Here is a 72,089-nt window from a genome sequence, read left to right as displayed (position 1 = left end):
AAGTAGCTACTGTTTGCTTCTGAACTTGTTCCTCACTCAGTACAGTTTAGGGATCTTATCCTCTCCTTATTCTAGAACACAATCTCTAGGGGCATGTCCTATTTTCAGTTTGGTTTGTAACCATCACCAAAAAAGGGTTATTGAATGACACAGGTTCCAGTTGTCAGATGTTCTCATATTATGTAAAAGTTTAGGGTTCTCCTATTTAGGTTTGGAACCTTTTCTTGCCCTGGTGTACAGCCTTGGTCTTTATTCAGTTCATATGTGTTGGAATGTTACTCACTTTTCCTGAATAAGACTCTGTACTGGGGCAGCTGGTGACATAGTAGATAATATATAGAACATTAAATAAGGAAGACCTGTGCTCAAATCCTCACTCAGATATTACTAGATCACTTAGGGAAAAGTCACCTTGCTGCTTGCTAGCTACCTCACTTTCATCAGCTCTTAATGACACCCACTTATCAGGATTATTGTAAGCATCAAATGATCTACTATTCACAAAATGCTAAGCACAATCAATGCCTGACAATAATGAACACTTAATAATGGCTTATTTCCTCCCTCCCTTCCTTCTTTCCTTGCTTCCTCCCTTCCTTCCTTCCTTCTTCATACTTACTTGGGTATTAAATATGACTTACTATGATTTTTTCCTTTGCAATTCCTCTTCTGAACTTGATGTGATGCATTTCTAGATTTTGGTGGAAGGAAGCTTGTGTATACTTCATCCTGCTTTTCTGCCATCTTGGCTCTGCCTCCTTACCCTTTACTTTAGGTCTCAGTTTTCTCAAATTTAAAATGAGGAAGTTGTACCAGACAATCTTTAAGGTGTTATCTCACTCTCATTCTATAACAAATAACCTTAAAGATAGACTGCATTTTCAAACATCAAAGAAGAACAAGTAGATTAAATATATGGGACATAGCCTCCTGTATTTATTCTAAAACTACAAAAAATGTTCATGAATCCTTGTTTGAATGACTAAGCCATTTTCAGTATCTTCTGGTGAAAGACTATGTCTTATATATCATTTATAATTTCAGTGCCTCTAGTATATGGATAAGACACTTATTGCTCAGTAAAAGTGATTGATTGATTGATGGATTGATTCATTGATAAAATATTACAATTTATACACTGTGATGTTTAAAATCTGTGATGTCTAAAAAATCTAATGTGTGGTTGGCTTATATTAGGAGCTTTAGCACTAAACATTAAACATTTATTAAAGCATACTATATATTAGAAAAGAGAGAACACGTGGAGTTAAGAAAAGGCCTACCTAGCCTAGAGTTCCAACCTGGTCTGGTTATTCCTCAAGTCCTCTGCCATGAGCCTGCTTCAACCAACCATGAACTGCTCCCAAACTGAGTGTGGAAGCATTTTATAGGTCTGGGACAGAGGTGGTCCTTAAACACTGCTTCAAGCTGATTGGTAGGCATCATCCAAATCCATTGGTTCACTGGACTTGAAGGTGGTCTCAAGTTGAATTCAAAGTCCTTAGCTTCTGAGAACAATAACTTGTTAAAAGCCAGCCAGATGTGGTTCCAATAAAATTAACTTGAAGTAGGCTAATCAGCAAAGCCAATAGCTCTCACTTAATTGAATCAGTTTAATCTCCAGGTGAACCTTTGAGTATCTGCCAAATCCCATTATTTTCTCACAACATCAATGATTTCTTAACTAAGTGCTATGCAGAGAGAGCTGCAATGTAGGATTGAGACCAGGATTCAGGTCCTGGTTTTGTCATTTTCTAACAGTGTCACTTCAGGAACCAGCAATCCATCTCCTTGGGTCTCACTTTTCATTTGTAAAAAAATAAGGAAGTTGTAATTTGTCATCTTCTGATCACAACAATATATATTACTGATCTAACATATCCATTGGGTAACATACTGCTGGGAGGAAATAGTGTAATTGTGGTTGCAAATAATTAAACATATCTATCCAGTGCAAGGGACAAAGGCCACATACAATATGCTTGTCACAAAAATACACGAGGCAAGTACAAGGTGAAGTTAAAATAAACTGGTGATAAACTACAGTCATCCACTGGAAATTTATCATTTTCTAGCAGTTTCCTTGCCCAGGCTGATAAATGGCATTGTTTTTGCTTCGAAGGCCCTTTTCACCATGATAAACTCTTTGAAAGGAACCCAATTCCATGATAAAGAGATTTGGGCAGAAATGAGGAGCAGTTGCCTAGTTAGAGTGGTGAGCTACAAGGTTTGATGAATGAAAAGCAACTCAGTTGTGGCAGGATGCCAGAAAGTGGAGGCATAAATGCACTTGGCTGAAACAGAGTGTAGCTAATCTGACATCCGGAAAACATTGTGTATTCTAATGTGGAGCACAGACCTCAGAAAACCTCTACAAAGCTGTGGATTTGTTGGGCTTTTTTTTCCTTGTAAGGGCATCTACCCTTACACCAGTGTCATCTTGAACAGTCACCTTGAAGAACTCATCAACAGAGGCTAGGGTAAATAACTGGGAGCGGGGGGAGAGAATCACAGCCTCAATATTCCCCCCACTTAAAAGACAGAGGCAGCCCTTATGTTTGGTGAATCAAGGCAATCACTCCAGCCACTGCAGTTTGCAGTCTGGTTTAGGACAAATGAACCTATTCCTTCCTTCATCTGTTTGTTTGTTTTCTAAGTAGAAGCATCCCATTAAGAAGACTGCAGACAGAACTACATCCATGGAATCCATTCATAGCGACATCTGCATTGCTCTTCGTAAAGCAAAGCAGGTGGTATTTCTGTCTTCTTGAACAACCCTCCAGATCTCTATTGCCTTTCTATGACTGTTTTTCTCTCAAAACCGCCCCAAATTTTTTTTTGTATAGAAAAATTTTGATCCATAATGGACCTGTATAATGAAGTATCCTCAGTCTTTCTAAGATGGGTTGGTGGTATAAAATGGGAACATTCCTATTTCTTTTGCAATCAGGGTGGGGTAATGATGGTAGATGGGTGGTTTTCTTCAGCATTCTATTGCAGTAAAGTTGTCACACCAAAGAGGCAGATAACATGGAACTAGAAAACTTTTCTAAATATAAAACTAATATTTAACAATATGCTGCAACACCCTTTGAGCTACCAAATTATCTTCAATGTATGGAAGGCAAGTAGCCCATTTGTGAAGTAAAAGCTTTTAAAAGTGACACACAAGCCCCCTTTTCCCAAATTGACAATTTATCAGTGTTCATTAGCATACCACTTCCCTGGAATGTTGAAAATGTTTGTTTCACCATAAAATGTACATTAATGAAAGCTATTACTTCAAAGCATGAAATGGTATTTTTAAGATAAATGATTTGGCAACAAATCATTTATTACACATAACTATGAGTTTCTAAAACTAGAAGATTAGAAATGTGTTTCTTATTAAAGTGTGGTATAATTTTCATTTTTCAAACTTAGTAGTTATGAATAATTAGGAATAAATGAGTTAATAACTCAGCACAATGATAATGGAAAGGAAAGAAAGAATAAACAGGTATATAAACACCAAATATGTGAGCTTTAATAAAGAAGTAATTTTACCCAATTCTATAAAGTCCTGTTCAAGCTACCATCTTCCCTAAAGAAAATTTTCACAGCTAACAAAATTATAAGTGTAATATCCCTCTCCTATGACTTTCATAAAATGCTTTGACTAATTGTCTGAATGACTGTGAACTAGCTCAGTATTTAAATCATTGTCGTGTTTATTTTTATCCACATAGAAATTGAACTAAAGTAGTTGAATGACTTGGAAAAAAATCAAAAATAAAACAAGAATTCTAATCCCAGATTTCCAGTTTATATCCACATCAAATACTTCATTAGCAGATTAGAACATGGGGACCTAATGGATGAATGAGAAGCCTCTGAGGAATTGATTATGCGATGGTCTGGGTATTTTGTTAAGCATAGAATTGGCAAGCTCAGTATCATAAATTGTGTTAGTAGTTCTATACTCACAACATAATGAAAAATGAGTAAAAAAAAGTTGTGTATAGGAAAATTCACTTGCTATTATGACAATTCTGACTAGCATTGATAAGTATTGTCCTTAAAGTATGACTATTTTCATACACTTAGGGCTGCTATGTTATCCCTGAAAAGTGAGGGACTGGAGAGTTTCTATTTAATACTAAAGCTCACAAATCCACATTGGTGTGCTTCCTTTAATGATTATCAGTGATATTGATTAGTCAATAAGAATTAGTTAACCTTTCAAAATGAGTATTTACTACAATGGAATAGTTGGAACAAATCATCCTCTGAAAATGGGCAGTTAAGTAGCACAATGAGTTGAGTGCTGGGCATAGAGTCAGTTATTCATGAGTTCAAATCTGGCCTCAGAAACTTACTAGATATGTAACCCTGAACAAGTTACATAACCCTGTATGGCTCAGTTTCCTCATCTGTAAAATGAACCAGTGAGTCAGTCACACCAAAAAGGCAGATAACATGGAACTAGAAAACTTTTTTGAATTATAAGGCTAATATTTAAATATATGCTGCACTGTCCTTTGAGGTACAGGATTATCTTCAAACCACTGTAAAATCTTTGTCAAGAAAATCCCAAAATGGGGCTACAAAGAGTTGGATGTGACTGAAAAGACTAAATAACAAATAACAAAGTTCCTTGGGAAAACAAACAAACAAATAACAACTACAAAACTTTGACATACTCTACCACCAGTCCATACAAGAGGCTAGAGAAAAGTGACTTATGATTAGAAAGCACTTGTGGCAAAGGGGTAACTTTGCAGGTCCTAGTTGCTGGAAGTCCCTCCCTCCCTTTTGTAGGGTACTCATTAATTTCCCCTTAGGAATGTCATAGTTTTTTTTTTTTTGTTTGTTTGTGGTTCTCCTTTGTGGAACCTTGAATCTCCCTTTCTTCCTTTCCATTTTATACCATATCTATTTTCTTCTCCCAAAGCAGACACTATGCCAATTACTCGTGTCCCAAGAATGCTTCTAGAGCACCAATCAAAAAGTCCAAATCCTCCAACCAAGTTGAGGTGGGAACTCAGGACAAGACTGAATCATTCTTCTCTGCTCTCTATGTGATTCCTCATCAGGGACTTGCATAACATGTTCTCCCCTCTCTATCCATTTACTCCAAGTATTCTGAGTTCTAAACTAACTCCTGGTTTTATACAACCCCATCTTAGGAGGCTATGACCTTGCCACTCGACCAGTTAGAATAGATGTCCTGTCAACATCACTCCAATCTCTCTAATACACATGTATTGTGAACATATATATGTATTAATGAATGTATGTATATATATATGCATATTATATGTTATATATATTACAGAAAGATATTATATTACATTATTTGCCATAATTTGTTCAGTAGTTTTCCAACTGATGGCTACCCCCTTCATTTCTAATTCTTTAATAATATGAAAATTAATATTTATTCACATATATGTGCAAATATCTATGTGTATACATGTGTATATCTATATCTATATATCTATCATCTGTCTACCTATCTACATGTACACATAATTTTGTTCATATCTTTCTTTGCTCTTGTTAATATATAGGACCAATAGTTGCATTGCTAGGTCAAATGGTATGCGTAGTTTGGTAACATTAAAGCATAATTTCAAATTGATTTCCAGGTCCATGGCTGTATAAAAAGAAGGACCAATTCACAGCTCCACCAAAAGTATGCACATTTTTCAACAGCTGTTCTCAGAGTTGCTTTATTTTGTGGTTCTCTAAATATTAGTAATTTTTGAGTAATTATTCTTGTTATACTTATAGGAATTTGAATTTCTTCTCTTGAGAATTGCCTCTTCATGTGTTTTGACTACTTATATATTGGGAAATGTCTTATTTCTTATAAATTTGAATGAACTCCTTGGAAATTAGAACTTTACTTTGGAAATGAGGCAGTTTTTTCTCCGATTTAAATGTTTCCCTACATTGTGTTTTGCCATTAACATCTTTCCCAACTCTCTAGGTCATGAGTGACCCCCTTGGAATACAACCCAACAAGTCTTTTTTATATTGCTCCAATAAAATCAAATATATTTATAGTCTCAGCATGATAAGAATATTAGTCTGACAAGTCAGAGATCTATAGACACCAATCCATAAGCTTTAGTCTATTAGACCCATGTAAAATTAGATAACCACTCTCTAGGTTCTTTCGTCTGTGTGAAAGCCTCTGATCTTGCACTACTGCATATTATTCCTCTAAATCTTCAAAATTTACCTCCTTTTCTTATGCAGATTGAATATTGTCAGACTTCATACACTTCTCTGGAGTGAGAGGCTTTTTAAATCATTAGTCAATCAGAATCAGTAATTGTAGTGCCTTCATTCAAAAGTAAATCAAATCAAACCTACTTTTTAAAAATTTCACAATAGTACTAATGATTATATAATCCTTACCTCCTCTTCCTACATGTCTTTAACACATTAGTATTCAAAATTTGCATTTATTCTTATTTTGTTGATTTCATCTTAAATTCTATTCCCCAGATAACATGGAATTGCTTCTTCCTAACTATGATGGCTCCTTCCTGTTCATCCTTTCCTGTGTTTTCCATGCTACATTGAACTGATGCTACTTTCTGGATCCTAACCATGCAATACGTGCTGACGTAGGTAAAACCTAACTAACCATGAAGACCTTCCCTATTCCAGGAGTCCTTTCTCCTAATATCTCAGTTTAGTATCCTACAACACACTCCATATTTACCTTCCAGTGTCTAATTGTGGCACTACCAAACTAATTTCATGAGGCTTCACAGCCAAATGATTTCTCACCTAGGGAGTCAGACTTTATATAATGAATGTCTTCCTACTTAGCATGCTGATCTTTGAACATCAGACTTAACTTTTGGGGCTTTGTGTGATTTGCCCAGAATTCAGAAACCTCACATGATATTTATCACTACTACATCAGTTAGTGCAAATTTAGAAAAACTTGAGTGAAAAGCCCCCATGGGTGAATTGGGGACAATCTGATAACAAGAAGAATGGAGGGGATTCTGTGACTTTCATAACTGGGAACTATTTATGCTATGTAATTCCTTGCATATTGTATCTGGCTTTTTTCTCTGGTACCTCATATTATCAGCCCCCTGTCTCGCTTGTTAGATGCCTCCTTTATGTAGGGGAAAGTTTATGATAGAGTCCAAGCCAAAAGCTGTGCTCCCAACCTTCCATAATCACCCTTCAGAATGAACATTTTATTTTTCACCTCATTAGTCAGTAGATCATTTTATTAATTTCCAAAATAAATATTATCAATTCCATTTAGACCACAGTCAAAAATCTTACCATTTTACACCTTCCTGGTGGGGGGAGTATAAAACTGGAGACCTTTAGGTTTTTGTTCTCATTAGTTCAGGTGACATTCCATTGACATTTGAAATTAATTCAGAGATTCCCCTTAAAATGGAGTTGGGGGATTTCCCTGTACCAAGGACAGTTATCTCTGACAAAGTTTCAAAAGACTTTACCTGATGATGGCGTCTTAATAAAGCTTATCCATTTAAGAATCTCTTCAAATGCTGTCACTGATCACAGACTGATCTTCCTTCCCTTCTTTTAAACTTAACAAGCATTTATTAAGCATTAACTAAGTTGTGAACACTATGTTGAGGGATGGAAATAACAGTACAAATGACAAAAAATACAGTTCATACCTTTAAGACACTAATATTTGAAAAGGGGAAGGCAGCATACAAAATGGAGCTGAAAGTGGTGATGTAAATGAATGTACTCATGCATAGTTTTGAAGTCCAGAAAGTCAGAGTAGAGCTGGTTGGGTACTGAAGGCTGGCTAACCTGAACTCCTCCAAAAGTGGATGCCTCAGGAGGAAGTACCCTAAGGGAGAAGGAGGAAGAGAATCCCTTGTGGTACTTCTCAAATCATATTGTATTAGGTGTCTTCAATTTCGTCCACCTACAGAATGTGTCTTGAATTTGTACTTTTCAATAACCATACAGCATTATCAATTTGATTTGTTTTATCCCGATTTAGGCCATTTGAACAGTTAATTCTAGCTCTGAGTTAATTCAGCAGAATTTGTTTCACTCCATTATTTTTGTTGGTGTTACATTATGGGTATTGTCTTGAAGTGATGGACATATCCCTTACATTTCTTAACAGGGTACACTTTGTAAAATTCATGAAATCTCCATGAGACAGACTAGTTTCACTTCTTGCCAACCTTGCTAGCAGAGAAATTTTTACTTAGTTTGAATTAAATTATTATTATGTATATTTGTTATGTGTATGTATATGTATATATACATATATATGTGTATGTATATGTATATATACATACATATAGATACACAGAGACACACACATATGTGTGAATATCTCTGTGTGTGTCTCCATGTGTATATAAATATATGTATAATACACATATATATACATACATACGTAGGCAAGCATATATCCATATGGTTATACACATGCATATATTTATGAACTATGCATGTTTATATGTTTGTACTTATGTAAATATGTGTCCACACATTTGTATGCATACATTTTTCCCTCTACAAAATTATTGAATTATTTTTTATTTGTAATGATAATTACTCCTTATAACTTGTTCCAGAACAATAATTGAAATCCACTTGCTATTATTCCTGCTTATTTCACAGAAATCAGCTTTCCTGTGTCATCTCATTGTCAGTACAGCAGCATGCATTACTGAAGAGCTGCCTAAAAGATGACAGGTTGTCTATCCAGCTCAGTCAGGTCATTGATTTGGTCTGACTTCCCCTCTGGTTATAGTTACTTTAGGCATCTTTCTATGTGGAAATGTTCATTCTTTGTAATTTCGAGAACTTTACTTACTCTGGCATTAGGCACAATTTCTCAAGAGATTTCCTGGCTTTGGAGGGGGGGCCAAACCTCGCTGAAGAGAAAAAGTGACAGCAAAGTACCAAAGTGAATAATTATCAAAATATGGTTTGTCACCTGTCAACCTAGTCAGTTTGGTATTTATATGCATTTTAGAAAGTGTTTTCTCCATTTCAATGTTAATTTTTTTTCAAGTATTTCCATTTGGGTAGTATTACTCATTTTTACCTCCTTGATGCTTAAGAAGACCATATTCTTAGTTTTCAGTAGAACTGAGATCATTCTCTCTTAATAAGAAATTCAGGAACCTACACATTAACTCCTTCAGCTTGATTCCATAGAGCCCATTGACTGATGCCTGCAAAACTGTTATGGTCTCCTTACAGGTATTCCCAACGTCCAATTTCTCTTTCTTCCAACTTATACTTCACAGCTGTCAAAATAATCTTTTTAAGGTAGAGGTTAGGCTGGGTTACCAAGAAACTCAAAAGTCTTCATTTGGTCTTGATTGCCTGCTTTATGAAGTATAAATGAGTTTATGTGCTATTTAAGGTCTTCTAGAATCAGATGCCAGGCTATCTTTCCATTTTTGATTTGACAGTACTCTATATAGTTTAGCTTTCAGTCCAAATGAAACACTAGCAATTCCCCTATTTCATTCATTTTCTTCTTGCATTTTAGTAGTACATATGTTTCCTACTTCTTTGAAAAAGATACACTCATTATGTTCAACTTTGGAAATCCTTCTCTCTCTTAGAAACAAAGGGCAAGGAATACATTCTCTATGAAGCTTCCCTGATCACTAAACTATTCAATCTCCTATAACTCTGACCTTCCTTAAGACCGTATCACAATCTAATTGGTTTTACAGTTGAGTGCATGTTTTTTTAGTCCTACAAGATTGTATTTTTTAAAATCATGTACACTAAAAGATAGCAGCTAAGTGATATAGTGCAGAAGATTCTGGACCTAGAAGCTGGAAGAATAAGATATGTGAGTATATATGTATATCTTAGATATGCACAAACATCAGTATATAGGATAGATAAGAAAGAGTGAGAAAGAGAAAGAGAAAGAAAGAAAGAAAGAAAGAAAGAAAGAAAGAAAGAAAGAAAGAAAGAAAGAAAGAAAGAAAGAGAGAAAGAAAGAGGTTTTGTTTTGTTTTTTTCCATGGGGGAAGGGAACCCTTTGAATACAATTCCTATAAGGCTGAGGCACACCTCCTAAGCCCTTTTTCCCCTATTTAGATAATTAAAAGTTTTCAGGATGTTTTTCAAAATAGTCGATATAATGGAAGTTAAATGGCTGTGCTATTTAGGACAACATACATAATCCCCTCTCTTAAAACTGTCAAGTTGTTTTCCATTATCTGCACCAGAAGGTTACTGAGCATGCCTCTTCAGTTAATGATGCTTTTGTTTTGTATTTTTACCTTTTATAACTAGACTTGTAGCCTCATTGCATTATATTGACATTGTGCTCTTCAGTGACAGGCTGGGGGCAGATTAGTAAGGAAAGTTTGCCACCCAATTTGTCATAAAAGAGCAGTGATGTATAAAATTGCAACAATCACTGCACATTGTTCTGAGAGTACTTATCTATTATTTTTCCTAGGCATAATCCCTTTGACTGATTCCAGAGAGATTTCTTTGAAGAGGCAGATTCTCTTTGAACAAATGTAGACTGTGTTGGAGTTTATGCTTAATAAGCATAATTAGTGACCTTCAAGAGTATAATTTTCAAAGAGAATTGATTGCATTATGGGCTACTCCAAGGAGATTCTGTGCCTTAAATGAAAGTGTCTTCTTTTTCCCCCATGTTTATTAGTCAGTAATAAATTTTATATTTTTGTAAAATAATTCATCACCCCTAAAGTTTCCCTGGGAAAGCTTAAACATCCTTGATCTAAACTGTTTGTTCATAATATGTGCACGCATGCATGTGTGTGTATATGTGTGTGTTTATGTGTGTCTGTGTCTGTGTGTCAGATGGGCCACTTTGTTAATCTGGTAACATCCCATGGCTCCTTCAATAAAATACAAAAGGTTTACAAGGGAAAACAATTTATTTAAATATAATTATGAAAATATATTTTTAAAACGTTCATGAAACCTAAGTTAAAAATCTTTGACCTAGAAGTTTTTAATTACATTAGAAAGAAAAGGATCTGGGCTTACAAATTACTAACCCTTTCTGTCTAGTAATTATTAGACTTTTAAAGCAGTGAACAATAGAATTCTAAGTTTTTCAAATACCAATGAGTAAATAACAATTTTTGCCTGACACCACAATCATAAAGAGCCTAAAGACATTTTCTAGCTTAGTTCAAACATGTAAATTCATGAATGTTTTCCCTCTATATATTAATATTATTCTCTTAAAATATCAGGGAAGAAGATGGCAGATAGAAAAGAGTAAGTTGCCTGAGCTCTCCCAAGCTTCCCTCAAAAACAATATTAAATGAAGCCTCTAAATGGATTCTGAAACTACAGAACCTACAAAAGGAGTGACATACAATCTTCCAACCTGAGATAATTTAGAAGACTTCAGGAAAGGTCAGTCTCACTCGGGCAAAAGGGGAGCAGAGAGCAGCTCAGGCAGCGTAGCACAGCACTGGGGGTCTGTGCAAGTCAGCAGGACTCTTGGCAAGAGCAGAACAGAGGGCACTTGATCCTGGCTCAGCAAGTTGGTGGCACAGTGGGCCAGTTGTAAAATCCACCAGCACCAGTAGAGAGGGCAGGCTGCCAGCTGGCATGACTGGGCCTAACCATCCCAGGGAAGGGAGAAAGCCCAGGGAGGTGAGAAAATCACAAGCCATAGAGGCCCCAGAGTAGAAAGCCAGTGACATTGCCCCTAAGCCACAGCACAAGAAGCTTGAACCAGGGATCCTTGTGCCCCAGACCTCAACGTTAAAAAAAAAAATAAGCTGCAATATGAATAAGAAACAAAAAAGAGCTCTTACCATTGAGAATTTCTGAGTCCACAGGGAAGAGCTAAACACAAACTCATATGAGGACAATACTCTTAAATTGCCTACGTGTGAAATCTCAAGAGGGAAGATGAATTCATCTCAAGACAAAAAGGCCTTCTTGGAAGAGCTCAAAAAGGATTTTAAAAAACAACTGAGAAAGGTAGAAAAAAATGGGGAGAGAAATGAAAGCAAAATATGAAAATTATGAGAAAAAAGAATCATCAGTTTGGAAAAGGAGAAGCAAAAAAAATCAATGGCTTGGAAAAGGAAGCACAAAGAATTAAAATCTTGGAAAAGGAAGCAAAAAAGATTGACTGAGGAATGGCAGCTATGTGGCACAGTTGATATAGCACCAGCCTTGGATTCAGGAGGACCTGAGTTCAAATCCAGCTTCAGACACTTGACATTTACTTGACATTTGTGTGACCCTGGGCAAGTACCTTAACCCTCGTTGCCAGAAAGAAAGAAAGAAAGAAAGGAAGGAAGGAAGGAAGGAAGGAAGGAAGGAAGGAAGAAAGAAAGAAAGAAAGAAAGAAAGAAAGAAAGAAAGAAAGAAAGAAAGAAAGAAAGAAAGAAAGAAAGAAAGAAAGAAAGAAAGAAAGAAAGAAAGAAAGAAAGAAAGAAAGAAAGAAAGAAAGAAAGAATCCTTAAAAAATTCATTTGGCCTAATTGAAAAGGAGATGCAAAACCTTACTGAAGGAAACAATGCCTTAAAAATTTGAATTGGATAGTTGCAAGCTAATGACTCCATGAGAAACCAGGAATCAGTCAAACATAATCAGAAGAAGGAAAAAAATAGAAGAAAATGTGAAATGCCTCATTGGAAAGACAACTGTCCTGAAAAAAAAGATCCGGGAGAGACAATTTGAGAATTATTGGACTGCCTCAAAGCCATGATCAGAAAAATAGTCTGGACACCATATTCCAGGAAATTATGAAGGAGAACTGCCCTGATATTATAGAATCATAAGATAAAATCATCATCGAAAGAATCCACCAGGGCAGCTAGGTGGCACAGTAGATAGAGCACTGGCCCTGGATTCAGGAAGACCTGAGTTCAAATCCGACCTCAGATACTTAATATTTGCTAGCTGTGTGACCCTGAGCAAGTCACTTAACCCCAATTGCCTCACCAAACAAAAAAGAAAGAAAGAAAGAATACACCAATTACCTCCTGAAAGAGACCCCAAAAGGAAAATCCAAGGAATATTGTAGACAAATTCCAGAATTATCAGGTAAAGAAGAAAATACTCCAAGCAGCCAGAAAGAAGCAATTTAAATAGCATGGAGCTACAGTCAGGATTGTACATGACCTGGCAGCTTCAACATTAAAGTATAGCAAGGATTAGGATGATATTCCTGAAGGCAAAGGAATTTGGATTGCAACCAAGAATAAAGTACCCAGTAAAACTGAACATTCTTTTTCAGGGGAAAAGATGGACTTTCAATAAAATAGGTGACATTCAAGGTTTCCTGAAGAAAAGACCAGAACTGAATAGAAAAATCGATCAAACATACAAGACGCAAGAGAAGTTTAAAAATGTAAACTGGGGGAAAAAGTTATTTGATAAGGTAAACTATTTATATCCCTACATGGGAAGATAACACTTATAACTCTTGAGAACTGTATATCTATTTTGGCAGACAGAAGGAATATACACAAAGGGTGTAAATATCAATTGTTTTTGATGTGATGATATAAAGAAAATTAAGGTATGAAAAAAAGGAGTTTATGGGAAGAAGAGGAAAGGGGGGTGGAATGGGGTAATTACATCATATGAAAAGTTGCAAAAAAAACTATTATAATAGAGGGAAAAAGGGAGGGGTGAGTATTGTTTTGACCTTAATTTCACCAGATTTGGTTCAAAGAGGAAATTATATATATGTTCATTTGGGTAAAGAAATTTACCTTATTCTTTAGGAAAAAAAAAATGATAAGTGGAAAAAGGGAGAATAATAGAAAGGAAGGCAGAAGCAGGGAAGAAAAGGGTAAAGAAAAGGGATGAGGCCTGATAAAAGGGAGGGCAGATTGGAGGAGGCAGGAGTCAGAAGCAAAATGCTTGTGAGGAGAAAAAGGGTGAAAGAAAGTGGGGGTGGAGAATCACAAAGGGAGTACATAGAATGGAGATAAATAGACAGTCAGTAATAATAACTGTGAATGTGAATGTGATGAACTCTGCCATAAAACTGAGGCAAATAGCAGAGTGGATTAAAAACCATAATCCTACAATATGTTGTTTACAAGAAACACATTTGAAGCAAAGAGATATACACAGAGTAAAGGTAAAAGGTTGGAGCAGGATATATTATGCTTCAGCAAAAGTAAAAAAAAGCAGGGGTAGCAATTCTTATCTCAGATAAAGCGCAGGCAAAAATAGATCTAATTAAAAGTGATAAGGAAGGAAACCACATCTTACTAAAAGGTACTATAGATAATGAAGTAATATCAATACTAAACATGCATGTGCCAAGTGGTATAGCATCCAAATTCTTAGAGGAGAAGTTAAATGAGCTACAGGAGGAAATAGAAAAACTATACTAGTGGGGGATCTGAATCTTCCCCTCTCAGAATTAGATAAATCTAGCCACAAAATAAATAAGAAAGAAGTTAATGAGGTGAATAGAATGTTAGAAAAGTTAGAAATGATAGCTGTCTGGAGAAAATTGAATGGAGATAGAAAGGAATATACCATTTTTCTCAGCAGTACATGGCACATACTCAAAAACTGACCATGTATTAGGGCACAAAATCCTCACAATCAAATGTAGAAAGGCAGAAATAGTAAATGCATCCTTCTCAGATCATGCTGCAATAAAAATTAAATGTAGTAAAGAGTTATGGAAAGGCAGACTGAAAATTAATTGGAAACTAAATAATCTCATTCTAAAGAATGAGTGGGTCAACCAACAAATCATAGAAACAATCAATAACTTCATCCATGAGACTGACAATAATAAGACAATATAGCAAAACCTATGGGATGGAGCCGAAGCAGTGCTTAGGGGAAATTTTATATTTCTAAATGCTTACATGAATAAAAAAGAGAAAGAAGAGATCAACGAATTGGGCATGCAACTAAAAAAGCTAGAAAAAGGACAAATTAGAAATCTCCAACTAAATATTAAATTAGAAATCCTGAACATTAAAGAAGAAAATAAAATTGAAAGCAATAAAAGTATAGAATTAATACATCTAAGAGCTAGTTTTATGAAAAAAAAACAAATAGATAAACCACTGGTTAATTTGATTAAAAAAAAGAAAGAAAACCAAATTTCCCATATCAAAAATGAAAGGGGTGATTTCACCACCAATGAAGTGGAAATTAAAGCAATAATTAGGAACTATTTTGCCCACCTGTATGCCAATAAATTTGACAATCTAAATGGAATGGATAACTATTTACAAAAACACAAATTTCCCAGGTTAAATGAAGAGGAAATACAATTCTTAAATAAGTCCATATTGGAAAAAGATATTCAACAAGCCATTAATGAATTCCCTAAGAAAAAATCTCCAGAGCCAGATGGGTTTACAAGTAAATTCTACCAAACATTTAAAGAACAATTAATTCCAATACTATACAAACTATTTGGGAAAATAGATGAAGGAGTTCTACCAAATTTGTTTTATGACACAAATATGGTGTTGATACCAAAACCAGGCAAAGCAAAAACAGAGAAAGAAAATTATAGAACAATTTCCCTAATGAATATTGATGCTAAAATCTTAAATAAGATATTGACAAGGAGATTACAGCAAGTGATCACCAGGATAATGTACTATGACCAGATGGGATTTATACCAGGAGTGCAGGGCTATCAACATAATCAACCTCATCAATAAGAAAACTAACCATAATCATATATATAATCTCAATAGATGCAGAAAAACCTTTTGACAAAATACAGCACCCAGTCCTAATCAAAACACTAGAGAGCTTGGGAATAGGTGGTGCTTTCCTTAAAATAATAAGAAGTATCTACCTAAAACCATCAGCAATCATTATATGTAATGGGGATAAGTTAGAGGCATTCTCAATAAGATCAGGGGTGAAACAGGGATGTCCATTATCATCTCTATTATTTTACATTGTACTAGAAATGTTAGCTTTAGCAAGAAAAAAAATATGAATTAAAGGAATTAGAATAGGTAAGGAGGAAACAAAACTATCACTCTTTGAAGGTTATATAATGGCATACTTAAAGAATGCTAGAAAATCAACCAAAATTACTTGAGACAATCAACAACTTTAGCAAAGTAGCAGGATATAAAATAAATCTGAATAAATCATCAGCATTTCTATACAGGACCAACAAAGTCCAGCAGCAAGAGATAGAAAGAGAAACTCCATTTAAAGTGATGGTAGACAATATAAAACATTTGGGAGTCTACTTGCCAAGATAAACCCAGGAACTCTTTGAACATAATTACAAAACAGTTTTCACACAAATCAAATCAGACCTATGTAATTGGAAAAATATTGATTGTTCATGGATAGGGCAAGCTAATATAATAAACATGACACTTATACCTAAATTAATTTACTTCTTTAGTGTCATACCAATCAAACTACCTAAAAATTATTTTATAGATTTAGGAAAAATAATAACAAAATTCATTTAGAAAAAAACAAAAGGTCAAGAATATCAAGGGAACTAATGAAAAAAATGCACAGGAAGCTGGGCTAGCTGTACCAAATCTGAAGCTTTACTATAAAGCAGCAGTCATCAAAACTATTTGGTACTGGCTAGGAAATAGAATGGTAGATCAATGAAATAGGTTAGGCACAGGAGACACAGTCTTAAATGACTTTAGTAATGTACTGTTTGATAAATCCAAAGACTCCAGTTGTAAGAAAAAATGAGCAGTCAACTTTCAGAGAAACCTGGAAGGACTTACATGAACTGATGCTGCATGATATGAACAGAACCAGGAGCACATTGTACACAGTATCAAAAACATTGTATGTTGATCAACTGTGATAGACTTGACTCTTCTCAGCAGTACAATGGTCCAAGATAGTTCCAAAGAACACATGATGGAAAATACCCTCCAAATCCAGCAAAAAAAAAAATATGGAACTTAGATATACATTGAATGATACTATTTCTATTTTTTGTTTGTTTTTTGAGGTTTTTCCTTTTTTCTCTGATTCTTCTTACACAGCATGACTAATGCATAAATATGTTTAATGTGACTTTACATATATAACCCATATCAGATTGTTTGCTGTATTGGGGAAGGGGGAAGGAGGGGTGGGGGGAAGAAAAATTTGAAACTAGAAATCATATAAAAACAAATGTTGAAAACTTTCTCTACATGTAACTGGAAAACAATAACATTTTTATGAAAAAAATATAATTGTGAAATTGTTCATACTTATGTCTCCAATTGAAAAAAAATCAACTGTCTAACAAAGGGCTGGAGGTTGATTTCCCAAAGCTGCACTAAGAAAGGCCTCCTTCTTCTATATCATCCAATCGTTTATTCAAGCTACAATAAAGAGATCTCAATCAACATGATGACAGGATAAACCAAAAGTTTGTATGATAAATATTATTACATCTGGCAAATGCATACTTTAACAGATTTTTTTTTACAGTAAGGAACAGTAAGGCAATTCTGAGATCGACTTTACCTTCCTCACACGTTAATTTCTCTTAACTCTCCTGCTGTTTGAGTGAGCATTCATCAAAAAAACAAAAGAAAATAAAGAAACAAAAACACAAATTCACATGTTTGCCTACTTGATGTACACTTATCCAATCAAAACACATTGATGCTCATGGTCTTGAAAAAGAAAACAGCAGATATGGCAGATGCTGGCTGCCAATACAGTTGTAGTACCATAGATTGACTTCTACCTCTTCTCCAGTCACTCCATTTTTGAGTATTTCTAAAAACTTCCATTGTATAATGTATACAAAAACTTCTACCCTCCCAACCAAGTTCTGATATTATAAGTACTGATCTATCCTTAATTTTCTCCTTTCCAAGATAGAAACAACTACAGTGACCTCTCGATTTTTGTGGTCAACTAATCTAGTCCCAGAGGTTTTGACATATGCCTTGAATCTATTGAAGTAGATTGACTTCCATATATACTAAGCATTTGGTAATTATTTTGATAATATCATTCTTAACAGTAATCCTAAATTTCTAGACATAAGTATGCTTGTAAATTGGATGGAATTAGATTAACCATATTTAAATAGATTCATCTATAATGAATACATAAAAGAGAGAGGAAGAAAAGACCACAACTAAAGGTAGAAATTGAAATCTGTTTTCCTTATTCCACCAGAGAAGTAGCAGGGATTGTTTCTCATGCAACTTTCAAAGAGAATAAAAAATTGAAGGGAACAGTGGAAGTCCATTGTCTTTACTTGCCATAATACATACAAGAAGAGAGTTACACTAAAAAGGACAAGAAGAGTCTTCCTTGTTTTTTTTTTTTTTTAACACACACCAGAGAAGCAATCTAACTGAATGAAGGATTAGAAAACCAATATAGCCATATTTCCTTCCCAATAAGGGCAGCTAGGGGATGTAGTACATATAGCACTGACCCTGAAACTGGGTCAAAGTCCAAATCTGACCTCAGACACTTACTAGCTGTGTGACCATAGGCAACTCACTTAACTTAAATTGCCTTAAATATCCAGGGTCATCTTAACAATGCCTTTCCCAATTTATTTGGGTAGAGTATAATTAACTTTGTTGTTGTTGTTGTTAAGTTGTTTCTGACTATTCATGACCCCATTTGGAGTTTTCTTGGCAAGGATACTGGAGTAGTTTGCCATTTCCTTCTCCAGCTCATATTAAAAATGAGGAAACTAAGGTAAACAGGGTTAAGTTCCTTTCCCAGGGTCACAAAGCTTGTAGTTTTTGAAGCCAGATTTGAACTGAGAATGATGAGTCTTTCTTAACTTCAGGCCTTGTTTTGTTTCGAGTCTATAATCTGACCATGACCATCCACGGATAGTTGGAAACAAAAACACACCAACTCTATTCCAAACTGCTTGTCATATCTAAGGCAGTCAGACATTAAGAATTTACTTATTCATTATTTTTGATTTGGCATTTTATTTCCCCTCAATTATATGTAAAATCAATCTTGTGAAAGAAAACAGACAGAAAATCCTAAAAAAACCCCAAAATAAACAAAATAGGCTGTAATCTGTATTTCAGACACCAACATTTCTTTCTCTGGGGATGAATAAAATTTTTCATCATAAGTACTTCAGAGTTGTCTTGGATCATTGTACTGCTGAGAATAGCCAAGCCATTCACACCTGATCATCTTACAATATTGCTCTTACTTTGTTCACAGTGCATTTCACTTTGTATAAGCTCATGTAAGTCTTTCCAGGTTTTTCTGAGAGCATCCTGATAATCATTTCTTTTAGCACATTAGTATCCCATCATAATTACATATAACAATTTGTTCAGCCATTCCCCAATTGATAGGCATTTCCTCAATATTGAATTTTTTGACACCAGAAAAGAGCTGCTATAAATATTTTTAACATATGGCTCCTCTTCCTTTTTTTTTTAAATCTCTTTTTGCATACAGACCTAATATTGGTGTAAAAGAAGATACATAGTTTCATAGCCCTTTGGGCATACTTCCAAATTGCTCTATAGAATGGTTGAATCAGTTTACAACTCCAGCAACAGTACATTAATGTTTTATTTTCTCCACATTCCCTTTAATATTTATCATTTTTCTCTTTTGTTCTATTAGCCAATACAATAACTATGAGGTAGTACCACTGAGTTTTTTTTTATTTGCGTCTTTCTAATCAGTACTGAGTTAGAGTTTTTTTTTCATATGTCTATATATAGCTTTGATTATTTCATCTGAGAACTATTCATATATTTTGATTATGGAATAGCTTTTATTTTTATAAATCTAATTGATTTATCTATATGCTTGAGAAATGATGCCTTCATCATACAAACGCTGCAAATTTTTTTTTCCACAGTTACTGTTGCTAACTGTATTTTCCTCTATCATATTCCCTCCCCATGCTGTTTATTCTATTTTCTATCCCTGTTCATCCTCAAAGTGTTTTACTTCTGACTTCCTCCTCCCCCAATATTGCCTCACTATCACTTCCTCTACCTCCTATCTCCTTCCCTTTCCAGTTTTCTGCAGGGTAAGATAGATTTCTATACCCAACTTGGAGTGTGTGTTTTTCCCTTTTTGATCCAATTTTTATGAGACTAAGGTTCACTCACTCTGCCTCAGCTGCCCCATCTTACCTTCCATTTTATAAGCTTTTTCTTGCTTCTTTTGTGAGATAATTTACCCCAATCCACCTCTCCCTTTCCCTTTCTCCAAATGCATTCCTCTTTCACCCCTTGATTTTTAGGTTTTTAGATATCATCCTTTCATATTCAAATCACACCTGTTTCCTCTGTCTATATATACTCCATCCAACTGCCCTAATTGAGAACATTCTTATGAGTTACAATTATCATCTTCCCATGTAGGAATGAAAACAATTTAACCTTTATGAATCCTCTATATCTCCTTTTCCTGTTTACCTTTTTCATGATTCTCTTGAGTCTTGTATTTGAAAGTAAAATTTTCTATTCAGCTCAGGTCTTTTCATCAAGAATGTTTGAAAGTCCTTTCTTTCACTGAATGCCAATTTGCCACCCAGAAGGATAATACTCCGTTTTGCTGGTTAGGGGATTCTTGGTTGTAATCCCAGTTCCTTTGCACTCCAGAATATCAAATCCCAAAACCTCTGATCCTTTAATGCAGAAGCTGCTAAATATTGTGTTATCTTGACTGTGGTTACATGATTTTTGAATCATTTATAACTTCTTGCAATATTTTCTCCTTGACCTGAGAGCTCTAAAATTTGGCTATATTATTCTCAGGAATTTTCATTTTGGTATCTCTTTCAGGAGGTACTGGTGGATTATTTTCCTTTCTATTTGAACCTCTGGTTCTATGATATCAGAGGAATTTTCCTTGACAATAATTGGGATGATGTCTAGGCTCTTTTTTTGATCATGGTGTTCAGGTAGTAAAATAATTTTCAAATTATTATCTCCTTTATCCATTTTTCAGATGAGTTATTTTTCATGAAATATTTCACATTGTCTTCTATTCTTTCATTGTTTTGTTTTGTTTTATTGATTTTTTGATTTCTCATAAAGTCATTAGCTTACATTTTCTCAATTCTAAATTTTAAGGCACTATTTTCTTCAGAGAACATTTGTACTTCCTTTTCCATTTGGCAAATTTGACTTTTCAAGACATTCTTTTCCTCATTGCCTGTTTGCATCTCTTTTACCATTTGGCCTTGTCTGTTTTTAAAGTGTTATTTTCTCGTGGATTTTTTTTTTTTTTGTATGTCTCCTTCACCAAGATGTTGGCTTTTTTTCATGATTTTCTTGCATCACTCTCATTTCTCTTCCCATTTTCATCTACTTCTCTTCCTTTTATTTCTATTTTTCTTCTTATTTTTTTTGGTGAGGTAATTAGGGTTAAGTGACTTGCCTAGGGTCACACAGCTGATAAGTATCAAGTGTCAGGTCAAATTTGAACTCAGATCCTCCTGATTCCAGGACCAGTGCTCTATCCACTGTGCCACCTAGCTGCCCCTCTTACTTTATTTTCAAAGTACTTTTTGTGCCCTTCCATGGACTGAGACCAATCCATATTTTCCTTGGAGGCTTTGAATGTAGGAGCTTTGACATTGTTATCTTCTGAGGGTGTGTTTTGATATTCCTTGTCACCCCAGTAACTTTTTATTGTCAGAATATTTGCTCATTTCCTCAGCATATTTCTTGACTTTTAACTATTTGTTAAAGTAATACTCTGCTTCCAGGGTGGAGGGTGCACTGTCCCAAGCTTTAGTGATTTGTACAGTTGTTTTCAGAGATATTTCTAGGGACCTGTAAGTTTTCAGTTCTTTCAAGGTGGTATAATTTAAGGAGAGGTGTGTTTACTACTCACTTGGCCTGTGTCCTGTTCTGCAAGCACCAGTCCTCTTATCTTCCCTGGAATTGTGATGAGTCCATAAGCTCTGGTGTGGTAATGCTCCTCCCCACCTTAGGACTGCCTCACAGGCTACCACCTAGATCTGAGTATGAACAAAGCAAAAGAGCCCCACCTCAGTGCTAGCAAAGGGACCCCTTAATCTCCTTTTGACCAATTGTTCAACCCCCTTACTGATTGTGAGCTGAGAGTTCTTGAAACAGTAACTGCTGCTACTGCTGATATGTATTCAGTGGCTCCCAAGACATCCTCCTGGTTTGCTGGGGCCTGCCCTATGCTATAGCATCTTGAGCTAGTCTACCCTCCACTCTCACTACAGTACAACAGACCTTTCCTGATGACCTTTTAAGTTGTCTTTGGCTGGAAAATTATTTCAGCCTGTCCTTTTGTGGGTTCTACTGCTCCAGGAATTGTCTTATAACATTATTTAAAGGTATTTGGAGGAGTCTTGGGAAGAGCTTAAGTGAGTCACTGTCTTTCCTCAGCAATCCTGCCTCCACATCTGACATTTAGCATTTATTAAGTATTTACTATATTCTCCTCCCCATAATGAAAGTGCCAGATGATACTCACCCATGGGAAAAAGGGGGTTGTGGAGGGAGGAGGACAGAATGATGAGAAGAGAAAGGGAGAAGATCAAGGAGGGAAGACCCAAAGCTCTGAGGGACTTTCTTTGGTAAAAAGTCACTAATGCATGGTGTCAAAGTCTGTAGTATCAGAAGCAGAACTGGGGGAAAAGTCATTAAATAATGCTATACCTTATCTGGATATTTTTAGAGGACAAATAAATTTTAAATCAATGATATTCAGTGATGTTAACAATAGAAATATACATCCTCCATTCACTCAAACAGCTACTTTCCTGAGATTAATTGATGATTTAAAATTCAAGTCAATGAGCGGAACCATGACAATAATTTATACTATAAAGATAAATGATAAAATTGATAGATTTAAGAACTCTGAAAAATATAATGATTTAACATGATTCTAGGAGACTGGTGATGAAGAATGTTCCCTCTAATCTGCTGGAGAGATGAGAAAAGAAATGAGTTACACATTTATGGACATGAGTAATATGGGAATTTGTTTTCTTTGCCTATGCATATTTGTTATAAATCTAATTTTAATTTTTTTCCTACTGTAGTGGGTGGTGGGAGTGAGAAAAATGATAATTGAATAAAAATATAATTTAAAAAACCTATCATGCCCATTTTCAAATAACCAGGATGTAAGGACATTTCAATAATTACCTTATTGCCTAGGAGACATAAGCCCATAGCCTCCTTAGACTCCTTAGAAATTCCTCATGTAGAGAAAGTAATTAAGAATAGCTATTCATTTTGAAAGGCACAATAAAATTAATAATAATCACACTAATAGCAGAACATGAACATATTTGTAACACTTTTCTTTCTAATATGTATTTAATTGAAGTGATGGAAACCAACATGATAATAACAATATATTAAGAAAAGGAGGCATGTGTTCTAGTCTTGGCTAGAAGTAATTGCATAAAGTGGAGTAACTTAAAATCTCTGTGTATCATTTCCCTTGTAGATAAAATGGGGGTGGGGGAGTAGACTATATGATCTTTAAGGTCCCCTTTATAATTGTGATTTGTTTTGTCATCAACTTCTGACTCAGTCTCCCCATAGATCCAAATTATTTGACAAATACTGCTATTTCACCTCTAGAGAATCTCTTGAATTTTACTTCTTCTCACTAATAACACAACTACCATTTTAGTCCTGGTCCAGATCACATACTGCTTATATCATTGCAACAGACTCCTATTTGGCCCACCTGCCTCAAGGTTTCTCTCTGTTCCAATTCAGCCTATTTTCTGCTGCCAAAGTAACTTTCCTTACGAGTACATCTGACCCATATCACTCTTCTATTAAACCAGTCTCTGTAGCTCCCTGTTTCTAGTAGGATAAAATATGAACTCTTCCACTTAGAAATTTAAGTCCTTCACAACCTTTCCCAACATATCTTTCTGGACTCATTGTACACTACTCCTCTCTTATACTCTGTTTTCAAGCACAATAGATGCTAACTAAATGGTTCTTCATTGATTGATAATGCACACCTTAGATTCCCTATATTCAAGTTGAAAAAAAAAGTGATTTTATTCACCTTACCCCTTAAGTAGTTTTTTTTTTCTTTTTTCCCCAAGGACAAATAAATAGCTTGAAATCCTAATGACATTATAAAGTAGCTAGGTGATCCAATAGATAAAGCTCTGGACCTTAAGTGACAAATTTAACCTCAGAAACTTACTAGATGTATGATAATGGGCAAGTCATGTAACCCTCTGTTTGCCTCAGTCACTTCAAATGTAAAATGGAGATAATAATAGCACCCACCTCCCAGAGTTAATGTGAGGATCTAAAGAGATATTTGTAAAGTGCATGGCCTATAGAAAATGCTATATAAATGTCTGTTATTGTTATTATCATTATTATAATAATTATTGCCATGCTGGCTATAAACTGAGCTGGAGATATGCATCATGTGTCTAAGAGGAAGAGAGAAGTATTATTTCCTCTTTTCTTTCTGATTTTGAGCATGGTCTTTGAAAAATCTCATCCTTTGATAAGTATATTCGATCATAAAAATTCTAGAAGTTATGAAACCTTAGAGTACACCCAACATAACCAATCAATTTTATAGTTGAGGAAGCTAAAACCCAGATAGGTTTAGACCTTGGATCATATGAGCAAAACTAGTCAGGGCCAGGTAGGATTAGGATCAGAGGCAGAATCTAACCTATCATACAATCCTCATTACCTACTGTTGCTTTAAAATGACTTATGTTAACAGGATGAATAAATGAATTATTAGTAAAATCATGAAAGTTTTTTCCCCTGACAACTAAAACTAAATAGACATCTTTGTATCAGGGTGTGTGTGTGTGTGTGTGTGTACATACATACAGATATACATTTATACACACACCTATACATACATACACATATATCACATATATGTATGTGTGTATAGAAAGCATTTTTAAAAATAAAATATATATACTTTTACCTTGACAAATTAAATACAATCATTCACAAAAAAAGGTTTTGGACTTTGTGGATTGGGTGGGAAAATGGGTTGACTATTTCTTATAAAAATGCCGCAAGAAATATAAGACAAAAAAATGGAGCTATATACCATGAAATTAAAAAAACACTTTTTTTAATAAGAGATTTTCTTATCCCATTCCTGTCCCTTTGTTGTTGTTGTTGTTTTGTTTCTTTGTTTTGCCCATGTCTAAAGGTACAATGACTGTCTAGAAGAAATTTATATATGGAAATACATAACTTACAGTAATATAATACAGTAGCTTATCTATTTATATAGGCTTATGTTTAAAGTAGCATTTCCTCTTCTTTCCTCCTACCTTTACTTTGATATGTTATTCCTAAAAATATTTTAACTCAAAAAATAAATTAAATTAATAATAAAAGATTTGTCTGTTCTGCTTAGGTTTTTTGAAACTCCAAAATGCTAATGTCTTAGATATAAAGAAATATTGAAAGATACAGAACATTTGTTTCTTGATAATGATTTCCCCCTACTTTTTGGACATTTTTTAGTCTTTAGATAAGCACTACATTTTCTTTTAAATTATGTTTCAGGATGCCTGGATTTTCAAACTGGAAAACTGGCACATTACCACACCAGAAGAATGCCCTGGGCTCTTAGCAAGGGTACTAAACAAATAAACAATCCTATACAAATGTGACATGTGGCCCTTAGCAAGCTTTATTTAAAGAACTTTAAAAAGTCCATAGTGAACCCAAGCCGAATATCCATACATATGGAAAGGTAGACATTGCCTCTGACCTGATGGGTTATTCTTACTATCTAAGGAAATCCTACCTAGCATGCAAAAATGGATTTTCAAGCAGAAAAAGGCAATCATTCATATGTTTAAATGAAAACATTGGCCAATTTTGTTATTTTCCTTCACAATCAATATTCTTGACTGCTCACAAGTGGGACAAGGTAAAAGAGAAATTCATAGTAAATTGCTAATCGATGTAGTGAGACTGCAGAAAAGCCTGTCTATTGTAGAGCACTAAATTGAGTTAGTATTCTACTAGAATATAGCATCCAGTGTTGACTTTGTCTTTGGATATTTTAGATTAGCATCCCAGAGAATAGACTTTTTAAAAAAATTCCAATTTTTGGAAAGGTATAGACTCTTGATGTCAGAAGTCCCTGATTTCATTTGCTAAATGAAAGTAAGTTATTGTTGGTGTTGTTTTGTGGTTGTTGTAGTTTTCCAAGAAAGTCCAGCATAGTTAGATAAGCAATAGGAATTAGCACACTTTAACTAAAGTCATGAACTACTAACATATTTCTTAACACCTTTTATTTGCATGCAAAGAACTGTGATAGAATCTGGGGATTACATATATATATATATATATATACACACACATATACATATACACACACACCCACATATACATATACATACACATGGATATATATGCACATACATATATATACACATATACATGCGCATGCATACATACACATATATGTATGTGTGTGTATATATATGTATATAAACAGTCCCTAGCCACAGAGAGATTATATTCTACTGGGAACATATACCTACACACAGAAATATAAATATAAATTAATATAAAGATATTTTAAAAGGAAAAGAACGCTAATAACTACGAGTAGTAGGTCTCATCTATGAGGTAGAACATGATCTGTGCTTTAAAGGAAGCTAGGAATACAATGAGGTATAGATGGAAAGGGAGGGCATTCTAGGTATAAGGGACCACCTGTGTGAGGGAACATATATAGGAGATGAAATGTTCAATCAAAGAAGAAAGAATCAGAAATTCAGTTTGACTGTAACAGAGCATATTATTAAATAATATGTGATTAGCAATCTTTTGTATTATGTGTAATGATAGACTGAACTAATTGCATAAAAAGCCACACATGGGCAAATTTCTTCAGCTATAATTCTCAGAACTTGAATCACAGGATTTAGGTCTTAAATTCAACCTTTAATCCAGTGTCTTAATTTTTACAGACAAGGACTCAGGTCTAGGAGGGTTAAGTGACTTGATCAAGGAAACACATGTACTTTGTTTCAGAGCAGTAAATTAAATCCAGGTCATCTCCTGATCAGAAATTCAGTGTTCTTTCCACTAACCCTGTGCTGTTTGTTTAATGGTTAGATCAAAAACAAGAAGAATGTGTTGAGAATAAAACGCCATCACTTTTATAGGGAGGTTCTAATAATGTTACAAATGGCATTTCTAGTATTAAATGGCATATATTAAACATTAATAAACTTGTAATCCAAAGGTCTTTGTTTCCCCATGAAAGCTTTTAGCATCTCGAGGGAGGAAGTCATGCTAACTGTGTCAACATTTCCTAAAGCAAGATTGTAGCCTGCCCTTTATAACTTCTATTAGATATATACCCATTATATATTAAGCTATTATTTTCTGAATTTTAGGTGAAAATTATGGGGCCTTTAAAAAATGAACTTTTGCACACTGCAGTGAAGTTACAGTTCCCTTACTCTCTCCAAAAGAATAGCCAAACCTGCCATCAACCATAAGTTAAATGCAGCCTATTTAGATTTCCTTCTTTCCCTAAGAATAATGTGCTTTTAATATAATTTATTTCTGTGTGATATTGTGCGGGGCAGTGAAAAGAGTAGATTTAATAATGAAATAATCACAGGACTTTTTTACCCTAATAGATCTTACTGAGATGAAACGAATAACCTATCATTATCAAAATATGTAATTTGTGAGAATGAATTTCTAAAACTGATGTGCCAGACATATGGTAACCAGTAAATGGATTGGCCTTTTAAAATTTTAACTAAACATTGATATTCTATCAAACTTTAAATAAACCCATTCTGCCCAGCTTTACATCTATAAGTGCGGTGCAGTGAGATAGTCTTTGTCTTGGAGTTGAGAGAACTGAATTTGAGTTCCTACCTTGACACTGTTATCTTGCACAAATTACTTGACCCCCTTTCTTCTTGCTTTGTAGTCATGAAACAGGAATAATAATATTGATCCTTGTCTTTCTCAGGGCCATTTGATAAAAGAACTTTGGAAAGCTCAAAGTACAATAATAGAAGCCCAAGTTTCTATTATCATCAATGAAATAAATACTTCACAGAAAGGACACTGGGGACAAAAAGAAAAAAAATTTAGATTATTAGAATTGGGATAAGCCTTTCGAATAAGTTTTTATGAGGTTACATGCTTCATAGTTTTTCTTTAGTGTACTCATTTTTCAATAATAGGGACATCATATAATAATCAATATAAGTTAAAAAAGGACTTTAAAGGTCATGCTATTCAACACTCATTTTGATGGGGAAATTGAGACTGTGAGGACTGAAGTAACTTGTCTAAAGTCACAAGGCGGTATGTCAAGGAAGTTAAATTTTTTCCACTTTGTTAATTATATTAATTAGATTAAGAATAATATCAATAATAGCTAGCATTTAAATAGTGCTTACCAGTTCTTATATATTACTTGCTAGTCAAAGGGCTATACACTTTACAATTATTATCTCATAATTTTATAGAATTATTATCTCTTTTGATCCTCACAACAACTTTAGGAGGTAGGTTATTATTATCAACATTTTACTAATGAGGAAGCTGAGGACACCAGTCCTTAAGTGACTTGTCCAGTATCATACAACTAATAAGTTTCTGAGGCTGTATTTGAATTCAGGTCATCCTGACACCAAGCCAGGTGCTCTCTCTAGCTATTTCTCCAGTTAGCTGCCCCTTTTAAGTGTTTACTCTGTGTTAGGCACTGTGCTAACTGCCAGGAATACAAAATACAAGAAGGAAGAAAAAACAATTAAAGAAATAAACGCACACCAATAACCCCTGCCTTGAAGGATCTCACATTATAGTGGGAGAAGACAATAGCACACAAAAAGGAAACTGAAAAGGGGGAAGATAGGAGTGTATCTTGGAGGGCAAACTAGTAAAAGGGACAGAAAGGTCATAGAAACTGAAGGTACTTCCAGTGTGAGAAGATTGAGAATATTCAAATGTGAAAAGAACTTCCAGTGTGAAGGAGCTTTTATGGAATGAAAGAGAAAGTGCTGTGCAGAGCCAAGAGTATAGCCTGGAGAAAAGTGCTCGAGTCATGAAATATGGTAGCATCAGGATTTGAACTGAAATCTCATGACTCCAAGTTCCTCACTTTTCCCCACAGCAACACAGTGCCTGATAAATGTATAAAATATGAAGTCAATCTGTATGTGCCAGGAGAGAATTTATCATGGGCATGGTTTTCATGATATTGGAACTTGAGAAGGGCATGTCTCTTTGATAGACCTCCATGATGCTGCTGATCAGAAATTCCGGATAGTTTATTGAAATTTGCCCTGTCCAAGCATTAATCTCACTATAGAGGTCATGGCCTTGGACTCCATAATCTGCAGTTTACTGTTCTGTGTTCTTGCATTATATTCATGTAAGGGAATTGGAATAATCATACAACAAGATGTTGGCAAATAACATTGGGTCAGACTAGTTTGGAAATCAGAACAGTCTTAGCAATATATTTTATATTCTGAAACCCAATATGTTCCTCTTCTTGTTGTTGTTGTTGTTGTCATTGTTTTTGAGAGGCAATCAGGGTTAAGTTCCTTGCCCAGGGTCACACAGCTGGAAAGTGCATGGGCCAGGATTTAAACTCAGGTTCTCCTGACTCCCGAGTCAGTACTCTATCCAATACCACCTAGCTGCCCCTGATATGCTTTTCTTTTTTTTTTCCTTTTTTTTTTTGTGTGTGCGGCAATTGAGGTTAAGTGACTTGCCCAGGGTCTCACAGCTAGTAAGTGTCTGAGGCTGGATTTGAACTCATGTCCTCCTAAATCCAGGGCCAGTGCTCTATCCTCTGCACCATTTAGTTGTCCCCCCTGATATGCTTTTCTTAAAGACATATGAATCCAAAAGAAAATTTCCTTTTAAGAACTATGACTCTTTTCTTATGGTGGAGCCTATTAATTAAAACTTTATCTTCTTAATATGGCTACTCTATGAATGAATGGAAACTGTCTCAGAATATAACATTCAGGCACTACCAGTGTTTTTAGAGGAGAGAACTAGGCTTGTATACTTAAGAGTTAGGTAAAGACAAAGATACAACCAAGCACAGTCAAATATTTTAGGCCCTTAGGTACTCCCTTCTTTGTTTGTTATTTGCCTTCCCTCTTGTTTCCCTTTGTCCTTCTGACTCTTGCTTCTGATACCTAACCTTGTTTTGGTGACTGACTGCACTCCTGTGTTTTTATATTTGGGTTTAGCAATCCATTTCTACTCTCTGGGGCTCCTGCCTGCTGTGTATGCTCCCTGGCAGATACTGACTTGTGTATTTTTCTCCTGACAACTTAACTCCTTATTTCCCTTTACTCAGTTTTCTACTGTATTCTGGCGCTGATGAACGGTCCCAGGTTTGCTCAGCAGAGCTAGATCTTATGTTCCTGATGAACAATGGGATTTGCACAGACATAATGTTCAACTTTCAGAAGTATTTCAATATTCTACCCTGTTCCCTGAGCTATCACATGCAAAAACAAATTCCTATTTTGCATTAATATATGAATTATAGGATTAACTGATCCAAGAGAAAAGAAGTCAGTTTAATTTTCCAACTCACCAGGTATAGACTTATAATGAATTGGCTGGGGGTTTTTTTGACAAGTTTTATTTTTCTTATCTAAACATGAACATTGAGGCAACTAGTGGCTCAGTGGATAGAAGTCTGAGCCTACAAGCCTAAGAACTAAAGAAGACCTGAATGCAAATTCCTAGGCAAATCACTTAAGCTCATTTAAACTCTGAATGCCTCAGTTTCCTCAGCCACAAAATAGTGATAATGATAGCACCTACCTCCCAGAGCTGAAAATATTTATAAAGTAGATAGGGCTTGGAACAGAGCTTGTGCTTAATAAAAGTTTCTTTCCTTCATTTCCTTGATTCTCTGCTTAAAGTTTAAGGGACTAACTTCTCAGGGATAATAGCATGGTTTATACAAAATAGAAATATATTTCAATTTGACATTCAGAAGATAGAAGAAACACAAGGTTTTTTATCATTCTCAAAGTTGAATCAAAACCTTTATTTGCAAAGCTATATTTGGTCCTTTCAGAATGTCATAAGATAGGGAACAGCTAGATGGCACAGTGGTTAAAGCACTGGTCCTGGAATCAGGAGTACCTGAGTTCAAATCTGGCCTCAGACACTTGACACTTACTAGCTATGTGACACTGGGCAAGTCACTTAACCCCCATTGCCTGCAACCCCCCCCCCCAAAAAAAAACCCAAACCAGAATGTCATCAGATCACAAGATAAATACAGCACCATTATATTGAGATGACATGGTTCTACATTGTGAACAGCTTAACTAGTCTGAGAACCAAATAAAAAATTAAATTAATTTGATTATATTAAGTAGTACTTAAATAGAAGACTCATTAAATTTCTAGTGCTTTTAACTATAAAATGTTAACATTCTAATATGTGCTCAAAGATTTCACAAACACACACATACATATCTGTGTCTAAAAGTAGCCATCTCTTGGATGGGGGGGAGGAAATAAAAGGGAAAGTAAAATAAATTTACACAATAACTTTATTATACATTATAAAGGAATAGCATGTTGTAGATTTGTAGTTTCAAGTAGAGTCATCTTTTTTATTATACTATGTTATGGAAATACTTGTTTTATTCCATAGGTTACTATATATATATATATGTGTGTGTGTGTGTGTGTGTGTATACACACACATATGTGTATATGCATGTGTGCAAATATTTATATCCTTGTATTAATACCTAACTTTTCACTATTCATAATGATTTTCTTTTAACTTTCTATCCTGATCTTCCACTGAAGTATATTCCAATATCTCATCAGTATATTAGGAAGATCTTGGATCATTTTTTTAGTTTTATTGATAGGTTTTTAACACTAAAATAATTATTAAACAGAATAAAACTTGAAGCAAAAGAGTTTAACATAGGGACCATGACTACTATAGCATGCAATATGCCCCATACATAGTTTACTACCCTTTTAATTAGAAGAAAAATATGTATTCTGAAATAGTACATCTAGAACCACATTGTTCATAGTATTTGATCTGAAATCTGTCATCATTTTGTTTTGCCATGTGCATTATTATAGTCATTTTGTATGTTTTCTTCTAGATTTTGCTTTTCTAATTCTGCATGAGTTAATTCAAGTCTTCCCACATTGATTTGAATTTCTAATATTAAAATTACCTTACGGTACAATTATATTTCATTATATTCATGCATAATATCAAATTTTTTTAGCCCAGAAATAAATTATTTTTCTTACCAAATAGTGATGTCATATTTTGTCATCTATTCCACAATCTATAGAACCTTTCTCTCCATATTGATGTCCCAAACATGTCTTAGTTGCTTAGATCCAAAGGATTGGAATAGTTCAGGAAGTTTTTTTTCTGTATAATTTTAAGTTACCCTTTAGAAGAGTTAGATCAATTTATAATCTTATCAATAATGTATGACTGCTTATATTAGGGGGCGGGGTTGGGGCAACGGGGGTTAAGTGACTTGCCCAGGATCACACAATTAGTAAGTGTCAAGTGTCTGAAGCCGGATTTGAACTCAGGTCTTCCTGAATCCAGGGCCAGTGCTTTATCCACTGCACCACCTAGCTGCCCCCACTGCCTATATTTTTGATGCCTTTCCAAGGCTAACAATTCCTATCTTTTATCATCTTTGCCAACTTGCCCTTTCTTTGGTGAGTTCATCTTCCTCCAGGACTTATTTAATCTCCCAGAGTCATAGCATCAATCCTTGACTGAGATCCTCCTTTGAAGGGAACTTAACTTGTGGTTTCTAGAGCTCTCAGATGTTCTAGAATAAGATGTCCCATAACAGACAAGGAGAAGAATTGATCTCTCAGAGATAAATGTGTCTTTCTTGTGTTTTCTGCATTTTTATAATGATAAATAATTCTGCTCTATATTTAATATACATTGTTTCCTTGAGTACTTCTTGGGGAGCTGGGTACCCCTTTACCAACATCTATGAAGACATAAAAGTGAGTTATATTTTGAGATCTCCAAGAGGCAATTCTAAGTGGGGGAATGAGCTAAAGTAATTTAATTTAGACAGGAATGGGAGTGGAGAATGGGAGATTTGACTAAGATCAGACATAGCCCATATTAACTAAAAACATACACTGCTGGGCCATAAATTAGAAAAAAAATGACTTTTTGTCATGAATCTCAGTTCCTTGAATAATTGGACGGTACTTGGTTTAATAGGACTACTAAATAGTTATGTTAATTGAAATAAATAATTTTAGAGAGATATTCAGCAATTCAAAGATTAAATGATTTATTCAGTATGTCCAAGAATGATTTGGCCAAGTAAGATATTTTGATTTGAATTATATTGATAAAACTCATGAATTATGCTCCAGGGAATCAGGAAATTGGAATGTCCCAGTAATAAAGGGAGGGAAATTTAGAATGAAAATTGAAGAAATTGAAATAATATTTAAAGTAAAAGTTTCAAAATGTAAAGAAAAATACTTTTATATATGTGTATGTATATGTGCTTATATGCATATAAACATGTACATATACATATAATCATATATACACATAAACACATATCCATTTCAGTGTAGCTAATATTATTAGTATCAAACTTTCCTTCTAGTATCTCCATTCATATCACCTGGAAAAACTAATGTCTCCTATTTCACTATTTGGAAAATACTGGTTTAATAAATTAGATCAATTTAGTCAAATGAATCAATTAAGTAAAACAATTGATTCTACTGATTTTTTTCTCCTGAATTATTTGACAACTAGCCATAGACATATGCAAGATTTCAAACAGTGCTCTGTGGGTCTGCCATACTGTACATTTAACAAATACGATGCAATAATAAAATAAAATGTTGCTTTTTTTATAATGGTGCCTTTGACACATTACTTAGAGGAAGATAAACAGTATTATTCCCTTTTAACAAATAAGGGAAAATATGTCTTTAAGAGGTTAAATGGATCTGTTTGACTCTTATCTGCCTAATATTTAAGTGTTTGGACAATCCAATTAAGTGAATTTCAATTATCTCTGTACAGGAGAAAGATATTCTTTTTTCTTATCTCTTTTTCTGCTAAAGTTCTTATTGATTGAATAATGATATGGGGTAAAAGGCATGCTCCTAGTCACCTTGCTAGTTAATGACACTGGGAAAAGAAGTCAGTTTCCTGGATCCTAGGTTATCTACTTACCCTCTTTTATGAACAATACTTTTTCCTTTTATTTGGCCCTAAAATACAATTGCATGTAACTAATTCAAGACTCTAGTCATTTCCGCCTAATCATAGTGGATATTATCACTTTTCCATCAACAAAATACAATTAAGGATAGAAACAGAAGTTCACAATGTTCTACTCCTGTTGTACTAATTGTATTGCAGCCTTTTTTTATTATTTCAGTGCTAAGCAATTAATTTTCTAATTGATGAATATAAAGCATAAGTTTTTTAAATGCCTTGTTTGAACTGTTTCTTGGTTTTAACAAGAGAGGCCTTTTTGTTGAAGTGAAATAGTAAAAAATATCAAATTAACAGTTTTCCTGACATAATACTATTGCATCTTTTGAACAAAATGTTTTAAGCTATGTCTGCAGAATGCCAGAATACATTTTCATTCAAATGAAAATCAAATTAGCAAAATCATCCTATCAGGGTATATCATAATAAATTAATAAATAAATAAGTTGAAATCAATAGCTTGGAGGAAGGACTAAAATGGACAAGTCATTACTCAAAAACTCAAACATTGAAATCAGTTAAAATATGATCCTGAAAGATGTTATATTGGTATAGTAGTTTATTGATAAGTTCCAAAAAAAAGTTATCTAGTATCAATTAAAGCCTGAACATTTTCTATGCCCTGACCATTCCAACTCCAATACCTGTCTCACATTTATCCCATTTTTACCACTCACATAAACACCAATTTTTTTTTTTCAGTACCTCATTACTTGCCTGTCACAGTAATACACCAGTCTCCTTTTTAGAGTCCAGGCTTTGGTATTTTCTCTTTTCAAATTTAGTCTTTTCCAAATAACTAAATAATCTTCACAAAGCACAAATTTGACCATGTTACTTCCTTGCTCAACAACCATCAATGGCTCCCTAAAGGGCAGTGGAACAGCACAGTACATAGAGTACCAGGTCCAGGAGTCAGAAAGAATCATTTTCCTAAGTTTAAATCTGGCCTCAGACATTTTCTAGGTAAGTTACCCTGGTCAAGTCACTTTATTATTATGATTATGATTATTATTTTTTTTTGGTGAGGCAATTGGGGTTGACTTGTCCAGGGTCACACAACTAGTAAGTGTCAAGTGTCTGAGGCTGGATTTGAACTCAGGTCCTCCTGAATCCAGGGCCAGTGCTTTATCCACTATGCCACCTAGCTGCCCCTCTGGGAAAGTCACTTAACCATGTTTGCCTCAGTTAATCATGTGTAAAATGAGCTGGAGTAGTTTGTCCATATCTTTGCCAAAAAAAAATTTTTAAATGAGGTAATGGGTTGTTAAGAGTTGTACAAGATTGAAAAGTCCAAATAAAAATAAGACATACCTGGTAGTTAACTGACTAATACATATGCAAGCTTTTTTATAAAGGGAGATAAATAAAGATATCCTGTTCATAGAGTGCTAACATCATAAAAATAACATTGTTACCTCTCTAAGAACAAAAAATGTTAATGGCATTCTCTGCATTTTATGTACAATTTTGCCAGAAACCAGTTTTATGAATACAATATTATACTAAATCCATGCATTTCTAGTTTAAAGAGAAAAATGCCTGTGTTCACACAATCTCTACCCCATGTCTCTTGCCTAGACATCTCTCCACCAGTTTGAAGTCACATTTATTGAAAACTTTAAAACAGAAAAGTTTACAACATGATAAAGTACAGTTTAGAGTTAACATTCTACTCCATCTGATAGAACAATGATCACTTAATCTTGTCAGATAAGTACAATTTCTTATTTAACTGCTCCCCTCAAGTGTTGTTTTGGAATAATCAAAGAGACCTCTCTGTGATCAATATCTTTATCCATTCAGGAAGGAGAAAAGAACACTATGCTATAGGGAAAGGGAAAGGAAATGAACTTAATTAAACAAGAGGTATTTCTAGTTTCAAATTTGGTCACCACCTTTAATTCATTTCCCTAGACAATAGCTTTTGTTTTTAACCTTTTACAAAATATTGTAAAAGGAAAAGTTCAGAAAGGATTTTAGATGAGAGAAACAAATATATGTTTCTTTTTTTTTATCTGAACTTTGGGAGAGGGGGAAGGACATTCTTTTCTTTTTTTTTCTTTTTCTTTTTTTTTTTTTTTTTAGGGAGGCAATTGGGGTTAAGTGACTTGCCAAGGGTCATACAGCTAGTAAGTGTGTGTTAAGTATCTGAGGCCAGATTTGAACTCAGGTACTCCTAACTCCAGGGTCCGTGATCTATCCACTGCGCCACCTAGCTGCCCCTGGAAGGACATTCTTAATATGCTTCCGTATAGGTTACTTTTCAAATTTAGTGCTATAATAATTACATTATTGGAAAAATATATAATAGCAACAAACAACAATTACAAAATTTACTTGGAAGAATAAAAGTTCTAGAATCTTAAGAGAAATACTACAAAAAAGAAAAACTTACGGGTAGCACAGTATAATCAGACCTGAAAATGAAATATTAAGTAATAGTCACCAAAATAATTTGATACCGTTTAAAAAATTTCAAAGTGTATCAGTTGAAAATAAAAATAGGATGGGTAGCTAGGTGACAAAGTGGATAAAGCACTGGCCCTGGATTCAGGAGTAGCTGAGTTCAAATCTGGCCTCAGACACTTGACACTTACTAGCTGTGTGACCCTGGGCAAGTCACTTAACCCCCATTGTCCCGCAAAAAACAAAAAACAAAAGAAAAGAAAAAATAGGAAACAGGCAAATGAGCCTCTCTGATTAGGGAAAAAGCAGGACAGTATAGCTCCTCCCTTTGATATTTCAACAAAGATATAAAAGGACCACTGACGCAGAGAAATAGGGAGAAACCATGGTGGTTCTGCATCTTTATAGTCCAAGATCACAAATGTAACCAAAGGGCATGTAAACATGGTAGGACAATGAAACAGTCGTTGGCCAGGACTTAGCTCAGTCCTGGATCCAGACAAGTGTTGGATAATGGAAATCAGATTGCAGACTCAGTGCAGATCAAGAACAGACATAATCAGTGCCCTAAGTCCAGGCTAACAGCATGTTTCTGGGCAGAGGGGAAAGAGATTTTTCTTAGAGGGAAGTGAAGAATCCAATCAATCCCTAGGGCACTGAAGAAAGCTGCACTAGCAGTTTAGTGCTGAGTAGCCGAGAGCAGATCACAGACTGAGCCTCAAATCCAGAACAAGGATAAACAGGCATCGCTTACAGAGGAGATTAGGGATTTATCTCTAGGGTCAGAACCAGGTTAGACCAGTAGGACAGTCACCATGAACCTGCTGAATCTTTTAGCCAGATAGAGCCAACTATCTTCTAACAAAGTACCACTCAGGGGCAAGTTGGCAGCTATGGTACTTAGTCAGGAGCCTAAAAAGTCCTGGAATAAAGAAATCAATCTTAACTCTGAATCTGACAAAATTATTCATGTCAAAAGGAGGCAGGGGGCAGCTAGTTGGCGCAGTGGATAGAGCACTGGCCCTGGATTCAGGAGGACCTGAGTTCAAATCTAGCCTCAGATACTTAATACTTACTAGCTATGTGACCCTGGGCAAGTCACTTAACCCCAATTGCCTCACACACAAAAAAAAAGACAAAAAAATAATTAGAGAAATGTACTCAGATTATCTACTGTTTGTCATACTTTTCAAATAGAAATCTGACATCAGTTTCAGGCTGTTTTCCTATCTTTTCCCCACTGAAATAAAATCCTAATGACATTTCTTGGTGTCCAACATTCCTATTCTGCTTAGTTAGAAATCCACACTTAGGCAGCTCAGGCAAGAGTTGTAGATGAGGGAGACTTCTATCCTTTCAAGACAATGTAGAATATTCCTGAATCACTGTAACCTCAGATTTTTCAAGGCACCAATATGGAGGGCTCAATTCTTACATAGTCCTTAATCATTGTATGGACTTTGCTTCAGAAAAAATAAAACCTGGGAAAGACATTAATTTAAAAGACGAAGGTCACCCACTTCATCCTAGGCCATCACCAGTCATCTTGACTTTTATACTGCCACTAGACTTTGATGATTCTAGAGAAGAAAGTGAGGCTGATGATTTTAGGCAGCTCTGCCTTCCTTAAATCTAATTCATGAACAAATCAAAACATCACCCTTGTGATGTCATTGGTCCTCTTTGAGAATGAAGGACAAAAACAACAATAACTTCACTCTGGCCTTCTCCATGATGATCCCTACTCTATCTGGGTACCTTTCTTCCAACTACTTTTTCAGCTTCCCCTATTAAAATATAAGCTCCGTGAAGGCAAGAACTGGTTTTGCTTATAATTATATTACCAACAGTTGGCATGATACCTGGTACATAATTGATGCTTGCTGACTGACTAGAAAATTAATAAGATAGGTTTAAACTTGAGGAGGCAAATGGAATTATTTTTCTAAAAATGAAGGAAGTCACAAAGCATTGTCATGAAAATTTCTAAGTCCAATGTTAGATGGAAAAAAAAAAAGTCTCCAAGGCAAAGAAAAAAGGTTTATTGAGAGAGGAATCCTGTCTCACAATAAAGCCGGTCTCAGGTCTAGAATCCTAAGACTCAGAGCTTCAAGATCCATGAATATTTATATCGTAAGTCAAGAAGTACAATGGTTGCTATAATGGCTTTTGTTGGCATATATATTCTTATAACATCGTACTCTTTTTTTAAGCCATAAGGGGTAAAGATTTGCATTATATGGGTCTCAATTATACCTCTAATATGAAGAAATAGCATACATTTCCTCCCTTAATAGCATACACTTCATACCTCAACAGCATACATGACATCATCATTTGCAATAACTATTTTAATATACTTTTGTATTATCTTTAACAATTCTAATCGGTTAATTCCATCTATTTTTAGTAAGTTCACCTTTAGAGTGATTATATATTTTTAACCAATATGATGTAACTTGGAAAAATATGTTTCTAACATTATTAGCTATTATGCATTTTGCCCCTAGTTAAAGCAAACTAGACCTACCCTTAATTCCTCATCATATAATGAAACTTTCTATTTAATATAACAAAATTACAAAAATGGCTTTGTAAATTACATAAATGACACATATATATATAAAGAACAGAAGAAGACCAAAGTCTACTATTAAATCTTTTCCAATAGTCTATCAATTCAAAATATTATCAGCTACTAAAGTAAAGTCTAAAATCACTAAGAAATCAAGAACTGGAAAAAATTTTCACTCATAGCATCAACATATCAACAAACTAAAATAATAGACAAAATAAGACATATACACACATCTATTTATATATTATATGCCCCCAACAGAAAGGAAGCTTTCTTTTAGAAAGGGGGCTATTTTATTTTTCATTTTCTTTTTGTTTCAACAACGCCTAGCACATGGTCTCACATGGTGACTGATTAATAAATGCTTGCTGGATTGGAATGAACTGTTGGACACTGACAATTGAGTTGATTATCTTTTACGAGAACTACAAATGCCACAACTGTTATTGAGCATTCAAGAAAAAAGTAGAGAGAAAATTGAGGCATCTATATTCATTGAATTGAATTAACAGTAACTTTATTTTTTCTCATAGAGTGCTGATTTTAGAAGGAGTTTTGTGGGTTATTTACCAGCTTACTGAGTCAGAACTGACTAGTGAACCCATATGTAGCTAATGACTTTCTTCATAAAATCAGGGGAAAAAAACATTTTTTAAAGTCAAAATGTAAAATGTGCCTCCAAATACAAAGATGGAGTATAAGGAGAGGAATGAGGGCATATTTATTCTATATAACATTTTAATCACTTGACTCTAAAGTTAGAAAAAAATATAAAACAAAAAATAAGGAAGTATATTAGCAGCTATGTGCTTATTTTCAACTGAAACTACCATCATTTATACATAGTAAATTTGAGTAGTAATACTAAAGTTACTATTTCTGATTCCTTTCCTTGTCTATGGCACATAGAACCTAAAATTGAGTAGAAAAGTAGAAAATTAGTCCATTAGTTAAGTCATGCTTCTTGTTATTTGTCAGACTAAAGAAGTTCATGTTTTACCTTTTTTCCATTCTAAATGAGTTATTGGAATCCTAATTTTCTGGATCATGTAGTATTACTTATAAAAACTATGACTGGTTGATATTAATATTTGCATAAGGATTTTTTTATTTCATGCTGTGAGAAAATATCATTGGCTACATTTTTCTTGATTATTAGTCATGAGAAATGGGCTTCATTTTTCCCCCAGTGTTCTATACTGATTTAATAGCAAACTTATGTTCATGCTTTTGCTTCTTTTAAGGAGGTAATTGTATTGCCTAGTATTATTTATGCATGTATATAATAAAGTATTTTTTAATTTCGTTTGGGAATTTTATTTACACAAAATGTTAATTTTGTTAAATTAGATGGGTAAAGTAGTTCTTCACCAGTAGTTCCTTATAAGTGGTACCACCTATTATATCTAGTAAGAAATATTGCAAATTTGTGTAATTATTGCGGCCATCTACTGCAAGGCATTTTGCTTAGTAATTTCTCAGGTTATGTTTTGAGTATTCATCAGTTTCCCAACACAACATAGTATGGTGAAGGACTCATCTGGCTACAACACCCTCAAATTGGTACTCTAAAAGCTATTTACATTGGTTTTGATTATGCTATTATTTATTCTGTTCTTCTAAAATGCTACATTTTTTAGCTTCCCTCCACCCTCCATTGCTACATTTTCAGAGATTTTTTAAAATAAATGTATTTTATTATTTCCAGTTACATATAAAAAGGTAATTTTAAACATTTGTTTTCATAGTATTTTTAGTTCTAAATTTTTCTCCCACCTTCCCTTCCCTCCTTCCTCCCCAAGACACAAAGCAATCTCATATAGGTTATATAGGTACCATCACATTAAACATATTTTTTCATTAGTCATCTTGTGAAAGAAGTATCAGAACACAAGGGAAAAAACTCAAAAAAGAAAGAAAGAAAAAACAACCCCAAAGTAGAAACATAATGGTCCAATCTGCATTCACAATCCACAGTTCTTTTTTTCTGGATGTTGAGGACATTTTCTATTGTGAGTTCTTTGAAACTATTTTGTATTGTTGCACTGCTGAGAAGTGCAACTAGAACTCACTATACTAAGAGGAATTAGCCTCTACTTAAAGAAACCCTATCTTATTTCATATGAATAGTTTGAAATCTACATTGCTGTATTTGCTACCGCCCCTGGCCTGTCTAGGATGGCCAAGGTATTTCCTTGCTTTTGTTTCTGCATATGTCTTCAATAGGATTGTACAATCTAGGTATAGAAAAGCTTGTTTTAAATCCACAAGTTGGAATTATATGAAAATCATCATAATTATTATTTACATAATAGTCATAAACAATTATTAGACCTTATATGGGACAGCTAGTTAGTAGAGTGGATTGAATGACAGGCCTAGAGTCAGGAGAACCTGAGTTCAAATCTGGTCTCAGACACTTACTAGCTATGTAAGTCACTCGATCATGTTTGCCTCAGTTTCCTCATCTGTAAAATGATTTCAAGAAAGAAATGGCCATTCACTCCAGTATCTTTGCCAAGAAAATCCCAAATGAACTATGCCCAAATGGCTATAGAACTGTGCATATCCTTTGATCCAGCAATACCATTGCTATGTTTATATTCCAAAAAAGAGAAACAGACCTATGTGTACAAAAATATTAATAGCAGCTCTTTTGTGGTGGCTAAGAATCAGAAATCAAAGGGACACCCATCAATTGGGGAATGGATAAACAAGTTATGGTATATGATGGTGATGGAATGTTATTGTGCTATAAGAAATGACAAGTAGGATGATTTCAAATGACAAGTAGGATGATTTTCCTGGTGGCTCTGATAGGTTAAGTGTTTGGTCTAAAATTACATTGCAGATGTATGACTTGAACTCACAGCTTCCTGATTCCAAATGTACTTCTATATGAACTTGTATGGTATTGCTAAACCTAGTTCCTCTACTTCCGCCACTAAAATTCCAGCTCCCACTATTTTTTTTTAGATTTGAACCTCTAATATTGCTCTTTTTCCCTTTATAATTGTAATTTTGAGTAATGATAGAAGGAAACATCAACAGATTTATTTATATATTAGATGTAAATTATACAGTAACATCTACTAACTTACTAATATTGACTTAAGGTCAATGTAGACCTTAACAAGATTTTTTTCTAATGAATATTCTCATTTTGAAATTAAATGAAACCCTTTATAATGATACGTTTAAGTAAATGATGGAAAGTTTGCCAAGGCCCACTAATTACCTAAACTTGCTAAAAGCTTTTTGAAGTATAAATGCTGGGAGAAAACTTTTATTTTTGGAGGGGAGGGGCATAAAATTACCTTTTTAAAGATTCATTTTGCCATCTGTTCTCACTTCACCTACAATAACCATCCCCTGATCTGAATGCTCTCTCAGATTAAGTGACAAAAGTAGTAAAGCAGACAACAGTGAACTCAAAGCAGGTTTATAAGGGGAAAAAATGACTTTTCATGCAGTTCTTTCCCTGTAGGCCTTCTAAAATGTCAGGCCACCTATGGCAAGCAGATCACGGAGATGTCTGAGCTCAGCATTTGTACACAGATCATTAGTCTTAGACATTTTCACAAAGTATACTTACATTCAAAGGTGGATTGCAGTCAAGCAATAGCCAACTAATGTTTCCAAGGACAACTTGAGAAGGATTATTTAAGTTTGAGGAAATTGATTTGAGTAAACAGCACCACTCTCTACTACAATGATGGACCAATTTCTCAACATAGTAATTGCTATTAGGGAACTATTTGGAGAAGAGAAAGTGAAGGTGCTACTGTAAACTTACTCACTCCCCTCAAGCAGTAATGCCAAATCACAGATCATTCCCCTGGAGCTTTTCTTGCTGTTTTAGCAGCATCTAAGACAAAAAATAATGAGAGAAGCAGAAAGCTGGAAGGTCATTCTCTGAACAGATTCCAGGACTGAAGATAGTAAATTCAGGTAGAGATAATAACCAACTTACAAATTACATGAAATATAAATGATTTTCACTCTTAGTGTCCCAGTTGATTTTCCCTTTAAACCTCCCTCCCCCTCATCCCCTACTGAAGTCTGTTATCAGGGACCCTTATTACTTTTTCTAATGACATTTAAAGATAGTCAGAGGGGAGAAAAACCAAGCAAAACAAATGCAGAAATTTAAAAAGAAACAAACCAAAACAAACCAGGGAAGGGAAGGGAAAGGAAAGAATAAAAGGTCAGGGTAGCTGACTCTAAGGCCAAACTCTTAGTCAACACAGGCCTATCTATGCTAGTTTTTTATTTCTTCACTTTGTTACATATCCCACATGTACTTTATGGGGGAAATAATTTATTATATTGTTTATTAAATTTTATTAAACTGTTCAAATTGAACCCTATGTGATTAAAGGTTATCTATACCCAGAATGTCACCTGAACCCAGCAACCCTCGAGGAATGCTTGAGATGGCTCCAAAGTATGTTGAGTTTCTCCAGGTCCTACACCAAAGCAGTCTTGATTTGGTGACCACACCTAGGACTTGTGATAGGCCCACCCAAACTTATGTTTGGATTCCCCTATGTTTTTTAGCCCAAATTTTACTCAATGTTAACATTTACTCATATCTATATCAAGTTGAGAAAATGGGAATATTTATCATTCCCAAACTTCTACTACACTGTGATATCACAGTGACCTGACTCCCCATGTGTCAAATATCATCTCCAGCTCTTCTTTGGGTGTCCCAATGGATTTGGACCCACAGGTCATAAAATAAAGCATATCCATATCCATATTGGCTGGCAGAATGGAGCTATAGAAAGAATGTTGAGCTTGCAGTCACAAAACCTGAATTCAAAATCCCAGTTTTGCCAAACACATAATATTTAATAAATGCTCATTTCTTCCTTTGTACTTTCTCTCCCTCCCCTCCTTTCTTCATTATTTTTCAGCAAGAGATGCATTTTGTTCCTCTCTCAGATATCTAGCAAAATGATCCTCAATATCTTCAAAATTATGTTCCAGCACAAACCTTTTCATTGTGCACATGTAGAACATCAAGAAGTATAAAGTTAGAGTCCATGTTGTATCTCTATTTTGGTGCAGAAAGTTTTATAGTCAAGGAGACAGACCTTTTTAATTCTTTATCCATTTGCTATCATCCTTACTGTGTTAAATACTCTCACTATGATCTAGTTTTCCCTTCAATGCCTCTTATGATTTGGGGGAGGGGGGGGCAAATAATGTTACAATGTTATACCATCTTCTTCTGTAAGATATTATAAATGTTTTTTTTTTTTTTTTTGCTGGGCAATAAGGGTTAAGGAAAGATCACACAGCTAGTAAGTATCAAGTGTCTGAGACTGGATTTGAACTCAGGTCCTCCTGAATCCAGGGCCCATGCTTTATTCATTGTGCCACCTAGCTGCCCATAAATGATTTTTAGCTAGGACTCTATGAGTGTGAATAATAAATCCCTTGAAGTGGTCAGTTATATGTATTCAAATTCGTGCTATTCAAAGTTATGTAAAATATGGTAAATGGATCCAATGAAATGGAAATATACAGTTCAAATTTGAATAATGCAATCACCTCAGGGAATTCTTTCTTTCTTTCTTTTTTTTTTTTTTTTTTGGTACTTATTTGAACCTGGCTCTATATTTTAAGTCAGTAAAGCAAGCTTTGGCTACATATCTCACGATGATCAGGAGATTTTTTTTTTTTCTGGCTCAGACAGTTTTTAGGCTCTCCTCATAGCAAATTGCTTACTTTCTCTATACTCCCTAAGGAAATAATGATAGATTTTGTCTGCGTCTATTCTTTTATACATTATTATTTTTTGTTTTAGTATTTTGTTTTTATTTATATATTAACCATTATCTGCAAATTAGGAACAAGAAGTAATATTTTTAAAATAAAACTTTTTTCAAAATGAAAGTCTTTATGAGTATACAAATTTGATTTTTATCTGAATTTATACCCTCTACACAGAAATATTAACATTCTGTAATTTAACTGAATAAGAAATACAATGGAAGAACTGAATTTATAATATACTACCATAAATGACCTCCTTTCAGTCCATTAATTACTCTTTAATCCTATACTTGGCACTTCCACACTAGTTCCTTTAGACCCAAGAGGGCTATTTAGTAAATTGTAATGCCTGTGCATTAAAGGTACCCTGATGGTCCAAAGCACTAATGTACTTCCACAAACGCTGACTTATTTCCAGTGAGTGGAAAACACACTAAAGGTTCTAGCTGAATGTAATAGCTACTGGAAACTAAATATTCTTAAAGGAATAACTGGCTTATGGCAAATGTCTAACAAATAGCTCTTCATTAAAACCTTGAGAACATCATAAATCTATAAGCTCCTGCTTAATGTTGCTATTACTTCATTCTTAGACTCATAAAGACCAAGATAGAAATAGTTAATGGCCCTTCCTTGCTGTGATAATTGATGATTAGAGAACATGTGCTAAAACATTTCAGAAATGTTTACCCATGATGACATGTGTGCCTTTAATTGGGGTATTCTACCTTTTTATTTGACATACACTTGAGATGGTCACATCTACCGATCTGTAAAATAATAATTAATCAGATCATAGCCCTTAGTGGGTAGATGAACCTTATTTCCTTGGCACCATGGAAGGGTACATTGTAGTTACTATAAGGCCAAGGACCACAGAATCTATGACTATTTTTTAATGTATAGTGTTTTCATTGCTCCCCCTATCAAACCTTGTTTCTTCACTGCCAATTTTATAATCATATTATAGTATATGATAATTACATAGCATTTCATGGTTAGAGAGCTTTTTCATACTATATAGCATCTCCTCATAAAACCTTGTGAGTTAGGCTAGGTAAATGGCATTATTTTTTTTTGTTGTTGTTGATCAAGAAACTGAGATTTATCAAGGTTAAATGACTTTTCCATGGTCACATATCATAACGTGGCAGATTTCAATTGAAACTCATTTCCAAGTTCTAGGTCAGTGTTCTTGTCACTTCACCATATCATGACTACCTCAACTAGAAGCAGCTTATACTCAAAGCAATACAGGAGTTCAGGTGAATAGCTAATTTAACCTCTACAAAACTATTGCCCACTTTCATATGCATTTGGTGAAGTGGTCTAATGTCATAAAAAGAATACTAGACAGAGTCTAATTATCTGAGTTTGAATCCTGACTGAGTCACTTGGCTTCTGGGTAAACTTGTAAAAGTCATTTAATATCTCTGAGTCCTAGTTATCTCTTCTGTTAAATATACTCAAAAATACTCTCACTATCTACCTTAGAAGAAAAGTTCTTTTATAAATTATAATTTGATTGGACCAGTGGGTTCATTGATATAAGAAAATCTAAGAAGAGACAATTTCTTCTGCCAATACACCTTGGCATGTTCTTTGTAATATTCTTAGGCAGTTGCATAGAACACTGATAGATTAAGGAACTAAACAAAGCTCAAATAGTATGTGTCAAGGATAGACTGGCACCAAAGATTTCCTCATTCCAAGGCTAACTCTCCATCCACTATGGCACAATACTTCTCTATAAATTGTAATGGTCTATATAAACTGGCAATATATTTATTGTAGAAATCTACAAAATGATCTATCTAATTTAAGACAGTTCACAGAATCACAAAAATCACTGAATCTCATAGTTTGAAAGATCTTCAGACAGCCCATTGAGGTCAACCCATAACTAGACAATAATAAAAAATAGTTAACAAGTAGTCATCTACACATTGCCTTGAAATCCCCAATAAAGGAGAACCCACTGCCTCCACCCATTATTCCTAGTTTAGCCCTCTCAGTCTAAAAAAATTATAACAATAGTTACCATTTACTACGTGCCAGAAACTGTGTTAAGTTCTTTACAAGCATTATCTCAAGTGATCCTCAAAACAACCTTGATAGGTAGGTGTTATTATTATACCCTTGACTTTACCCTCCACATTTAATCAGTAGTTAAGTCCTGTCATTTCTACCTTTGTAACATCTTTCTTATGTCCCCTTCTCCTCTCTGATAATGCTACCATCTTGATCTAGGCCCTCATCACTTCAGGCTTGGGCTATTGTAAAAGCCTTCTGATTGACCTCCCTGTCACAAGTCTCTCCCCATTCCAGTCTACCTTCTACTCATCTGTCAAATTGATCCCACTAAATCTAAGTTCTGATTATTTCAATTCCCTATTCAATAAAATTCATTCCCCATTTCAGAATCCAATAAAAATCCTATTAGGTTTTCTAAACCCTTCATAACCTGGCACCCTCTCATCTTTTTGGTCTTTATGAAATACTCTAGCATGCCTATGGTCTTCAGGGAAGGATAACACCTCTGGTGTGAGGGCTTGATGAGCCCTTTTCAAGGATGCTCATTTGGCTTTGATGTCCACCTGTCACTCAACTCTCACCAGTGGCTGCAAGAAGCTGTAGCATGCACAGGGGCTACACCCCAGTAAACCATCTCAGCAGAGAGGCTAAAAACAGACTGAGGGCAACCAACAGGCCTCAAACCTGTCAGTGAGTCAGGGGGGGATGTCTACCCCAAGCATGTGAAGACTTCCCATGGTAGAATGGGAAGATGAGAACAATTTGTTCCAATGGCCATGAATGCAGCTAAAACAGGTGCTTCCAAGTAGAGCTTTTTCAGATACCAAAGAAGCCAAGATCATCTGCTGCATCCCAGGCCGTTGCAAGTCATCTTGGCTTTTGTCTTGCCACTGGACTTCAATGACTCTGTTACAGAGAATGAGGCTGAGAATTTTGTGTAACTCAACAAAATCCAATTCACATGCAAGTCAAGACATCACTCTGTAATGTCATTGGTCCTCTTCAAAAATGAAGGATGAACAACAGCACCCCCATTTTACAGAAGAGGAAAGTAAGATGAGATTAAGTGGCTTGCTCAGGGTCATAGAGCTCATAAGTTTCTGAGCCCAGATGTGAACTCAGGTCTTCCTGACTCCTGGCCCAAATCTCACTGACCTGGAAAAGTAGGTCTTACCCTTCTTTGATTCTTTATTCTCTCCATTACCCTCTTATGTTATCATTAGCATTACTTGCCAGATTTAGCTCATTCTGGCACTCTTCTTTACAGGACATTGCAATCCTGTTTTATGCATCCTCTGCTATTAGCCCTTTTTCTATTTCCTAGATAGATCTTATTTTAAAGATCTAAGTTGGTCGTTGATCTCCTTGTGCATTCTCTTCAGTCTTTGGACAACTTTCCCATTCTTCCTCATTAGAGTTGCTTCTATTTGGCAGGAATCAAATTATACATGTGTCAATCCCTTTTGCTAAGTGCTTATCATTTACCTGTTAGAAGGGGCAAAGGGGTTGCAAGGAACATTGTATCAATCTTATCTTCTTCTGTACTGTGAGTATATAATAATGAAGCTAATCTAAAGAATTGTGTTGTAAAATTAATTATTATAAAATCTACTGCCTTTTTGTCTGGAAGATTGGGGATATGACTCCCCCAAAAATTGCTCCAAAAGATAACAAAAGTTTCAAGTAAATAATCTAAACACTTTATCTTTATTTGATTAGTGACTATTTAATATCTATATCGATATCTATATATCTATGCATATTTGAATTATATCCTTGTCAAATGGCAGACACAAAAAACCTTGAAAAGGCAAAAATAAACACACACTACAGACTCTCTCCAAATTGTGAATGAACAAGCAGCTAACTTATGGATATCCTATACATATGGCTAATATATGCTAATGAGAACATAATAGGGTTCTTAAATTTCCATAAACTACACACTATGCTTTCCTTTCCCTCCTCAATATCATTTCTTTTTATATTTTAATATCATTTTTAATAACTTGAATGATTCTACCACAACTAATAGAATTATCTTTGATGCTCTTAGTTCTTGTCTAATTACCTCAAGAAAATCTCTGTCAGTCCTCCCCACAAAATTTTTTTTTTCCATTTGTAAGATAAAAAACAACTCCCATAATCCTGAAAAATAAATGCAACAATAGTGCTAGGGATATATCTCTATTGAAGAAAAGGAAAGTTGAAATGTAAGTTGTTGTTGTTATTATGTGTCCTTCATTCTCGAAGAGGACCATGACATATAAAAGATATCTACAATGATTTAGAGCAAATTGTGAGTTTGTTCTTGGTAAAATATTATTATAAACATAGTTTTATGTTCAATATTGTCATTGTTATTTGTTTTACAATAACCCTGTGAAATAGATGGCACAAATATTATTATGCTTCTTTTACAGTTGAGGAAATTGATCCTCAGAGGTGAGAAGTTGACTGCTCATGCTAATTTAGCTATTTTTTTAATGAGAATTACACACCTAGTCCAGGGACTTGAAACCTAGAGCTGTCTCACTTTCACTTTGCTTCCTCCCTTAAAGAGAATATCCCTTTAATGATTTACATAATCCATGATGAAGCTGACTTTGTATGAATATCAAGTAGTACTTGGCTCAAGCAGTTGAATTCCTCAAAAACCTCTTTGTTGAACAATTATTTCCTGTTAAACTTGGGCTTATACCATCAAAACAACTAATAAAAAATATTATGGAGGGTTGGACAGTATTACCTTTTCTTTTGTGGCATGGTTTAAAGTCCTCCAACTGCAATGTCCTCCTTTTGGTGGTCTTTTATTAAGCCAGAGAAGTATAATAGAATAACTAAGAAAATTAAGGAAATATTTCTAATTTAGAATTGCCCATTAGTAAATCCCTCCAATTTTGGAAATTTCAATTCCCGTGATCATTAAATAGTCTACGGTCTGCAGTCAGGAAGACAGAAAGGTAGAAAAATCATCCAGGAGCTGGAGGTCGAGAAACTTAATTCTTAAGATCACTTCATATACTTACTCTCCTGCAAATCTCCATTTTCTATTTTTGGTTAGTAAGAGGATAGGACATACATGGTAAACCCATGAGAGACCTTCTGACAAGGGTCTGAAATCTTATAATTAAATTGATTGTGGTTATTAATTAATGTTTTCCTGATTATTTTTTAAAAGAATGTCTAATTGAATAGGTAAATTTTAGTGACCCTTAAATTACTGTGTTCAGCTCAGCATTTTTTCCAGATTTTCCTGATCTAAAAAAATAAAAATTATGCTATTTATTCCTCCAGATCATTAGTATAAGCTTCAATCCCTGTGATTCATTAGATTTCCCATTAGATATGTCTTGGGAAAGCTGACGTTCACAAAATGTGGGACCCTGACTTTATCTCATCTTCATCCTGGAGAGAAATCAAAATCTCAATTTAATTTCTTAAAAGTCATAGTCTTGCAATATCATTGTTCATTGCTCCTCCTATACCCCCCCACTCTGTGTTTACTTCCACATGAAAAACAATGTGTTAACAACTACTATTAAATTATTGGAATTTGCCTTTATATTCATTCCACTCTATTGAGAGGAATTTATTTACCTGGTATAGAATCTTTGATGGAAGCACGGGGGTTAAAAGGAAAATTCTATTAGCTAGAAACTTTACTTATTTTATATTTAAGCATTTCATATCTGAGGGGGCAGCTAGGTGGCACAGTGGATAAAGCACTGGCCTTGGACTCAGGAGGACCTGAGTTCAAATCCAGTCTCAGACACTTGACACTTAACTAGCTGTGTGACCCTGGGCAAGTCACTTAACCCTCATTCCCCTGCAAAAAAAAAAATGATATTGACATTGAGCATTTCATATCTGAAATGTTGCTGAAGTATATTTGATTTACACTTGTTGCAAGAATAAGTCCAAAACTGCAAATGAATATTGATTGAGTAGCCACCCTCCTAATGTAGGTGATAAATTACTTTAGTAAGGAAAAATAAAATATAAATTTAAAAAGAAGTCTATTCTGTTCTTTCCCTGTGGTGGATAACCATGCATTTAAAACATATAATTGTATTACTGAGTAACAGTACTCAAAGTCATAGAATTCCAAAATTATTTAGTGGATACTAATGGTGGCTTTGGATGCTGTATCTCCAAGTTAGACAAGGCATAGTCAGACATATTAACAGAAAGGAATTCCAACCTTCTTCTTCCCATTCCCTTCTCATTGATAATCACACTTTTTAGATCTGACATTCTCTGACATTCTTTAGTGCAGAGTTTGTAAAGAAAGATAAAATCTTTATTTTGAACTTTTTTGTCATTTGAATTCAAAGGCATTGCGTCAAATATCACATATTTATATTTTTACTCTTAAGCTCTTTTTCATCAGTATTTCATTTTCTGGAATAGAAAAAAGCACACATTGGCCTGTAGTCTTTTACCCAGAAGCAGGGGACTGAATACAAATTTTCTAACACTAAGAAAAGTATAAGAAAAAAGTGACTTTCACATGTTTAGAAAGCAAAATACTTCCTTTTGGAGTAGAACATAATTTTACAGGAACTGTAGTACACTTGGAATATTTAAGTTAGAGTTAAAAAATATTTTACAGTTAGGTATACATATGGATGGCTGAATTGCATGTAATCAAAAATTTTATCAGGTTCAATATGGCAGCATGGTTGGATGTGCTCTGAAGAGAAGTAATAGGCATGGAGGATTAGAGATGTTAATTTTTATGGGAAGTTGGCTAACAACAAACCCTTAGTCATATATGATTCTCCCATCCTCATAGAGAAAAAGTCCATGATCCTAGAACTATTCATAATTGTTTAGTATAATTTTTGTTGCTACCTGATTAGATAATTTTTTTGGGGGGGGTAAGACAATTGGGGTAAAGTGACTTGCCCAGGGTCACACAGCTAGTAAGTGTCAAGGGTCTGATTCCAGATTTGAACTCAGGTCCTCCTGAATCCAGGGCCGGTGCTCTATCCACTGTGCCTCCTAGATGCCTCGATAAATTGAAATATTAAAACAAACAAGAATAGCTGACACAGAACCTTAGGGTCAGAGGCATAACAAGTTTTTCTTTGTTTGTTTGTTTGTTGTTATTATTTGTTTGTTTGTTTGTTTTGACAGTTATTGTTGCAAAGTGTGGGGGCCACCAGCAAAGTGGATGACAGTAAAAACTAAAGACAATTCTACCTTTGGCACACTGTAGATGGCACAGACTAACCCTATACTGATAGAATACCAGGCTTGAAGACATGAACAACTGAGTTGGAATTGTCGCTCAGATACTCAAACAGCTCTGTGACCTTGGGCAAATTTTTAAATCTCTCTCAACATCAATTTCTTCATTGGTAAAAGGAGGATATTAATATAACATATCTCACAGAGTGTGAGAATCAAATAAGATACTTTACAAATTATCTTGCAAATCTTTATTTTATTTTATTTTTGGTGAGGCAATTGGGGTTAAGTGACTTGCCCAGGGTCACACAGCTAGTAAGTGTTACGTGTCTGAGGCTGGATTTGAACTCAGGTCCTCCTGAATCCAGGGCTGGTGCTCTATCCACTGCACCACCTAGCTGCCCCTATCTTGCAAATCTTAAAGCACTATATAGATGTATCATTGAAAGCTTCGAATCTCAGATAAAGGGAATTAAACTATACCTGACAAAAATAGAGAACTTTTGGAAGAAGTTACTGACATGATCATATCTATGCATAGGGAAGATAAATCTGGCAACCATACGTAGTTATCCTTTTCCTCTTTCATATTTCCTTCATCTACATTGTAAATTATTATTTATCTAATTTTTTTTTTCCTGGGCAATGGGGGTTAAGTGACTTGCCCAGGGTCACACAGCTAGTAAGTGTCAAGTGTCTGAGGCTGGATTTGAACTCAGGTTCTCCTGAATCCAGGGCCAGTGCTCTATCCACTGGGCCACCTAAGTGCCCCCTATTTATCTAATTTTTAAAGTTAGACTATATCCTCCTTGAGGACAGGAACTGTTTTGTTTTTTCTTCCATTATATTCCTAGCATTTAGTACAGTATCTGATATATAGTAAATACTAAATAAATACTTGTTGACTGACTAATGAATAGTCTAGTGGGGAAGAGATGGGAGCCTAATTCCAGAGGGATGGTGATGTCAACTTATTGTAGATAGGTTATATTTGGAATAGAAGTCGAATGATTATGGGAAAGATATTGAGGAAGTAAAAACAATTTGACATAGTATTTCATTGTGTGTAACAGGTAAAGGAGGAATAAGAAACACAGCAGATCTTTTTGAACATAGAAGACAGATGGCCACTGACAAAAATAATGAAGCAGAAAGAGGGGCAGGTTAGGGTAAAAAATAATGAACTTGGTTTAGAACACTTCACCTTTGAGATGGTAATGTAACATCCAGATTGATTTCTAGGCACATGAGATTTTGAACTAGACTTGTAAAACTATAAGTCATGTGATTGGAAGTAATGTTGGAAATCACCATGATGGTTTGCCAAAGGAGAACATATAGAGAGAAAGAATCTCTACCAAGTAAGTCATGTCTTCATTACCTGCTAATCATTGGAGAAAGGTTGTCCTCATAAATAAATATTCAACTAATAAGTTTACACAATTAGTTACCAAAATCTTTTATTCCTTTATACATTTCTTTTTTTTTTTTTTTGGTGGGGCAGTGGGGGTTAAGTGACTTGCCCAAGGTCACACAGCTAGTAAGTGTCAAGTGTCTGAGGCCGGATTTGAACTCAGGAACTCCTGAATCCAGGGCCGGTGCTTTATCCACTGCGCCACCTAGCCGCCCCTATACACTTCTTTTTAAAACTGATCATTTAGGTTTCTAGAAAAACACTCTTGAGTAATGGCAGGCAGTTGAGTGGCACAGCAGATAGAGTTCTGAGCCTGGAGTTAGAGAGACTTGAGTATAAATACAGCCTCAGATACTTGCCAACTGTGTGACCCTTTGGCAAATTACTTAACCTCTGCTTGCCTCAATTTCCCCATATGTAAAATGTGGATGATCATAGCATCTACTTCCCAGGGTTATATGAATCAAATGAGATAATTGTAAAGCCAGGCACATAGTAAGTGCAATAAAAATGTTAGCTATTAGTTATTATTTTATTTATTTATTTTTTGGTGAGGCAATTGGCACTAAGTGACTTGCCCAATGTCACACAGTTGGTGTCAAATGTCTGAGGCTGGATCTGAACTCAGGTCCTCCTGAATCCAGGGCTGATACTCTACCCATTGTGCCCCTTATTAGTTATTATTAATGGTTAGCGAGCTGTCCTTTAACCTGGGGTGGAGATCTAGTTCTGATACCCACTGTTGGTGTGACTCTGGGCAAGTCACTGAACCTCTAATTCCTCTAATCAAATCTCTAAAACTAATTTCAGAGAAGCTGCTGACCTGCATGGTGGGAAGGCATTTTCTCATCCACCAGTCTCTTTTACCAGTGAAATCACAAGTCTAGTCCCTATGGGTACAGAATTGAATTTCTGCTTAAACATAGTCTACTGAAAATAATTTAACTTTTTTTTTTATAACTCTTGGTTATCTTGTTGAGAAACAGTAATTAGGCCAATATGGCCTCTAAGATTTTCTATTACTCTCCAATTCTATTTTATAATATGTTACATTGTATTAATGGTCCTAGACACTATTAAAGGATGTACAGAACGTTGTTATCCTCTATACTCAGTAAATTGTAACTATAATCCTTGTGTATTTTTCCATCTACCAGTGACTGTCAAGTTTTAAGTGGTATTTTTTGTTTGTTTGTTTTCATGTCTGTATACCTGTTTCTATCAGCACCTTTCTTTTCTTCTCCACCCCAACTATCACCATAATTTCTTCCTCTACATTTTCTAGTATTCTGTGAGCTAGGAAACCACATAAATGAGGTTGAAAAATACATACATAAAAGAAGAATAAATAGTCTCTGAGTGTGGTTTAGAAAAGAAGGAGAGGGGAAAGAAACAAGCATTTATTCATCACCTACTATATACCAGGCACTTTTCTAAGCACCTTACAAATACCACCTCATTTCTTTCTCACAACAATCCTGTGAAGCAGATGCTATTACTATCCCAATTTTACAGGTAAGGAAACTAAGGCAGACAGAGATTGAATGAATTGCTCAGGATCACACAGCTATTAAGTGTCAGCCTAAACTTGAATTTGGTTCCTCCTGTCTTCAGGCTGTGTTTTGTACACTGGGCCACCAGTAGCTGCCTCTTAATAGGTGCTTTAGTGCCTGGATTTTGTGACAATTTTGACTGCTCAGTAGCCTAACTTGCTCACTTCCTGACTTAGCAATGTTATAGATTTCATGAACTCTCCAGATACAAATGGTGTTACTTTGATGATTTGTGCTCAAGGCTCATTAACCTATTGAAATTATTGTACATTTACCATTTATGACTTTAAAAGATTTAATAAAATAACATATAATCCACTGAATGTTGACTGGGTTTGTGGTCTCAATCCACTTTGGTGCCTTTAGGAACATACATTACCTCAGTAAAAATATTGTAATATTCTTGTTTTGTCCGAAAACTGGTGGAACACTAAGTATTTGTATCTGATATGACATGAGTCATGCATCTGGACTGTAGAAGTTTAGAGAAAATTTGAATGCTAAAACTTACACATTGTGGAGAATAATTTGTAAAACTTTAAGAACAATAGCTCTTAATGGGGATAAACCAACTGGATATTGAATTGTTAAGTACTTACTTTATTATTGCAAAGGTCTATAATTGTGTTATATGCCCATTCCCTCTTTGTATGTAGATTTTTTTTACTTTTCTCTATGATATAGAAAATTCCGATGGGCAAAAAAGTCCAACTTCATATGACACCTTTCATTTATAGAGGCTGGTCCTTTGACAACAAACATCCAGTCCTTTACCAGGTTCATACTGGGAGAATTCCCAGATTGCTTCTATCTCCTTCCATTACCAAGTGCATTCCTTTATCATTTAAAAAGCTAAAACTCCTATGTTAGCAAATATTCTACCATATTTACAGTGTCTCACATCTATTCCACAGAGACACAATCTCTCATTCAACTGTGTACCTATTGAACAGGGAAATAAAATTTTATAATATAATTTAAGGGCAAAATGCCTGCTAGGCGTGTTATTGCTTTATCATAAAGGCTGTGTCAATATTTCATAAAATGAACCCCTACTAAAATATTAATTTACTCATGTTACCTTCTCAAAAGTGGTAAAAGAAAAAATTAAACTAAAATAAGATTTTAACTCAATGAATGGACCTAGAACCTTGAAAAGGTCATCTGTAATAGATGCCTCTACTTTTCTTTCTCTCACTCTCTTCTTAACCCTTTGCTTACTATTATTATGCTAAACCTGTTCTCTCCAAGGTTACCAATGATCTCTTCATTTTAAATAACAAAGGTTTTATCTCAATCCTCATTCTCCTCAACCTCTCTGTAGTCTTTGATATAACTGATCACATGATTCCTTTCCATGCTCTATTCCTTTTTGGTTTTCAGGACACCATTCTCTCCTCATCCCCTTCCTGTCTCTCTGACTATTCCTCCATCTCTTTGTTGAATTCTCATCCAGATCATGCCCTCTAACTATAGGTATCCCACAAGGCTCTGTCATGGACTCTCTTCTCTTCTTTTCTATAGTTATTTGGTCATCTCATCAACTCCAGTGGATTTAATTACCAACTCTATGCTGAAAAGACTCAAATCTATCCAGCATGCCCTAACCTTTCTGATGATTTCCAATCTTTGATCTCCAGCATTTTTTCAGATATCCCAAATTAGATGTCCAGTGGGCATCTGAAACCAGACATGTCCAAACATGTCCCCCTGAACCTTTCCTCCCTACCCCACTCATTTACTCTAAAACCCCTCCTTACCTTCCCTGTTGTGGTAGAGGACAACACCTTCTTCCTAATCCCTCATGCTTACAAACTCGGTGTCATATTCACAGGATTTCTATCTCTTACCTTCCCCCCATATCCGGTCAATTGTCAAATTCTGATCAGTTCTATTTTTTAAAAATATTTTTCCTATATAACCCCCTCTCCCCTCTGATACTGACCACCCTGGTGTAGGCTCTCATCAGTTCAAGCCAGAACTATTGAAATAGGCTGCTGTTTGGTTGCTTGCCACAAGTTTTCCCCATTCCAGTGTGTCCTCGTCCATTAAACTCTCAAATTAATCTACCTAAAATATGAGTCCAATATTATAATCCCCCATTCAATAAACTCTAGTTGTTTTCTATTACTGCCATAATCAGATACAAAAAGTTTCTATTTGTCTTTTAAAGCCTTTCATAACCTGACCCCACATCCTTTCCAATCTTCTTACACCTTATTTTTTTCCAGACTCTGTGACACTGCTCTCCTTGCCTTTCCTTACACACAAAACTCCAATTCCTGACTACAGGAATTTTCAATGATTATCACCTTTGACTGGAACTTTGTCCCTCTTCATTTTTGTCTTCTGGCTGCCTCAGCTTTCTACAAGTCCCAGACAAAGTGCTGCCGCTGCTGCTACTATTGCTTCTGCTATGACTAATACTGCATAGGCTTTTTGCCTTCATTTGTATCCTCACTCTTGGGACAGTGCTTGGCCCTTGTTAAAGGCTAGTTTTGATTAGAATCCTCCAAAACTAGAGACCTAGATTAATGTCAAATTCTTAATTTTTGATTCATTTCAAATTGGAATCAGATTCTCATTTCAAATTGGAATCAGATTCACATATCTAGATCATTTCAGATCTGTGAATTATTATGGCAAGAATACCTATAGTTCGATCGATTTTAAGTATAGGTTTGGATCGATTGCTTTGAAAACCTAGTTCACAGCATCTTAAAGACATCATCCAAACAAAGAAGAAAATAGGAACATAGCAAAGTCAAAAAGGCTCATGAACCATTCTGGAATTCCCAAAGGCTAAAGGAAATGGGAAGAAAATAGTTACTGCTTTGGGAAGACATGGGCATGTTTGTAAGAAGGAGTGAACAAACCAGTAGATAGGGAGTGATTAAAATAAGTAATAGAGTGGGGAGGACAAAGCAAGTAATCAGACATGGAATAGGATTGTTTATGCTATGCAGGCAGAAGTGTTAGTATTGATGAAGATTAAGCCCATCTTTTCATCTGAGACAAGGGAGGAGGAGGAGATAGTGGTGCAAGGCCCATGAATGAAATGAAATGAGAAAGCAAGAAGAAGGAGCTCAAAGCAAATGTTCCCATTCTTTTTTTGTAAAATATGAGGCAAGGTTTCCAACTGGGAGAGTGAGGGGAGGAGGATCTATGGGAAGTTTTAGGAGGGATGAAAAGGCTTAAGAGTCACTTTGTAGATTGGAATAATGACTTGATAAGAGAGATATGGTAGGATTGATGGGTCTTAATGAGGGCCCCATTGAAGTTGCCTAATATAAAATTTTAAGGGACCAAGTCAGAATGGTTGCATGATTTTCGTAACTTTTGTTCAGCAGCACATATGGAAGAGTAAAGGTGGTAGATGCTGGGAGTCATCCAAGGCTGAGGCTTGGCAAGAGTTAGACTGGTTCAGCAAGAGGTCAAATGAGGAAAAGACAAAGGCAGGAATCAAAAGCCTCCCTTGAAATGGGCAGGTGAGATTCTAAATCATCAACACAATCCACATCTAAACAAACCCCTGTGGACATACATATAACCTACATTGGCAAGAGTGAGGTCAATATGCATATATATATATATGTGTGTGTGTGTGTGTGTGTGTGTGTGTGTGTGTATATATATATATATATATATATATATATATATATATATATATATATATATATATATATATATATACACATACATACATATACACATACATATAAGCATTGAAAATGGTTTAAACTAGTTAAAACATTCTAGCAGAATACAAGCAAGCTTTAAACACTTTTGTAGAATGGCTACTTGTATTCCACAAAGGCAATTTTAAAATACCTATCAAAATGTAAATTTCAAGTTGCCTTTGGATCATTTAACTAATTTAAAAAACTCATACTAGGGGGCAGCTAGGTGGCACAGTGGATGAAGCACTGGCCTTGGATTCAGGAGGACCTGAGTTCAAATCCGGCCTCAGACACTTGAGACTTACTAGCTGTGTGACCCTGGGCAAATGACTTAACCCCAATTGCCTCACCAAAAAAAAAAAAAAAAAGCAAAAAAAAAAAAACAAACAACTCATGCTACCAGGTCCCACCATTTTCCCCTCAGACCAAAACAAATAATGCTCTTGAGAGTAAGTCTCAGTTAACCCAAACCATATCACCTCATTTTTGCTGCATGACATGGTCATGACAAAATGTTAGCTATAGATTCCCCCCTATTTGAGTACTTAATGATTTTAATATTCATTAACTTCAGGCTATTCTTCTTTTTGAATGACTGAAAGTTTGAGCCATAAGACAGTGGCTGAATTTAGATTTTTAGTTATTCCTGTATATGACTTACAGGCTCAATGTGGTGCCCACTGCTTTAGGGCTGTGGTTGCCTAGGTGCCAATTAAACAGGGTAATATGTGTCTGTGATTTCTTCCATATAACAATCCTTCTAATAACTAGATATGGCTACTAATGTTTCCCCCTAAGACTTCAATTTTCCAGATAAAATGATCTCCAATTTCTTCAATCTTTCCTCAGAAATTCTATTTTCTAGCTCAAATCATTTCATTTCTCATCATTATCTTCCACATAATCAGTATAACCTCTCTGACTATACTCTCTCTAGTAATAGTTACCAATTTGGGAACTACACTAATCATCTCATTCATTGTTGGAGCCAGGAAACTGCTACAGAGTTCTGTAATGCGTGAAGCACAGATGCCGTGCAAAGCCATTTAGAATGTCACAAGATAATCATATACACTGCCATCCATCGTTGTTTCCCACACCTGTTATAGGTTCCTGGAGGAAGAATCCAGAAAGAAATGGTAATGGGCAGGGAAGAGGTTTTTGCATAGCTTCCTGAGCTCTCTTTAAAGGTATAGTACACAAGTGAAGCTCACCTAATGACAGAGATGATTAATCAGTAATTACCATTTCTTTTTATATTTTTTTCTTTTTATTTTTTTAGTAATTACCATTTCTAAAGAAAAAACTCTAAATTGCTTTCACCAGTAGAATATTACAGGATTTCAGAATCTTTTACAAGGCTTCTGAGCCACTGTCTTTGTACAATGTTTTTTAATCTTCTACTTTGGAGCAATGAGCCAGGCTTGGTCAGGGCTCAGGACGTTGGGGGCGGGGGCACAGTGCTGGAGGGAGGAGAGAGGAGAGAGACAGAACCAGAAACAGAGACTGAAAGACAGAGATAATGAGAGAATAATAGAGAAGGGAGGAGAGAGACAAAAACAGAAACTGATCCAGAAAGGCACAGAGATAGAGCAAGAGAGAGAGCAAGAGAGAGAGCAAGAGAGAGAGACAGAGACAGAGTGACTGAGACAGAAAGACACAGAGAATGAGAGAGAAGAGAGGAGAGAAACAGAGTCAGAGACACAGACAGAAATGGAAACAGAAAGAGAATCAGAGACAGAGAGACAGAGACAGAGGGAATAAAAAGGAAGAGTCAGGGAGAGAGAAGGGTGGGGGAGACATACACAGAGAGGCTGAAGCTTTTTTAAAAGCAAACAAAAAATGAAAGATATCTGATAGTATATAGTAAAATGTGTACTAGAAGATCAACATAACCAATGTATACAATATAGAACAGAGTTGTTGATTGGTCAAAAAATTCAGCTGTTTGGTGGGGACTTGCTTCCTGTTCAGGGGCCTAGCTCACCCAAAGAACTGGAGACTCATCACGAATCTTGTAAAATAAAAAAGATTCAATAGGAGAGAGGGTAAATGGCCCAGAGACAGACTCACTATGGAAAATCTGTCTCACTGAAGAACAGGCCTTCTGTAACTTTACAAAACAAAGAAGGGAGGAGTTACAAAGCAAGGAGAAATGCAAAGACTGGGGCCAGATAACTAAGAAGGGATCTTTGATAACAGGGTATCAATAAGATATGCAGCATCCAAACTATCTTGAATATCCTCTTGCAGACCTTAGTATTGCTTCAGTGTACCTGGGTCATGTCCTGCCATATCTCATACCCAAGGTGGGAGAGAGAGCTGTTTTTCCCTTTACTTTGGGAGTTGAGATCTTTCGGCCTCTTGGGGTCCCACTGTATACCCACAACATCATCTTTCCAGTATTTAAGAGATACATATATAATGTATTTGTATGCATGTATTATCTTTGTCTCTGTCTCTCTGTGTATGTCTCTTCCTCAGAATAGGGAAAAAAAGATTTGTTTTTGTTGCGTGTTTTTTTTTCCCCCAGGTGAAAAAAAAAAGACTGCAATATAAAGAAAAGAAAAAGGTGTCAATAAAATATTTCAAAAATACATATTTTAAGGAAAGGAAACAAAAAAGAAAAATAAAAGAAAAAGTTTCCTTTTCCTTAGATAAATTCTGGGTTTAACTCCTAATAATAACCATATACCTCTTTTAAATGCATAATTTAAAATGAAAGGCAGCATGACCTGCTTCTGACATAAACTAGCTGTGTGAACATGGGCAAATCACTTAACCTTCTAGTGCCCCTGGGCAACTCTCTAGGATTATTATTTACAGAGAAATTGCTGATTTGCCTTGGCAAATAGGTTTTTGATATTGTTATTTCCTTACAAAAATGCAATTCCAGGTTCAGATTCCTCCCCCAAATTATTTAATTGTATTAACATGTTCTTTGCAATATATACTAAGAAAAAAATCATCAGCTTTTTCTTTAAGTAATTCTATGCTAAAAACAAATAGATGTAATTGCCATGCTTCTCTTCATTTCCCCTTAAACAAATTTGCAGAATGAGGCTGTCACAGAAGGAAGAAAATATTAGTGTATTTGTTTTACTGATCTTCCTTGTGGACAGTTTCTATTATTAGAAGAAAAAAAAATCCAGGTGTCTCATCGACTGCCATTTCCACATCCTTTTTGATATTGAAAAAAAAAAGCACATCTCCAGTTGTTGTGAACTGTGTATGAGTCACAGTGATACTGGAATGGCACAAGTTTTAAGAAGGGGACCGCAGGCAATCACCAGCATTGCTTTTTCCTAGTTTCTAAATGAGCTCCCAAGAATAAAAGAAAGCATATTAAAAAAAGAAATATTTTTAGGCCAAAAGAAATGTGTATCACAATACACATCATCTTTCCCCTCAACAACTCTGTAGACTTTACAAACATGATTATCAACTAATATGTGTATTAGTAAACTACATTGTCTTTAAAACACAGGAAATTTAGGGGGCAGCTAGTTGGTACAGTGGATTAAGCACTAGCCCTGGATTCAGGGCTGGATTCAGGAGGACCTGAGTTCAAATACGACCTTAGACACTTAACCCTGAGCAAGTCACTTAACCCCCATTGCCCTGAAAAAAAACAAAAACAAAAACAAAAACCACACATACCCCAAAACAAAACACCCCAAAACAAACCACCGGAAATTAAGGCAATTTCATTGAATTGACCTTTTTTTTTTTTTTTTTTGGTATTTTAGTCCCTTTCTTTCAGTTTGTGTCTACCTGATGCCAAAATGGTCAATGGAAGGTTGTTTTGTTTTGTTTTGTTTTGCAGGGCAATGGGGGTTAAGTGACTTGCCCAAGGTCACACAGCTAGTAAGTGTCAAGTGCCTGGGGCCGCATTTGAACTCAGGTACTCCTGAATCCAGGGCCGGTGCTTTATCCACTGTGCCACCTAGCTGCCCCCAATGGAATTTTTTTTTAAGGTCATTTAGGAGTGGGAGAGGTAGCTTCCAAACCAGTTGTTTGGTAATGTTTTGGATGCATTTTTCATATTTTAATGATATTGGCATGCCATCAGACACACAACAGCTCTAAGCAGCACAATTAATTGGATCAATTGCATAGCACATTGAATTAGTCCTTAAAATTGTGTCAAACAGCCAAGGTTGGATGTTCAATTAATTTTTTCTTTCTCTCTTTTTTTTTCTTTTTCTTTATTTTATTCTAAATTTAAGAAATAAAATAAGCATCTTCATAACATGGGAGAATAGAAAGGGAAAAAAAAAAGATGATTGTACAAGAAACTGCAAATCTATTATCAACAACTTGATATTTTAAATATATAATAAAGTTACCAGGTAACTTTTTTTCCTTTTTTACATATGTATGTATGTACATGTGTGTTTATATGTAAAATCATTCTATACATGCTTCTAATTATCAATTCTTTCTCTGGTTGCATATAGTGTCTCCCTTCATATGTCCATTGAAGTGAATTTTGGTATTTATAACAGTGGGGGGGCGACTACGTGGCACAGTGGATAAAGCACCGGCCCTGGATTCAGGAGTACCTGAGTTCAAATCCGGCCTCAGACACTTGACACTTACTAGCTGTGTGACCCTGGGCAAGTCACTTAATCTCCATTGCCCTGCAAAAAAACCCAAAAAACAACAACGACAACGACAACAAAAATTTATAATAGTGAAAATGACTTAATCAATTCAAAGTTGTCCTTAAAACAATATTGTTGGTGATGTTAGAACAAATGTGGAAAAACTGACATGAAATAATGAAGAGTGAAATGAACACAACCAAGAGAATGTCTACTATATTTTTTACCACATGATCAGAGACTCTGAAAAGTTCAGTAATTTATTCAGTGATCAACTGGTAGGATAGCAATCCATGGTGGGTAGTAATAGATGTCACTAACTGACCTGAATACAGCAAAACATAAAGCATTGGACCTGGACTCAGGAAGATCTGAGTTCAAATACAGGTTCAGATACTTATTAGCTGTGTGAGCTCAGGCAAATCACTTAATCTCTGTCTGCCTCATTTTATTCAAATGTAAAACATCTACCTCACATTGATTTTGTGAATCCAGAGCCTTCCATTTCTAATGCAGTGCTATTTTGGACACATCATCCTGTCCCTCAACTCAAATTCACTTTTTTTTTTTTTTTTTTTTGCCGGGCAATGGGTATTAAGTGACTTGCCCAGGGTCACACAGCTAGTAAGTGTCAAGTGTCTGAGGCCGGATTTGAACTCAGGTACTCCTGAATCCAGGGTTGGTGCTTTATCCACTGTGCCACCTAACTGCCCCTTCAAACTCACTTTTTAAAAAGTTAATGATGGGGGCAGCTAGAAGGCGCAGTGGATAGAGCACCGGCCCTGGAGTCAGGAGTACCTGAGTTCAAATCCGGCCTCAGACACTTAACACTTACTAGCTGTGTGACCCTGGGCAAGTCACTTAACCCCAATTGCCTCACTAAAAAAAAAAAAAAAAAAGTTAATGATGGGACAGAGAGGAGGAGAGACCTGTGGTTCCACTGATGTTGAGAATGCACAGATGAGGAAAATCCCTTTCCCAATGGAGTTCAACATGCCCTATGTAACTTATAGGTCCCTAGAACAATGAGTAGATGATGAAGGTTAATACAATCAGTATGTCTCAGAGAAAAGATTTAAATTGAGGTTTCAAAACTAGCTCTCTATACACTAGGCTATGTTATCATTCAACAGTGTGGTTCTATGGTGTTGATTAAATTTTGACTGATCTAATTTTTATTCTGACATCACTTTCACCCTATTCTGTGTTTATGCTGTGTATATATATATATATATATATATATATATATATATATATATATATATATATATATATATATATATAGTTGTTTAACCCACACACACACACACACACACAAACACATTAAAATGTGAGTAACTTGAAAACCCAGACTAGGCCTTTCTTCTTTGCATGGCACAGTGCCAGGCACACAATAAGCATTTCATTCAAGTCTTTTAATTTACTAACTTCTCTATTAAAGACCATACATTTTGTTTGTTTTTGCAAGGCAATGAGGGTTAAGTGATTTGCCCAGGGTCATACAGCTAGTAAGTGTCAAGTGTCTGAGGCTGGATTTGAACTCAGGTGCTCCTGAATCCAGGGCCAATGATTTATCCACTGCACCACCTAGCTGACCCCAAAGACCGTACATGTTTAAAAGATCTGAACTTGAAGTACAGACACAGCTGATTGCATATGCTGAAACCATCCACTTCCAACATACAGCATCCCTTGCCACAAACAAACTTTGGGCTTTACCCTTGCAACCAAACAGAAAACCATACAAGCCCACAGCACATATAAGCAAGTCAGGATGCAGTCAGATGCAATCTCCTAGACTGACTTTGGCAGGTTCATTATCAACCCTGGGGTCTACCAGAAAAGCAAAGTCAAGTAGCTCTTTCTATAGCAGTCCACAATTACAAACTACTAATTCTCATGAATCAATTTGGCAACCAGATCGTAAGCTTCATCTTCATTGCCTTCAGATAAAACCTCTATAAAAACAAATTCAAATATTAAGATAGAGCTGTAACTTGAACTCTGAAGATAATCTCTGTTATATATACCAATAAATACATAATTAGAGAAGTAAGGTACATGTGTTTAAGCCCCTGATATTCTTAATCACTTAGAAATATTTTCCAATTTCAACTAAGCCCATTGTTTAAACAGTAATAGAATATTTTATCAACTGCACAAACTTGAATTCAAAGGGAATATCTAAATGAATCTTTACTTCTCCACAACAGGAAATAGTAAATAAGGCTGTTTTCTTTTTGTCTTTGGATTTCCATTGCCTAGCCCAAAGCCTTGCACATAATTTGTGCCTAATAATTGTTTATTGACTATAATAAATGAAGTACTTTTACTAACAAAAATTACAAGTGAACTAATTTTATGAACATATTTTAATTCATACATATTCTAATGTGCACATTGTTTAACCAGAGTTGGTACAGAAATTTGGGTGAATTTTTTTTCTTCAATCAATCAACAAGCATTTCTCAAACACCTATTGTTTTTTCTTTCCCAAGCAGTGTTATGTACAGGGTAAAGAAAGACTATAATGAAACAGTTTCTACCCAATTTATTCAATGAAGCTAGTAGATTAAGTTGTTGATATATATTCAAATTATCCTTTGCCCAGGCAGAGCAGACATTTAACTAATATGAACATTCTAAGTCATTATTAGGGTACATCTTTACAGTCCTCAAGATTTTATAAAAGCTTCATGGGGTGAGAAAAATTCTTGATTTCCATATAACATTAGATCATTTGGAAAATGTAAAGTGTTTTAAATGATCCCAAGCTGTTCCCTGATACAAAAGTCAATCTTTCCAATACCATTTTCCCCAGTGATGCTATGTGTCTATGAAATCATGGAACACCACAAACTCAAATTGATTGAGATTGCCAGCAACTCAAAGGACAATGGAAAAAAACAAGATACAATAAGCTATAGAATATTACCAGTACCAAGTGGCAAGAAGTGGCATAAAAATATCACAAGGATATAGTCATGTAGTAAGAAAAAAGGATGATAATAGATGGACAGAATGAACATTGCACTGGCAACCATAGAATATTAAAGAGGGTTTGATGAAGGCCTCTAACACATTAGGTAGATATTTTTTTTAAAAAAAAATAGAGGATGTATGGAAGAATATGAATAAGAATTGCAAAGGAAAGATATAGAGGTATGAATAAATTGAAATTAGCCGCATTAGAAGGGGTCCTATACAGGTGACATCATTAATCCAACAAATCAACAAATCAAGTACCATAGACTATTAAAGTGAATTTTCTTTAACTTAAAGTGCTCCCCTAGCTTAAGGCTCACCCAGGATCCTCAACATATTTGGTATAAGTAAATTTTGAAAGACCATTCATCATCGGGGGTGGGGTGAGGGGGGTGGGGGGGTGGGTATTAACAGGCAATGATCATTTTGTAAGTATTATCAAAACTTATCCAATAATCTACTAAGATTGAGAGGGGTTATTGTGCCAGTGTGAAATCAAACATTCAGAAAATATCAAAATAAATATGGAACTAGGGAACTATGAGTTATTATAATAAATATCATTTTTATTTCCCTGATATATACTACTAATAATTATTATCTATAATAATAACTAACATCAAATTTAACTTTTTCATATTTCATCTCATTTAATCTTCATTGCAACCATTTGAGATGGGTGCTAATATTATTCCCTATTTTCAGATGAGGAAACTGAGGCTGAGAGATTTTTATCTTGTATTGAGTGATGTAGTTAATGACAAGGCAGATTTTGAACTCAGATCTTCCTAACTCTAAGTCTAGTCCTCTATCTATTAATGATAATTTCTTCACAATATAACACCCTTTCTGGACTCTTTTTCTCAACTTCTACTCATACTCAAAAGAATGTGTTCCTAGAGGAGTTACCACTCTCAGGATTATAGGGATAATCATTTATTGTAGACCTGTTTCTAAAGCCATCCTTCTCTTAGTTCAGTGTTCTGATGCATTTAACAAGAGTTGTACTTTGGCCTAGCACAGTAAGTATATAGGATATAGTGACACTTAGCTTCTCTACTATACATGAGACAAAAGTACAATCCTTTCTCTCTTCTTAGAGTCTTCAGATAAATTTCCTTGGGTGTTGCTTCTCCTATTGATCCAGCTAGTCTAGTGACATGGTGGTGGTGGTGTAAGGGAGAAAAGAAAGCCACTCACTGTCTCTTCCTGCTTCTCCCTTGTTCTGGTTCAGGGACTGTCATATACAACTAACTGCCTCCAACTCTCGAACTGCTTAATTGCCAAATTATTTGCTTCCTTTATATGGAGGTCCAATGGGCTTGATTGATTATTTACAGATAACTTCTTTGTACTATCACATTGGATGAAGTTTCCTTCATCCAATGACTATGGTCCTATGATTCTCTCAAGCAGATTAAGAAATTTATTAACACATTGTCCAGGGTACCAGGAAAATAACATTTACTTTACCTTTTATGATTGCATTCTGTTCTTTGGTGACTGAATCAACTAAAGTAGGAATTACGAACATCTTGTTGCCACATTGAGATCTTCTTTTGTATAATGACATTCTAAATTCTGTTTAGGTGGAAATCAAAGACCACTACCATAACCACCTCCAAATTAATCTCCAATGTAGAAATGTTCCAGTACAATCTCTATGTTTTTGTGTCAGTGAACTAAATAAATCTCTAGAGGACTGACAGTTTAATTAGTACAACTCACAAAGAGGCAAATCTTTGAATTAATTTGATTACTGAGTTTAACTTGATTACTGAGAAAATAAAGTTTGTGATCAGGATAATAAATAATACCTCATATTTCTATAGTACAATACAACTTACAGAGATAGGTAGACCTCCAGCCCTGAAGTCAGGAGCAACTGAGTTCAAATATGGCTTCAGACACTTGGTAGCTGTATGACCCTGGGCAAGTCACTTATATATGAAAGAAGTACAGAAGGGAGGGAGGGAGGGAGGGAGGAAGGAAGGAAAAGAAAGAACAAAAGAGAGAAAGGGAGAGAGAAAGAGAGGAAAAGAAAGAAAGAAAGAAACTTACAAAGTACAGTTCAAATGACAATCTAGTAGAAATACAAGCGTTCTTATTATCCCAAGTTCTATTAATTTTTTTTTTTTGCCTACTTGTAATCTTGCTGGTAGAAAACAAGCTCTATGATGAAACCCCTTCTACCAATGAAGAGAGGCAAATATTTTACGATGATTATATTTACCTTGAGAATAGAGAAGTTAGGTGACTGGCCAATGGTCCCAAAGCCAGGTGAGTTTTGAATGCAGGCTTTCCTGGCTTCAAATCTGATGCCTCTTACCATGCCACACTATCCTCAGCAACATTTGACTAATGAGTCTTTGGGCTCTTTACTCCAAGCAGCTCTAAGACCTATTTACTCTGCCATTATCAGTTTTCTATTTCTAACTATGAGAATTTTGGGGGGGTGGGGCAATGGGGGTTAAGTGACTTGTCCAGGGTCACACAGCTAGTAAGTGTCAAGTGTCTAGGCCGGATTTGAACTCAGGTCCTCCTGAATCCAGGGCCAATGCTTTATCCACTGTACCAACCTACCTGCCCCTCTAACTATGATAATTGGTGGAAAATGCTTAGTAAATCTTAAAGCACTGATATGAATGTTAGTTATTATTATTGTTGTTTCCTCCCTTTCCCCTCTTAAGTAAGTACCACTAACAAATTGAAAAAAATTTCCACCACTGATTTGTTTTTGTTATATAACATTTAACATTTTGATTATACTTTTATATATTTAAAATTATTAGAAATCCTTGTCCCATGAGGATGATTCCAATTGAATTAATAATAGATACAAGTCTGGGGTGGATGTAAAATAGAGAAATGTTTTTTTGTTTCTGCTTTGTTTTGTTTTGCTTTGTTTTTTATTGTTTATTGGGGGTTTTGCCCAATCTGTGATTTCATTTGTGTAGGCAACTCCTGGTAAAAAAAAAATTCTCTCTAAAAATGCACATCAACAATAAATTCTAGTCTTCCAAATTTTCTTAGAGTTTTGAACGTTTAAGGGAATTGTACAAGGTCATACAGTCAGCATGCATCAGATGGAGAACTTGAACCCACGTCTTCCTGACTTCAAGGCCAGCTCTCTATTGAATACACAACATGGTAGAATTAAAATGCCACTGGATTCCTAAATAAGATTTCCATATTTTTATAGTGATATCTATTACTTACTGAGTTTTAAGATTCCCTAGAGAAGTCGACTCCAAATTCGAGAGTAGTCTCTGTTCAACCATCAAAAGGAAGCGCCGTACAATCATCAAAAGAGTTGGAAAGTCTTTCACCTTCTACTCCTCTATGAAAGCTAATCACGTGTTGATCTCTAATGAACAGTCATGAATAGTATAATATCTCCACCTTTTCTTTTCTGCCCTGGACTGAGCCCGTTAACATTATAACTAAAATTGACCAGCAGTAGCAACTCTACAGGTAACACTCGGGAAATCCCTTATGTCTCCAAATTACTCCAAACAAATTCATACCTTTCCCCCTAGATCATCAAGTGGTTTCAACAAGTAACAACAAAAACAGAAACAATAACTATTATTATTATTATTTTATTATAAATTAAACCTCTCCTGTAATGTGCCAGGCACTGTGCTAAGCATTGTACAAATATAATTTTATCTGATGGTCTCTACAACCACAGGAATTAGGCGTAATTATTATTCCCATTTTCCAGTGGAGGAAACTGAGGTAAACAAGCTCACCCAGCTATGAAATATCTGAGGTAGGATTTGAGGTCAGTTCTTCCTGAGTCCAATCCCAGTGCTTTATCCACTGAGCCACTTAGCAAATGGCCATTGGTTGGCTTTGTGTCCTTTGGCTGGCTATGTGCAATAAGGCAGGGCCTGGTAGGTAAGAAATCCCCTCACTTTTTCATTTTTGTTAGGGCAGAGTGATTGCATAGGATGTACAAAAATGAGATCATTGAACATAGAAGAAATAAACTTTCTGAAATTTTTACTCAGCAATTAACAACAACAACAAAAAATGTTGATGATATTTCTCAGTGATAGCAATACCCTAAAAAATAAACATTTTAAATACTCAATATTATTTATTACATCATTAGATCTCAGTCCTACCGAAAGTCTCTATAACACCTTCATCATACAAACTGAAGGAAGCCTGATGCCCAAAGATTCCACAACTTTAGATGATAGTCTAAATCACCTCAGCATTTAACCCCGGGCTCAGTTCACCCCTAGAAATGAACATCTATCCCTCTGCCTTCATAAGAGTTTTCATTCTTCAGAGATAGTTGGAAAGCAGAGGATAAAAACTGAATCAATCATACTCAGGCGACAAAAAAAATACCTTCCTATGTAGTATGTCTGGGGGAGGCAAAGAGTTAAAAGGTATTGACACAAGTGAAATGAATGGTTGGAGGGAAAGTGTGCAGTAATTAACACTCCTTGAAACAATCTATAAATGGAAAAAAAATCTATAGAATAAAAATACGAGTGAGATTTAGCTATCAATACACCTGCACTTCTCTAGCAAGTAATAAGCAAATATTTTGAAGCTATATTTTTCTGTCCTTTTGTTAGTGTGGTATATCCTTATACAAATATTATTTAGTAAATGAAGCTTTGGAGAGGTTAAGATTTGCAATTGTGAGTTTATACAGCAGCAGATATCAGAGGTATGGTGTGAACCCAGCTTTTCCTGATGTCAGGTACATCATGTTGTCAGTTATCCCATACTAACTCTGTATCATTCTCTATATTGTCACCTAGAAATCCCCAGCTATTATACAATCCACTCAATTTCAAGAACTATGTTTCTAATAGATGTCACTATGCCAAATGCTCATAATCTCCAAGCTACATCAAATGAAACATTTTTATTTTAATATGGAGACTTAGAAGAAAATAAAAATGACAGAGGATTTGGGTGGAATAAATGTCATCTCTGTCATCCATTCTTCTGCTGCATTTGTTCTGTAGGTGTTTCATTGAATCTACAAAAGACAAGATTACATCCCAATGCTCTCCTTCAATTCCAAAAAGAATTCATTTTATCTAGCTGTGCAGTAGTCCACAAAACATTAAGTATAAAAGAAGAAATTTCAAAGAGCAGATTTTATGGAGGCCATGCTTAAGTCAACCTCATCAAAATATATATTTTATTTTTGGAAAAATAAAATGAATGAGAATGAATCTAGCAACTATCCCAACCAAAACATTAGCAAAATATAGCCCCAACCCAGAATTCTATAAAAAGGTTAATGCATTCTTATGAGGAATAACAAAGAGGTATTCTATTCTGACTACATGATAAGCAGGTTAAAGATTTATAGCAATAATCCCTAACAGATACCATTACATAAAGCTCAGGAAATGCTAACAATACATATACATTGCTGGGTCCATCAAATGTAATTGGCACTGGTTTATCATTGAAAGGAGTCTATGGAAAGACAAAGATGCAGGAATTAAAACAAAAGGCAACCTAAAGGCAATAACTACTAAAACTCAACTCATAGCATGATGATAAAGGAGCAATGCACAATGGCTGGTTGATTATAGTCATGGAGAGTTCATGGTAATATAAAAATCATGTAATCGATACAAGAA

The sequence above is a fragment of the Dromiciops gliroides genome, chromosome 4 (genome assembly GCF_019393635.1).
Source record: "Dromiciops gliroides isolate mDroGli1 chromosome 4, mDroGli1.pri, whole genome shotgun sequence".
Lineage (NCBI taxonomy): Eukaryota > Metazoa > Chordata > Mammalia > Microbiotheria > Microbiotheriidae > Dromiciops > Dromiciops gliroides.
This window is presented reverse-complemented; position numbering follows the sequence as displayed.